Source organism: Solanum verrucosum, unplaced genomic scaffold (genome assembly GCF_900185275.1).
Source record: "Solanum verrucosum unplaced genomic scaffold, falcon-dt-bn FXZP01000182.1, whole genome shotgun sequence".
NCBI lineage: Eukaryota > Viridiplantae > Streptophyta > Magnoliopsida > Solanales > Solanaceae > Solanum > Solanum verrucosum.
Window position 1 is genome coordinate 6321041 of NW_026020378.1, and position 72089 is coordinate 6393129.

Sequence of the window (72089 nt, forward strand, 5' to 3'; positions counted from 1 at the left end):
CTAGGTTATGAACCTAGAGGCAAGTATTATTTATCCTACTTGCTCATGTCGTCTTCAATAATATGTCGTACAAATTGACCTAATCATACTAATAATATAGCACAATAGTATCTTCTCATACGACACTCTTCCATAGTTCCAAGTAGGGGTGTTCATGGTTTGGATAAAAACCGATCCAAATCGAAAAACCAAATCAAACCGATAAAATAAAACCGATTTTATTTGGGTTTGGTTTGGTTTGGTTTTAGATTTTTGAAAACCGATAGTATTTGGTTTGGTTATGGTTTTATTCGAAAAAAACCGAAGAAATAACCGAACCGAACTGATAAATTATATACATATATTTTATTAATATACATACTTAATATATTATTTTTATAAACAATTTTAAAGATCTTATACATATTTTCATTAAAATCTCTTTATAATTTACTTATTGAAAGCAAAAATGCCCAAGATGAAACATTTATCTTATTGATTTCATGTATGTGAGTGTCTATGTCAATTCTTTGTGGGACTGAAAATGTTATTGGCTCTTCCTTCTAGGCCAATATTGTGAATTTTAAAGCTTTATTGATAGTAAGTTTAGTGATTGAAAGTTTAGTAATTTAAGTCATTCTAACTATTTTTCGTTTTGAATGGATTGTTGTCACTTTTTTCACATTTTAAATGAATTGTTTCTTTTATTTTTGTGTATGGTTAATAACCGAACCAAACCAAACCGAAACCGATAATCACCAAACCGATAAATGTATATTATATTTGGTTTGGTTTGGTTTTGATAATTTTAAAACCGATTAAGTTGGTTTGGTTTTGGTTTTGACCAATAACCGATCCAAACCAACCCGTGAACACCCCTAGTTCCAAGCTACAAGGTAGGTTCTACACATACATCGATACGTGTAATTTTTTGACATTACAAAAAATATGTTTAATTTGATGCTAATCTTAATTAACACAAATAACTTTCCAAAACACTTCAAATTATCAACCTTTGCCTTCATAGCCAATTCAACCATTTGAGAAAGATTAACTAACAATTCTTTCATAGTTTTTGGTAAAGACATTACAAAATGAAAATCACTTTTATAGATTCAAAAAGTGTTAATTCAATATAAAAATATTTTCAAACATGTTACACTTCATAATTTATAGAAATCACGTCAAATAAGACTTAAACCATTTACAATGAAAGAAACAAATGTTATTTCAATATAAAAATGATTTCAAAATTGTTATCCTTCATAATTTATAAAATTCATGACAAATAGGACTTAAATAATTTACAATGGAAGAAATAGTGCATCCCAACCCACTGGTCCTCACAATCCAGGATTCACAATGTACCGTATTCGAAGACCAATGCAATAATATGAATTCTAGAAAAAAGCTTCAAGAAGTGCTTATTATAGAAAAGTAAGGTTGATTTGTATGATATTATATTAATTTTTTTTCAATTAAATATCCCCGCTCATCTTTTTATTTTTATCCTCTCAGCCTCGCTTCGCCACAACCGTTTGTCCTCTACTGTCCGCCCTATTGGATCATTGTTACTCATTGTTTCATAATGTATTGTATTGTACTGTACTGTATTTATGGGCGGCTTCACCCTTGACCAAGGGGTGTCAAACGATATCCCTTATATATATATATATATATATATATATATATATAAGCATTGAGACCTCTTAACACAAGTGGAAGATCTAGTCTAGTGATTAAGGTTTTGCAAAAGTTTCTTAATGTACTAATTAAATATACTAAAATGTCCTTGATTATTCTAAATACTAAATTTATCAACAATTACTAATTAAATAACAATACAATCATGCAATTTTTTTTATGTCATATGAAAATAACATAAAATTATATCACCAATTATAGTTATACTAGTAAAATTATCCGCGCCTCGCGAGAGAATTTAGTATCACGGAATTTATAAAATAATAGTTAAAATCTATCAGTCATTAAAACTAAAACACTATATTATCTTATATGCAAGATTACGTAGTAACGAAGATTAATAATTTCATAATTTATCCTTTTGCTCCCAAAATGTATTTCTATTTGATGTTTTTGGGGAATCAAATGAACATCAACCTGAGATATTAAATTTTCTAATAAATAAATAATAGCTGGTGAAGGGATAAATAAATTTCAAAAGGTTAAAAAAGTAAACAATATTCTAATTTAACGTGTAGAAAGTTCAGACACACCTTTTGCTTTGCATATATCATTTTAAAGTTCCTAATTTAAATGTATCATAAGAAATTATTAAAATAGAAAATTAAAGGAAGAATGTATCATATTGGACAACAATTCAACTTGTCATATATACTTGAAAGAGAACAATATTATACAAAACTATTCAATTTGTTTGGGTGCTTTTAAAAAATCAGCATACTAAAGTGATGAAATTCAATTTGAAACTACACTTCTATTCCAATCGCAGTGTCGAGAAACACATCTATTACTTCAAGAAAAATATTTATAACTTGCAGTAAACTTGAGAATCTATCCATACTTCATATTGAATATGAACAATTAATTTATTATGTAGTTATCTATGTCTTTGGGATTAAAAGAGGCTCCACTCTAGTCATATTCTTCTATAGGTCATCCGACACAACATCCTTGAAGCTATGTCAAAAGTTTATTAATTCTTGTCATCTTTTGATGGTTCACTTCTCACATCAAAGAACGAAAATGTTTTTAAGGTCTTTATGTTCTTACAAAGGCATACCAAATTTGTATTTTGTCTTCAAGAGATGATAGTATAGATCTTTAAGGGATTTTTATTGTACCTTCAACAATTTCAGTAGAGAAAACTTGCGTGAATACTCAATTAATGTGTGCTATTTAATATGTACTAAAAAAAATACTTATAACAATAACTTTGCAGAAACATAAATAACAAGGTTTAAAGCATGTACTCAAAAACAACAATTAATAACATAAATTAATGACTGTAAAAAATATACCAGAATCTGTAACAATAGAATGAAATAAAAAGGAAAAAATCGAGCCCACTGAATGCATAGTATCCTCTTAAGGAAATTATTTCCCTCTAGTACCCGAGGTTTAAAGGAATCGATCCCCTCAGGATAAAATGATTCTATTCATCAGTGTATTGATACAAAAATAATGGTGTTAGTGAGCCACTCAATAGGAGCAAAGTACACGAATATTTAATTGTCAGAAGAAGAAGTAGTTCAGAATTTTCGTTGTTTTAAAATGAAAGGAAATTTCTTTATTTATAGACAACAAAGGGTAGTGTGAACAAATGCTTATTGTGCCTTATCGGAAAGGTCACAACTTTTCGGAAAAGTTACAACCCTTTGAAAAGTTCACAACTTTTCATAAAAGTCGCAACTCTTCATAAAAGTCACAACTTTTTATAAAAGTCGCAATTTTTCATGAAAGTCGTAACTCTTCATATTTCATTCACATCTTTTAACATCCAACAACATGTACTTCAAATATCAATTTAAAGCTCTAATAAATGACATTGCCCTTCAATCTATATTGTACCACCCTAACAAAAAAAAAAGGATTAATTCAAATCACCAAAGGGAAAGTAAGTTTATAGAGAAACAATAGACTAATGCACGCAACAATGCAAGTATACATATGCATTTTGGCCCTATATTCGTATCTGACAATTAATTGCTTAAGTAAGTTCAAAGAGGCTGATATTTATACATATGTAAGATTTTGTGGAGGCTTAATTTGTAAGATGGTGGTGACGGTTGTGAAGGTTTCCAAGAGGAGGGAAAAGCTAGTTTTGAAAATAAATATATTAAAAGGAATCCTGATTTGTGGTGGCGCCACATGGGCTGGCCTAAAGTTCTCTTAGATATCAAACTTTATCATCACGTTTGTATCTAGATTGATTTAATTATAGTTTTAAGAAAACATATAAAGCAATATGTTGAAAGAGACCAAAGTATGAAACAAAAGGGAAGAACTTATGCTTAAATAAAGAAGAAAGAGGAAGGACAAATTTAAACAACCAAACCTAGAAGGAGACAAAGTAACGTAGTAGTTGCTTGGTATGAGGTTTGAGTAAGATTAAATAATATAGGGTAATTGGTAAAAAGTACCAAGGACATAATTGGAAAAAAATTAAGTAACAATGGGAACACACCAAATCGGTTCTTCCATAAAATGAGGTTTTTCATTGTTATGTAATAATGAAATTTAACAATACAATATAATAGATTACAAGTAGCAATCAAAACAAATATGATAGGTATGATAACAATACTATACAATGGGTAACAATGATCCAAACAGAGGGTAAACTTACGTCTTTTATCACTACTAGGATTTATCAATTTTGAATATTACAAAATTAAGAATATTTTTTCTAAAATACAAGGGCATAACTGGAAAACAATTGCAACATTTGAACATCACAAATACTTTCTCCTCCCCCATAGCTCTTTTCTGCGCGGTCTTAATAGTTTCAAATGGCTTCAAACTTTGCAGCGTAGCCAGAAGAACAAAAAATCCAATTTCAAATCCACGAATGCGAACACAATTTTCTGAACCAAATCATCAAATCTTCTTCTGGGTTTCTTCTTCTCATGGCTTCTGATACTCCTCGAGCACGCATTGATCAAGTTTGTACATTCTTCTTTTCATTTCCCCCTCCTTAAAAACCCTAGTTTTTTCCATATTTTGTTTTCAGTTTTTATGATTTAGGAACCGTATAATGCTATTGAATCGCCCAACCCTAATTTCTAATTGAGCAGTTGTAGTAGATTCTTCAAAAATCCATCTTGCATCACTTCCACATGATGGGGGCAATTTTATTTTCAATTTTTTAGTTCTTAATTCCTTTATTATCATGGTTTGATGTTTTTGGATTGTCCTTTCTAATATATGGTTAATTTTGGTATTTGTTGTTGTGTTGACTACTGTTATATTAGTTCTTTGCTTCGAAAAAGAAGAGGAAGTCCTTATCACCGAGTTTGAAACCTACAAGAGCCAAGAAAGATGTTAAGACTACACAGGAAGGGTCTCCTTCCACGAAAGGTTCGTTGAATGGGTATTTAGTGACTTCTCAGGATGATAGTAAATCTTCACACATAGCTAGAGGCACACCGGTTAAGAGAAACCTGACGTTAGAGATCGGTCCATATGTAAAAGATGAAAATAAAGAGAGTACTTTTCTGGTCGAAGCACAATCTACAACTACTGAAGCAAAAACTTCGAAGGAGAAGTCTGATATTCCCTCCGACTCACATGTTGTTGAAAATAGAGGTCATGGAAAAGATGTCTTGGTTACTACACAGGTTAATGGAAACTCAGAACTTAAGCAGTTTGCTACGAACTTTTTGTCATTATATTGCAGGTAATGCCTTTTATTCTTGATTTCCTGGTGGTGATTGGTTTTGTGGCTAATGTGGTTGCTAGGCTGGATTTGTCTCATGTTGTTTAACTTGGTAACTTTTCTATGTTTTCCTGAATTCAGTGAACTGCCATCTAGTTTAAGTTTACCTTCAGCACAGTGTGAGGGTGGTAGTAAAAGGAGTGGTGGCCCTCCCTTACTTGAGGTGGATAGTAAGAATGCAAAGAGAATCCGCTGCATCTCGAGTGAAAATGATTCTAACATCAACAGAAGATCTAATTCTGAGTGCGCAGCTTTAAATTCTATTGAGGTAGGTATTATATTTTTCCACATACCACAATATCGATTCACCGATTTTTTTTCAACTCAAGTGAGAATTTGCATCTTATGCTAGATAACAGAGGGGAATACATCAGGTGAAGCTCGGATAAGCTTGAGAAAATGTAACAATGTACCTGTCATTGGGTCAACTGAATCTGAGACACCTGGTTCAACATCTACAAAGCTTCGTATTGGAGTTACTCCCAATTCAACTCGTGGTAGCTCCATTTTTTCACCCGGAGAAGCATTTTGGAATGAAGCAATTCAAGTTGCTGATGGTTTGTTTGAGGGAAGTGATAAATTTTCTTCTCAAGCAGCACTTGAGTCCGACGCTTTGAAAAATCACAATGAGGTAATCAATTCCAATAGTCTTGGAAACGGAGAGTGTGGCAATAAGTCTCACCAAGTACTTAATGAAGGTATAGAGACAGTTTCTGATGCCGGCATTGTTTCTGCTGTTGGTTCATTGAGGAAGTTGGGAAAGGATCTGGATGGAGAGAAATCCCCAATGCCTGTTAAGCATTTTGATTTTGCCTCTGACGAAAAAAATTTCGATTTTGTACAATCTCACAGAAGTAACTTGGATATCCTGACTATTAGTGGCAAAAGAACCGGGTCCCAAGATCATCTAAGTTTGAGTGGATATCCTGTTCTTAGCCCTCACAAGGCAGCTCAAGCAAAAGGGAATATCCTTGAAGTTCAAAACAAGACTCCAGAATGTCCTGTTTCTAAGGGTAAGGATGTGCTTATCCAGGGTACTGATATAATGGCATCAACAACACCTCCGGAGAAACTTAATAGTTATACAGCTAATTCCTTATCAAGTAAAGACAACACTCCTTCAAGTATTGCACCACTAAAGAATCATTCAGATCTCAACCATTGGCTACCTTCTGAAGTATGCAACATTTACAGGAAAAAGGGGATTTCAAAATTGTACTCATGGCAGGTATGCTGTTTACCTTTAGTTTAATCTTGTCTTGGGCTTGTGAGACTTAAGAAGCTTCATATTTTATAGATCTGGAGTGATTGATTGACCCCTTTGCAATCAATTATGCATTGGATCTTCATTTGTACAGTCTGGAGTGTAAACATAGTAGATAACTGTATCTTTATTTGTCTAATTAGTGCAACCTTTGACACATAATATGATTTTTCATTAGTTGACTTCTAGGTTTTATTCAGACCGAATAGGCATATTGTACCAAACAACAACAACAACATGCCCCCAAAACAAATTTTGTGTTCATCGAAGTGTTGTATACAATTTTCAACTCTGAGACACTGTTTTGGTTTTGTTGTAATTTCTTATGCATTTTCCATAATACAAAAAATTGTGATTTGTATGAATGATATAAGATACAAAATCGAGAAAAAAGATAAACCATTTAGCAAATAACAAATAATTTCTTGAAGAGAAGGGAAAAAAATCTCATATTAAAAGCAAAGTTTGACTTGGTCGGGATTTTGTATCAATGGGAAAAATTGGTAGAATAAAATAGCATAAGAAGATCATATAAATCTTGTTTTGGGGGGTGGGGGAGTGAAGAAAAATTGTTATAGAAAATGAAAACAACTATTGACCTTCTTTAATGTATTAGGGGGAGAAGTGTGTGTGTGTGTGTGTGTGTGAGAGAGAGAGAGAGAGAGAGAGAGAGAGAGAGAGATGGGAAGTTGCAAGGGTTTAAGAAGTGTCACCTGATGGAGTGTTGACTTTATTGCTTCTAGTGAGGCGAGGTAGAGCGGAGGAAGAAAAAAATATTTTGGGTTTGGTCTTGAACCATCTGTATATGAAGGTCAAAATAAATTGTCTTTTTCTTGATTTAGTGTCAAGTTTTGTTAACCATTGAATTCAACACCATCTCACCGACTCCTGGACAAAATAATATTGGAATTTGCAGATTATCTATCCCTACACTTAATTCAATTCGGAGTTCAAGTTTCTATCAAATGTAAATGATAATATCTCATTTTCATCCTATCCCTTATGCATGGGCCTAGCAACCGCTACCTTAATGGTCATTTGCAAATTTGGATTTCTTTTGTAACAACAATAATAACAATGCATCATTCTCAAATAAGCTGGTCACATTTGACTTTCTTTTAATTAGTGGAAAATCCTCAAACATGTATATAGTATTAGCAGAACAAGGGTTCCCCACTTTATGAACATGTGTGGTACATAAGTTAGTTCAACCTCATTGACTCCCAGATGTGGTGCAAGACAAAAGGTCCCCACATCTTGGTCCAACATATTCAGATTTGGATAGGTAGTTGAAACATAGGCTCATTGACAGGAAACCAATGGAATATGCGATTATGTTAAAGAGGAGAGTTGATATCTCTTGTTTACAGGAGACTAAATGGACAAGCAATAAGGCGAGAGATTGCAATACATGCTACAAATTATGGTATTATGGAATAGACTAAATAGTAAATAGGAATGGATTGAAAATCATTGTATAACTAGGATTTAAAGACAAATTTGAGATGTTAAAAGAGTCAATTATAGGATTATCTGGTTATGAGTAGTATGTGATAAGGAGACAAGCATGAGTATTACTTATCAAAGGGTAAAAAAGACAACTAACATTTTTAGTGCATGTGTTCCTATATAGAATTGAGAAGGAACCTAAAACTGAAGTTTAAGAAGTATGGATGCCTTGGTTCAAGGGATTCCAAATGACCAATGGGTCTTTATAGGGAGAGATCAGAATGGACATGTAGATAGATATAAGTGGCAATTTTGATCGAGTACATTGGAGATATGGTCATGGTACTTTCTTTCTCTGAAAAAGATATGGTCATGGTACTTCTTTCTCGAAAAAGATGTGGTCATATTACTTGTTAGGATTGGATCGGGATAGTGCCAAATTAAATCAAACAACTTGTAATGACAATAACGGGCAATAAAGGGTCAAATGATTTACATGGTCACGCTCGTGGACAAGAGCAGTTCTACCATAACTTAAAAGTGTACCAAAAAGGAGTAAAAAACATAGATGAAAATGTACATTAGATGAAAGTTAACACATGTAGTTAAAAATAATCAATGTTTTCAAAAGCGAAAAGCGCAAAAAAGCACTAAGATCCTTTGGGGCTTTAAGTGCAAATAAAATGTGGGCATTATTGAAAAAAGGAGTGAGGGAGAAAAATACAAATATGTATGTGTAGTCCAAGATTAATAATCACAAGCATAAATAATAAATATACGGACAAAATTGAAAAAATAATTAAAATAAAGTGAATATTAATTGTTTATGTCGCATCCTTGGGATTATGCCCATTGGAAAGTGTGAGAAATATTGGACAAGAATATTATTGAATTGTGTATCTACATTATTACACAGAGACCCTATTTATATACACTATAATACAATCCTTTACCAAGTAGGATACTACATATAATTCCTATTCCTACTCCTATTCTAAGTAGGATTGTATATATATCTATTCCTATTCTAACACTCTCCCTCAAGCTAGTGCATACAAATCATATGTACCTAGCTTATTACAAATTTAATTAATATGAGGACTAGTGAGGTACTTGGTGAAGATATTTGCAAGTTGATCACTTGACTTCACAATTTTTGTAACAATATCTCTCTGAGTATCTTTCCTCTAACAAAGTGACAATCAATCTCAATATGTTTAGTACTCATGAAACACCGGATTTGATGCGATATTAAGGGCTGCTTGATTATCACACACAAGTTCCATTTGACCAATTTCTCCATCTTTTAGTTCTCTCAACAACTATTTGATCCAAACTAGCTCACTGGTTGCCATAACCATTGCTTGATATTCTACTTCTACACTTGATCGAGCAACCTCACTCTGTTTCTTACTTTTCTAGGATACTAAATTACCTCCTACTAGAACATAATATTCGGATGTAGAATGTCTATTAGAGGGTGATACCGCCCAATCAGGTCTGTATAGCTGTGATTTGCTCATGGCTTTGATCCTAGAAGATTAGTCTTTTATCGGAAGCTGATTTTATGTATCGAAATTACGAACAATTACATCCCAATGACTTATCACAAGAGGAAGTCATAAACTGATTTACAACGCTGATAAGAAAAGAGATGCCATGTTTAGTCCACTATGAGATAATTCAACTTTCCAACCAACCGTCTATACCTTTTAGGATTACTGAGTGGCTCCCCTTTATCCTAGAAGGAGTTTAAGTGTTTAACATTCGAATCCTAGTAGTGTCAATAGGTCTACATCCCATTATTCCTGTCTCTTCATAAATGCCTAAGGCATACTTGCTTTGAGAAATCACAATACTTGATCTAGACTGAGCAATCTCGATAGTCAATACCTAGAAAATACTTCAGTTTGCCGAGGTCTTTAGTCTAGAAATGCTAAAAGAGATGTTGCTTCAAATTAGTGATACCATCTTGATCATTGCCGGTAATAACGATATTATCAAATACACAATTTGGTGTAGAATGCTGATAAAACACCGAGTGATTAGCTCCACTACGAGTCACACCAAACTGTTGAATTACTCTACTGAGCTTCCCAAACTAGGCTCGATGAGACTGTTTTACACCATAGAGTGACCTACACAATTGACATACAAGGCTACTAGACTCCCCCTAAGCAACATATAGACTTCTTCCTCAAGATCACCATGTAGAAAAAACATTCTTAATGTCCAACTGATGAAAAGGCCAATGACGAACGACAACCATAGATAGAAAAAGACAGACATATGCTGTTTTAGCCATCGGAGCAAAATTGTCACTATAATCTAGCCCAAATATCTGAGTATACCCTTTGGCAACAAGGCGAGCCTCAAACCGATCAACCTGACCATCTAGACCAATTTTGAATGCATAACCCAACGACAACCAACAATAAATTTACATGCAGGAAGGGTGACAAGCTTCCAAGTACCACTCGTATGTAAAACAAACATCTCATCAATGAAGTTCGACTAAGGTGTGAGTGGGTGGGTCTCGAGGTATTATGCCTAGAAATTTAGTATAAGAAAACTAATTCATATATCTGAATTATAAACATAAATATGCATCTTTGCATCTAAATTAAGAACTTAAATGGTTTTTGAACTTAGATGCCATGACTTTTACTTCGTATATACTTAATTCTAGTTTTTTTAGTTTCTTTGTCCATATAGTTGTAAGACAATGTTTTGGACGGCAAAAGGCAACAAGGGTTTGCCTCTCCTCGTGACGCTCACCTTTTTGAATTGAGGCGCCAATTAATACCAAAAACTTCAAATATTTAATGACATATAAACATCCAAAATCTCAATAGCAATAACATATAAGCAAATATTTCAATTCAAAAACTAATAGTAGAATTAGTATAAAACTAAAATGAGTTTGGTAGAAATAAATATAGAAGGAGTAGATTTTTTTTACAAATAGACAGATTGCAGTTGTCAGTAGTGTTGAAGTGTGTGACCATCTCATCTAAAAACTTAAGCCGTTAGAGAGAGCACACTTTTTATTAGTTAATGATATTCTCAACACGCCCTCTCATGTGCAGACCTAATTCTTTTTTATGGGCCAAACACATGGAAATTCTTATTAATTTGGGTGGTGGTGAGATTCGATCCCATGATCTGTGCCTGCTATGATACCATGTGATATTAGGTCTTGGGCCTAACTCACACCCCAAAAGCTAGCTCAAAGGGAGAATGGTTGCCCAAGCCTTATAAGGAGTCCACCCATCTTATTAACCACCAATGTGGAACTTTTGTCATTCCTTAACACCGTCCTCACGCCAGTGCTTAACATCTAGTGCATGGGCAATTTTGAATTGTGGGCCCCCCAACATTGGGTGAGATGGGTCCTACTTTGATACTATGTTGAAGTGTGTGACCATTTCATCTAAAAGCTTAAGCTGTTAGAGAGAACACACTTTTATTTTTGAGACGGAGAGCACACTTTTTATTAGTTAATGATATTCTCGACACGCCCCCTCAGTGGGCTGATTCTTTTTCATGGGCCAAGCACGTGGAAATTCTTTTTAATTTGGGTGGCTATGAGATTTGTGAGTTATGCCCAAGACCTAATTTCACAAGTAGTTTGCAGAAATAAAAAAACAGAGACTATGCATACTGCTTACTGCATATGTAAGCAGAAGGAGAAGAAAAAAAGTATTGAAAATGTACCTGCTGAAGGCTACAAAGCAGAGAAGAAAGAAGAACGGAAGAAAAAAGAAGAAGAAGTACCTGGTGAAAGTCGCGAAGCTGGAGAAGAGTGTCATGATTGCGAATTGGAGAGATAAAAAGGGAGAACAACGCCGGGTTTGTCCAAAACTCCAAATAAACCCTAATATAGCCTTTTAATTATCAAATCAGGCCTATTTTTTTTAAATAATTAGAAAAGGCAACGCCTTTAGCGCCTCGCCTCGCAACTTGCCATTGCCTTGCCTTTGCTCGCCATTTTCAAGGTCGCCTCGCCTTGCCAGTAATAGGCGCAAAGGTAGCGCCTCGCCATTCGCCAAATGTGCAAAGGCGATCGCCTTTGAGAACACTGTTGTAAGGTGTTGTAAGGTCTTGTGAACATTCTACCCTCCCTAGACCCCTTGTGGGATTTCACTGGGTATGTTGTTGTTTATATAGTTGTATGTGTTTTAATTATATATTCTTGCATTACATATGGGCAACACTAACTTAGGGTAGGGTTGGGGTGATTACTCATCCCGAGTAAAATGTATTTCCACCTATGCCTTTGCATAGTTCCATTTTGCTTAGACTAGCATTTGGTTACTGGTTTTGTGCTTTGATTCATAGAAGCTTCGTTGTGGCTTTTGTTCCCCATTGTTTACTTGTTTCTGTGATGAACTCTGTTTGGAGGTATTTAGGACTTCAGAGGTTGAGGCTTCTTCAAGAGATCAAATTTGTTGTCAGTTTAAGTATGAACAAATTATTCTTTACAGTCCAATGGAGATTCATTTTACATCCTGCAGGTTGATTGTCTTCAAGTGGATGGAGTCTTGCACAACCGGAATCTTGTATATTGTGCTTCTACCAGGTCTGTATGAGCAATTTGGACTCTTATTAAACATATTTAATTCTTCATGATGTTGATGCTTTTCGTTAATTGTAAATTTGTTAGTTACATGAAGAAGATAGTTTTATGAATGCTAGAATAAACAATGCATTGTGAAGAAATATATCCACACCATATATATTAGTCATTTTTTTTTATAACCGAGAAACTCCGAGGGCTAGCGGCATATGATTTGAAACTCGATGGATAATGAGCGCGCACCCTCTACCCTTTCCACTTAAATACTAAACCTTTGTCTGCGACAGGGTTCGAATCCCTTGCATGCACCTAATTCACATATCACATGCTGTGCTCTTACCATTAGACCAAAGACCTAGGACCCATACATTAGGGCATCTCTAACCCATAACACCAAATTTTACACTAAAATAGTGTCAACACTATTTTAGTGTCAACCATCTCCAACCCACTACACTAAATTTTACATTAAAAAAGAATATTCTCTTTGTATTCTTCTCTCTTCAATATTATACTATTATTCTAGTATTATTTATATTTTCAAAAGTTTTTTATGAAACAAGTTATAATAAAATAATTAAAAAGAGATTTAGTGTTGATGAATAGTGTTACACCAAATTTGGTGTAACACTATTCACACACTAAAATCGTGTAAGAATCGGTGTTGGGTTGGAGCACTAAAACACCAATTTTTTCGTTGGAAATGGTCTTAGGTATTACTTTTTTTATGAAATTGAAAAACTTGGACCATTTCTTGATTTGTGCGTGTCATCCGTGCGCAGTTAGGCATTGTAAGTAGCGAAACAATCTTATTCTAAAACTACTTGATGTTGGAAGCTTTATAAGTTTGTGAAGTGGTGGAATTTGGAGCATCTGTTACTAATGTAAAGCCTGGTTGAGTTGTATTAGTGTCTTGAAGATTGCTTAATCTATTCATCGAACAAAGTGCTAATCCACACTATTTCTGTAACTGATCTTTTTAAAGTAGTAGTACATTAGTTTGATTTTTTACCTACCGCGGTGGATGGGGTGATCTTGTGCTCCTCTTCTTTTCCTACTCATTGTGAATGAATCTTTGCTGTCATCCATTTTACCTAGTAACATTGTTATTCATGGAGACAGTAAGTGCTGGTAGAAAAAGTCCGTTTCATCTTATTCTCTGTAAAAACTTATGAGGTCCATACTTGCTCTCGGACCATTTAAGTTGGTCCAAGTTATATTTTGCTTGCTGCTCTGAATTTTTGTGTTCTCGGGTCATTTAATTGGTCCAAGTCATTACATATTGCTTGCTGCTCAGAATATTCATGTTTTTTTTTTCTGTTAGGAAGTTGAAAAATTCTTACATAACCAAAATGAATGCCAATCCACAAACAAACTATTACTACCCTCTTCCTTGTTATCTTCGTTGCTGTTTATGTTGCTAATGTTGTATTTTTGTTCTCCTAGTATTATTACATGATTGTCACTATTATAATAATCTTTTGTTGTCTTTTATTGGAGGACAACGTTCTTATCTCCCAATTGTCCAATCCTGCATCTAGTCCTTTCAGCAATGGCAACAGATGTCATAGTGTCTCTTTGTTGTTTAACCAGTTTTTATTTTTATTTTTATTTTCTGTAGTGCTGGTAAAAGTTTTGTTGCTGAGATATTAATGTTACGGAGAATCTTATCATCTGGAAAAATGGGTCTTCTTGTACTTCCATATGTATCCATTTGTGCAGAGAAGGTGAGGTTATCTTTTAGCTCTTTCAATATGCATATATGTAGCATATATAGTATATTTATTTCGTCTAGTGTCATGTTTAAACTTGTTCAGGCAGAACATCTTGAGGTCCTTCTGGAACCAGTTGGAAAGCAGGTTCGCAGTTATTACGGTAATCAGGGAGGTGGTAGTCTCCCAAAGGATACCGCTATAGCTGTTTGCACTATTGAGAAAGCAAATTCCTTAATTAACCGACTGCTAGAAGAGGGCCGTTTGTCAGAGCTTGGTATCATAGTGATTGATGAACTCCACATGGTATTGACTTTGAAATTCTTTTCTACTATTGTTTTATTTTATTTTGATGATATCCAAGCTAAACCTCTCCATAATTTTAAGTTCACTTTCTGTTTGCTCGGAGCTGCTGTTTTGGTGTCTTTGCTGGAACTCGTAATTAAATGCATTTATTCATCTGGTCTCTTGAGTTGTTTTCATGTTAGGTTGGAGACCAGAATAGGGGTTATCTATTGGAGTTGATGTTGACCAAGCTTCGCTATGCATCTGGTGAAGGAAATACAGAGTCATCCAGTGGAGAAACTTCAGGCACGAGCAGTGGAAAAGTTGACCCTGCTGGCAGTCTCCAAATTGTTGGCATGAGTGCAACTCTCCCCAATGTGACAGCAGTCGCAGATTGGCTTCAAGTAAGATGAAATTCATAGCTTTGTAATTCTTTTCAATTAAAATCTTTATGGGTAACATCCCATGGCAGTTTCAGAAGTGTGTAAAAGTTGGATACATGGCTCAACCTGTCATCCATAAAGTTTGTCCAACTATCTATACAGAAGGGGATTCTCTTTTTACACCAAAAGCTTTACGTAAAACAAAAATGATCATTTTATACTTCTACATATCCTTAGGTCAAATAGGTGAACAACAATAATCTATTTATACTTGTGCCATTTTCACTTTTCTTGAACAAGTTTCTACCTTTTGCATTCCAAATAAATCAAAAGATATGTTATGTTGTTGTTCTCCAAGCTTCCAGTTTTCTTCCTCTAACAATGCGAAACAAACAGAATTGGTCCATATCTATGTTGTGAAGCTGCAATATTAATAAACAGTAGTTTGTTGCTCATGACACTCCTTACACAAGCAGCACTAGCTCACTACATGGAGTGATCCATGTCCTCTCTATTTCCTTCTTCTTCAGATTATTCGTCATCAAGATTGAGTGAAAAATTGAGTACTTTATTTGGTCAATTGGTATGCCCCTGTTTTCTTCCTTCCAAACAAGTCCATGTAAAATGGCTTTCCTTGAATGATTTTGCTTTGAACCCACCATACTACCTTTTGTGATCCATCTCCTTCTGCTAAGTAGTCATTGAGTTCCCTTAGGAATTCCTCAACCCCACCTACTCCAAATTTTGTGTTGCCATCCTTCAAAGTCATTTGATCACACAACAGATCCTTCCAAAAAGTAATCCTTTTCCCTGTACATGACAGTATAACCAACGTACTTAGTGAACCTTTCCTCCCCTTCACATTCCCCTTCCTTTAGGTTCACCTCATCAGAGTATGTCATCTCATCCGACAGCTATCCATTGCTTATGTCATAACCCAGACCCACTGGGCATTGCGACTTGCGAACACCTATTCTGACACCTAGATAGGAGAACCCTTACCACCCAATTTAAGAATGAGCAATGCGGAAATAAATAAAACATAATCTAACATATTATTTAAGTATGGAATTACTCTTAACTTGATTTTTAAACAAAGTCCTTTGTGAAGAAACACACTAAACCCTCCCCAAGGAACTAGTCTAAATCGGTACAAGAGCTACTAAGAAGATACAATGTATAAAAGAAAACACGACACAACTCCCACCATAAGGAAAGAGAAGTAGAAGCTGTCGAAGATCATCATCGTCCCCACCTAAGAAACATTATTGGATCCCAACTATGCCAAGTGACATAACAAGAGTTGTATCAGTACAAACAACACGTACTAGTAGGCATCATTGGTCGATCCAAACCCACCATATAATATCATGCAAATAATCAAAGAAACATGCAACTTGAAGGTAAGATTAGGACTCCATATACTCTAACCCAAGTCACACCACCTCCTTCTGCTGTCAACTCTAATATTTAAACATTCATCCCTCTTTCCACTCCATATAAGATCATAGCCTAACCCTTCTATCACATAGAGATTCCCCCAAATACAAGAACACCACTACTTTGATAATGAATTTATTACTGTCCCGCAAATTCTCATGCCAACACCTTGCGTTGACAACACTCCAGTTATACAAAATACAAACAAGTAACCACAATTTAGCAAACATATATATATATGTGATTATAATCACAATTAGAAAATAAGTGGGACTCCAAGTCCTCACCCTGAGTCGATATACATAATAATCATGAACAACCTCAACACAACAAGCCATACCTGATTCCTCACAACCTTCAAATACTCGGACCATCAAAGATCCCTAAAACATTATCTACAATGTTTAATATGTAACCTTGGTCTACACAAGAACCGTCCCAACATTTAAACACAAATCCGATCACTTATGGATCAACATGTAGTGATCCCATTACAAGACTCTCATGGAATTCACACACAAACGGTTAGTGTATTGGCGTGGGACCCTATCCAATACTAATATATATATGTGCAGCATGACGCCCGATCCAATAATAATATATATACGTGTCGAAGTGACACCCGATCCAATAATAGTATATATATGTGCCGGTGTGACACTTGATCTAATAATAATAATAATATATATATATATATATATATATATATATTTGCCGGCATGGCGCCCAATCTAATAATAATATACATATGTGCCGGTGTGGCACCCGATCCAATAATAATATATATGTGTCGGCGTGGCACCTGATCCAATAATAATATATATATGTGTCGGCGTGACACCTGATCCAATGATAATAATAATACACATAACACAAACACAACCAACCATCGCCTACCCGCCATAAATCCTTCCGGAATATCTTTACTCATAATCCAATCACCCACAATTACCTTCCCAGTATAACACCCATCCACATCATAATGCCAACAATAACAAATCAAATTCATCATTAGTCTAAATCACAACTAACCATACATTCAACCATCCAGACTCCATGCCCGAAAGCCTATGCATGCAATCTTCCAACAATCTAAAGATATTATGCAATTGGAAACAGGTCTAACTACTTAGTTAAGAAAACCTAACCTACCTTGGTGCCAAACAGTTACTGCAGAAGTCTGATCACAAACCTTTGATCTTTTGTGAAACTTTAACTTGTTCTCGGTCTAAAATAATAACACAAGTATAACATAAATCACAATTGGTCTACGTTTGGATTATATCCAAATCCTAATCTCTAGGCCAACCCAGGGCCGGCTCTATGCTTTGGGAAATAAGGCTTTTGCCTTAGGCCCCCAAATTTTTATCAAGAATAAATTATGTGTTAAAATTTTATAGAAAAAATTGATTATTTATGATAAAAAGTATAATTTTTTTTAAAATATATTAATTTACCCACTTTAACATCTTTTGTACATTGTTAAAAATAAGAATTAATAGTGAAAAGTGTGGAACAAAGTGAATTACAAATTCTTTTTTATTTCGTTTTAAATTTTAGTCTCAAGCATTACTACAATCATATTAAAATGGGGTATACCAAGTCATCAACTTCTTGCGTCAAATTCTATGGTTCTAAATCTTATCTCTATTTAATATTTATCAACTTATTACTTGTATAATTATGTTAACAATTCATATAATAATTGTCTCACTAAAAGGATGTTTTTCAATGTTGAGTTGAAAAAATCTTACCTGAAACTAATAACTAAAAAAAAATAATTAAAATACTAATAATTTTCATCTAAATAGGGTAAGAAAAATAAATTTTGAATAAATATGTATATGAGGTTTGATTATATTTTAGGCCCCGAATTGAAATATCGCTTTAGGCGCCCAATCACGTTGAGCCGCCCCTGGGCCAACCTCATGATTATTCCACCCAAACTAGGGTTTTCTCACCATTAATTCACCTAAACTATCAATCCCATGGTTAAATGAGTGAATAACGGTCAGTTTCAAAAAAATGGTTAAATTAGTGAATAACGGTAAATAAATCAAGAACAAACATTTTAAAGAATAATCCAAGGTCTTGCAGCCTAAAATCGTCATAAACCGGAGTTTTCCCCACCTTAGGATGAATCCAAACCCTCCCCTAGCGCCACAATTGCCTTCTCTAAGGCCTAGGAATCGAACTACAAAAGTAGGGAATCAGATTACTCACCTTTATGAAGATTCCTGTTGAAAAGCTGATGATATTTGCTGTAGGTCGCCCATTCTCTTTTCCAAAATGTTCTTGGATGATTATGGCCGATTTTGAGGGTTTTCCTACATTTATAGCGACTTACCAATATAGTGGCCCAATCAAACCCCAATCTCGCTATAGCGGCCCTCATCAATTTTTTTTTAAAATCCTGCTATAGCGGCTGACATGCCGCTATAGCGGCATGTAAAGGACAAGACCTCAAAAATTCCTCCAAAATAGCTTATTTCGGAACACACTTCAAAATTTTGACGTAGTCAGTTTTACTCACTTGAATTCAGTTCCAAAAAGCTCTATGAACTCTTTAACGCATTAGCTAATAGAAAACCAATTTCAATTTAGACATTTCATCCAATCCTTTCCCGGATTGCCTCGACTTTACCTCGCTCAGATTCCGTCTGAGGTTAGCCTAGGCTAAAAAGTTTTTAGTCACTATTCCAATAGTTTTCTGACCCAATTTCTTTTATCAATTGTTTACTCAGAACGACCAGACGGATTATTATAGCTTAACTCTTCATATTCATCACGTATGACAAAAAGATGAAAAGAAGCTTCATACCTGTGACTATTATCCTTCTCCATGACATTTTCTACATTTCTACTCCAATATCCATTTATCCAATTGTGTTATGTTAAAGGTTTGAAAATAATCTCTAGACCCCCTGTGCCCCCTCTCACCAAAATTTAGGGCTTTGGTTCTTTTTGAACTTCCAAATGATATTTCTCTTCCTCCTCCTTTCCTTCCCATGAAGTTGCTTGTCATTTTCTCTAACCTAGTTGCAGTACTTGAGGGCATACAAAAAGCAGAATGGACACTATGCACACCAATTATTATTATAGCAAAGGCATGAAGGTGATAGATTGTCGTAAGTTTGGATGACAATAGTTGCGTATTAAAGAGCATTTTGTGCGTGAATTGTGAAGATGGAAAAAACATAAAATGGTTTTCTTTTGAAAGGTCCTTAACTATGCATCTTAATCTTCATTGTGCCTTGGGTTCTTGGCTCAAGAGCTTCCCCTCATATCTCCGGTAATAACTACTTCTTTATGACTATTTCTTTTGCTCAATTTTTCCAACATTCACATTGATAAGGGGTCCTGAACTATGGCAACCGTAGTAGGTCAAGCTTCTTCCCATCCTTCTTTGACTTCAAATTTAGTCTTATATTTTTCAGGCTGTCCCTTTAATCTAATACCAATGAGTTGTTTTCCCAAATGTGTAACTGTTTAGGCACTTTTCTCAATCACCCTATTGCCAGGCATGTCCACAATATGGGTTGGATAATTGGTACCTGAAGTGTCACATGGACTTTATCATCCCATTTTTGAAGTCACCCATAGCTTGCCCTGTTTCCGTCGAGCTACTGCATATGAGGTTGAAATATCCTAATCTATTTAAATCTTTTTAAAAATAAATCTTGATTTGTCTCACCTGGGACGAATGTTAGTCATGCCAACTTGGTAAACATGCCCGTTCTTCCTTCTCTCATAGCTTTGACAATCAGCAACACTCTCCTTTCTCTTTAGTCCATCCACATGTTTGGGTCCTAATTGTGCCGGTTCAATCTCAAGTTTCTTTTGATTTGTTAGAATTTTTATATCATATTGTTCAACTTAATTAAAACAATCATCTGAGGTCTTCCCTGTTAATTGTCACATGAGGAAAGGGAACAATTGATGCTACAGATCATCTTACTTTAAAGCGATTTGGATCACCGACTCTGGTGTAGTTCTAACTTAATTTTATTCCAGTCTTGTACTGTACCTGTTTGTCCTTTATGCATGTGAATGTGGGGAATAAGCCTCTTTGTTCCTTCTATCCTGAATGTCTCGTGAAGCTCTCGAAGTTGTTTCTTGCAGGCAGCTTTGTATCAGACGGAGTTTCGGCCTGTTCCATTGGAAGAATATGTAAAAGTAGGTAACACAATTTATAACCAAAAAATGGACATTGTCAGAACAATCTCGAAAGCAGCTGATCTTGGTGGTAAAGATCCAGATCACATTGTGGAGCTCTGCAATGAGGTATAATTTTCTCTTTTACTTTTGTTAGTAGAACTTTATTTTGTCGAGAGAAGTAATAGAAGGAAAACTATATCAATCTGAGATTTGTTAGGTTGTCCAAGAAGGCAACTCAGTGCTAATTTTCTGCTCAAGTCGCAAAGGATGTGAATCTACTGCTAGGCATGTGGCGAAACATCTTAAAAGATTTTCCTTGAATCAACTGAGCGGCCAAAATGAGTCAATTGATATTACTTCTGCAATTGATGCTTTACGAAGATCTCCAGCTGGGTTGGATCCTATTCTGGAAGAGACTCTTCCTGCCGGTGTTGCCTATCACCATGCTGGACTCACGGTAATGTCATTTTAAAGTTCTTTTGCTGTTATAGTACGTTTATTGATTCTTACGTGTTACAGTCAATGTTTTCTTTAGTTCTCTAGGTTTTCCTGTTTTTTCTTTTGTTTGTTTGGGTGGGTGGGTTCTCTTTCCCTATTTTGGAGTAAGTCTGCATTCATCTGAGATATTTTTCTACCTTGAAGGTTGAGGAAAGAGAAACAGTTGAAACCTGTTACCGCAAAGGACTTGTACGTGTCTTAACAGCTACATCAACCTTAGCTGCAGGGGTTAACCTTCCTGCTCGGAGAGTTATTTTTCGACAACCACGTATTGGTCGTGACTTTATTGATGGTACAAGGTACCGACAGATGGCTGGTCGGGCTGGTCGGACGGGTATAGATACAAAAGGAGAGAGTGTATGTTTTGACCATTTCCTATTCGTTTCTTTTTCTTGTTCATTCAGAGCTTGCATACTTGGAAAGGTGTAATTTGTAGGTCTGATTTACAAGCTATTCTCTGTAAAATGTTTGTTAAAATGTTACAATTTTGAAGTTGCTTACACCTGTTTGACTCTATTCTCATATATTACTATTTTTCTGTCTGTATTTGCATCTTTTGCTTTCTATTTAAGTCTTCACTGCAGCTGAAACTGTGCCATAAACTTAATATTGTTTTGTTGTTTATTTGCTTCAGGTGTTGATCTGCAAACCAGAAGAGGTCAAACGAATAACGGCACTTGTTAACGAGAGCTGTCCACCGTTGCATTCTTGTTTATCCGAAGATAAGAATGGGATGATCCACGCAATATTGGAAGTTGTTGCTGGTGGTATTGTTCAAACAGCTAGTGATATTAACCGGTACGTTAGGTGTACCCTTCTCAATTCAACAAAACCATTTGATGATGTGGTTAAATCAGCACAAGATTCTCTTCGCTGGTTATGCCATAAAAAATTTCTTGGATGGAGTGAAGATACCAAATTATACACAGTCACACCTCTTGGTCGTGCAGCTTTTGGAAGTTCTCTCTCTCCTGAAGAATCACTGGTAACATAGTTGTTTCCACTTACTACCACTTTATCATCATATCATTTCTTGTCAATTTGTTCTTTTAGCCAAATGGTCCTTGTTTACATTTTGTGCAATTTAGTTAAGTGCAAATATTGGGATGGGAATCCAACAATGGTCATTCTCTTGTTTTGTAGGTTGTCTTGGATGATTTGATTAGAGCGAGGGAAGGGTTTGTGCTTGCATCTGATCTGCATGTTGTTTACTTAGTGACACCCATTAATGTTGATCTTGAGCCAGATTGGGAACTGTATTACCAGAGGTTCATGGAGTTGTCTACCCTGGATCAGGTAACTGAACTGTAGAGTTTTTCTGCATAATCATTCGTTCATTTCTAAACGATTATCATAATCCCCCCCTTTTTTTTTTTTTTTGTATAGGGGGGGGGGGGCTGGTGTCTCTATTTCCCAAGATACTCTATGCTGTCCTCCTGTCTTTTTCCTGAGATTGCCCCATGTCCATCTTGTTGTGTTTACTTGGTTGCGTGGTCACAAATCCATAATAAAGTCCGAGCACAATGGCCAAATAGATTATCTTCATGCATAAAGTACTCGACCTAGAGGGTGTTTGGATTGACTTATTTTAAGTAGCTATTGGCTTTTAAGTTCTTTTTTAAATTATTTTTGGAGGTGTTTGGGATAGACACAAAGTGCTTAAAAAGTACAAAAATAAGCTAAAAGCTACTTTAAAAAAGCCAATCCAAACACCCCTAGTAGAAAAATGGAAAAATTATCGCAAACCTCCTTACATGCTGCCAATTTGTCCTTCACTTGCTGATTGTTCGGGAGTTGACCTTTGTTTTTGCCACACCTTTCTCCAATTTTCTCATTTGATGCGTTTTCCAATAGATGAATAATATGACCACTAGACTTCATGCATTACCTGAGGCAGGACCGTAGGACTTCAACCGCTCTTAAATTATCCAGCTCCTATCAATTATCTAAAACTATTTGTGTCTTGCCTTGACAAATAAGAATGGATTCGTTGAGCTTTCTAATGTTTGTCAGTTTGCTAGGGAAAGCGTGCTAATGATTCATGAGCTATGTACTGTATAGTTGAAAAAGAGTTCTTGTGTACAGGCAAGGTACTTTAGTTTGGAGCTAATTTCTCATTCTCTGACACATGAAGTCTATGACTCCTTAATGTTAACTGCATAGCATAAGTTATTTGTCTTCAAAGATTTGTAGGTGAAGTATCTTGCATCTTCAACTAGAATGCTAGGTTAACTGGTAAACTGTGGAGTTACTATTTTCTTTCTATGCCCTAAAATATCTTATTACCTCAAGGACTACAGGACAAAAAAAGTTCTTTAGCAGGAACAGATATTTTAATGATTGGTCACTTGGTTTTAAGTTCTTTATAATCAATGTGAATAATTAGTTAATGTTCAAAGTGATTTTGATGCTTCAAGACTGCCTGATTTTTCTTTAAGGTGGCATGCCAAGAGTTGAGGTCATCAGTTTGTGCTTGATTGCTAATATGATAATTGCCTGACATTACTGTTAGAATAGGAATAGGTTTATACAATCCTATTAGAATAGGAATAGGTTTATACAATCCTATTAGAATAAGAATAAGTTTATACAATCCTATTAGAACAGGAATAGGAATAGAAATAGAAATAGGAATACTAAATAGTATCTTACTTGGTAAAGGATTGTATTCTAGGGTCTATAAATAGGGTCTCAATGTAATAATGTAAACAACAACAATTCAATAATATTCTTTTCCTATATTTCTCACATGGTATCAGAGCCTTTACGATCTTGGTAAACGATCAAAGTGATTCCGCTGCCGGCGGGCGGCTATTACTCATATATGCCGCCCGTCTGGCCAACAATTATGTTAGCAAAAGTTGGGTCACCATGTATCTTTCCGGTGACTATTTTCTCATATTTGATTTATTTAAGCACTGTGCCATCATTCCGGTGACTACTTTCTTATATCTAACTTGTAGCACCGTGCCATCTTTTCAGTGACTACTTTTTTATATCTAATTTGTGTAGCACCGTGCCATCATTCCAGTGACTATTTTTTCATATATAATTTGTGTAGCACCGTGACATCCTTCCGGTGACTACCTTTTTTTTGCATATCTTATTTGCGTAGCACCGTGCATCTCTCCGGACTACTTTTCATAATTAATTTGTGTAGTACCGTGGATTTTACCGAACTACTTTCTCATATCTGAGTTGCATAGCATCATGTCTTTTTAGTGACTCCTCAGATTTGATTTGCATAGTTCCATTCGTCTTTCCGGTGACTCCCCAAATCTGATTTGCGTAGGGTTGTGCCATCATTCCAACCATACCTATATAATTTCTCTTTTTCATTAGGGTTGTGCCATCATTCCGACCCTACCCATATTATTTCTCTTTTTCAATGGGGTCGTTCCATCAATTCGAACTATCCTATATAATTTCTATTTTCTAGTTGGGTCATGACATCATTCCGACCCTACCCATATAATTTTATTTCTTAGATTGTGACCACTTTTAGCCATCAAATCTAATACTCCGACATATGAGCATGTTTCAGCCGGTGACTCGTTTAATATCGACTCGTCTATTGATTCCAACATGATCCATATACTTTATACTAGATTTTGAGCACTTGCAACAACCATTGCATTGTGAAGAAGTATATATGGAGCAACCACCTAATTTTGTTGCTCAGGGGGAGTTTAGTAGTTTTGTATGTTGATTACGTAAGTCACTCTATGGTCTGAAACAGTCTTTGCAAGCTTGGTTTGGGAAGTTCAACACTGTAATTTTATCACTCTCTGTTTTATCGGCATTATGCATCAAATTCAGTATTTCATGAGAAGACCAAGCCCATTGAGATTGATTGTCAAATTTGTGAAGTCGAGTGATCAACTTGCAGATATCTCACCAAGCCCCTCATCGGTCCTCGTGTTAATTACATTTGTAACAAGCTAGGTACATGAATTGTATGCACTAGCTTGAGGGGGAGTGTTAGAATAGGAATAGGTTTATACAATCCTATTAGAATAGGAATAGGTTTATACAATCCTATTAGAATAAGAATAAGTTTATACAATCCTACCGTGCCATCTTTTCAGTGACTACTTTTTTATATCTAATTTGTGTAGCACCGTGCCATCATTCCGGTGACTACTTTTTCATATTTAATTTTTGTAGCACCGTGTCATCATTCCGGTGACTACTTTTTCATATTTAATTTGTGTAGCACTGTGCCATCATTCCAGTGACTACTTTTTCATATATAATTTGTGTAGCACCGTGACATCCTTCCGGTGACTACCTTTTTTTGCATATCTTATTTGCGTAGCACCGTGCATCTCTCCGGACTACTTTTCATAATTAATTTGTGTAGTACCGTGGATTTTACCGAACTACTTTCTCATATCTGAGTTGCATAGCATCATGTCTTTTTAGTGACTCCTCAGATTTGATTTGCATAGTTCCATTCGTCTTTCCGGTGACTCCCCAAATCTGATTTGCGTAGGGTTGTGCCATCATTCCAACCATACCTATATAATTTCTCTTTTTCATTAGGGTTGTGCCATCATTCCGACCCTACCCATATTATTTCTCTTTTTCAATGGGGGTCATTCCATCAATTCGAACTATCCTATATAATTTCTATTTTCTAGTTGGGTCGTGACATCATTCCAACCCTACCCATATAATTTTATTTCTTAGATTGTGACCACTTTTATCCATCAAATCAATACTCCGGCATATAAGCATGTTCCGGCCAATTTTTCGGTGACTTTCTTGTTAAATATTGACACGTCTATTGATTCCAACATGATCCATACACTTTATACTAGATTTTGAGCACTTCCGGCGACCGTTGCATTGTGAAGAAGTCTATATGGAGCAACCACCTAATTTGTTGCTCAGGGGGAGTTTAGTAGCCTTGTATGTTGATTACGTAAGTCACTCTATGGTCTGAAATAGTTTTTGCAAGCTTGGTTTGGGAAGTTCAACACTGTAATTTTATCACTCTCTGTTTTATCGGCATTATGCATCAAATTCAGTATTTCATGAGAAGACCAAGCCCATTGAGATTGATTGTCAAATTTGTGAAGTCGAGTGATCAACTTGCAGATATCTCACCAAGCCCCTCATCGGTCCTCGTGTTAATTACATTTGTAACAAGCTAGGTACATGAATTGTATGTACTAGCTTGAGGGGGAGTGTTAGAATAGGAATAGGTTTATACAATCCTATTAGAATAGGAATAGGTTTATACAATCCTATTAGAATAAGAATAAGTTTATACAATCCTATTAGAACAGGAATAGGAATAGAAATAGAAATAGGAATACTAAATAGTATCCTACTTGGTAAAGGATTGTATTCTAGGGTCTATAAATAGGGTCTCAATGTAATAATGTAAACAACAACAAATCAATAATATTCTTTTCCTATATTTCTCACATGAGATAAATTTGTTCCTACAATCATGATGACTGTGATGGAGACATTTGTGTGCTCTGTGTTTTGATGTGCAGTCAGTTGGCAATCGGGCTGGAGTTCAAGAACCCTTTTTGATGCGAATGGCTCACGGTGCACCAGTTCGTGCATCTTATAGGTCAAAGGCTGGTACTAAAGGGCTGCAGGGAAAGTTGGATAACAGATCTCTGAATGACCATATGCTGTCAGATGAGAATATGCTTCGCATCTGTCGGAGATTCTTTGTGGCTCTTATACTGTCAAGGCTCGTGCAGGTAAATTTCCTTGAAATGAATGGAAAACACTACTGTTGCCCTCTCTCTCTCACCTCTTCTTCATTTTATTCATAGTTGCAGTGTAGAACACACTTATTATGTTTTATTGTGAATACCTGCTATTAGAATCATAAGTTTGGTGGTAGAATGTTAGAGTTAAATATTGGAAGAGTTATGTTCTAATGTGAGATATTGTCCCGTGTTGGACAATTATCATGTGTGTCACAACCCAAATTAGGGGCGCGTGACCGGCATTAAACAAGCTTGGCTCTCCCCCGCGAACCCCTTTCCCTGTTGTATCAACTAAATATAAAACAATAGCATATCATAGAATTGCATGAAAACATCACATATCTGAATAAGCTTAGATGAGAGGCATAGCTCGATTATACATATACATATATCAGAATGAGTCAATGCCAATGGAGCTTCTATGGAATTCATTACATATAAGTAGAAATGGGACATAGCCCGACATGTAATATTAATGGGAGAATTGACAAGAGAAGCCTCCACAAGTCTAGTATGGGGGCTTACCACTGAAAGTATGCAAGTGGTATTCAACTCGAGCAATCTGGTGTGATACTTGAACTTGTACCACAAAGGTCAATGAGGTGAGTATTCAAATACACATTAAGAGCCTGCTTGGATTAACTTAAAAGTTAGTCATACCTACTTTTAAGTCATTTTTAGCTTTTGAAAGTGTTTGACAAAGTTAAAAATAACTTCAAATAAGTTTAAAATGACTTGAAAAAAGTTATAAACCAAAAGTAGGACTCCCCCTACGTTTTATTTTTTTACTTAAAAGTCATTTAAAGTTTGATTTTTATTTTTTTACTTAAAAACTACTTTTTTTCAGCCTATCTAAACAAGCTCTAAGTCTCATCGACCTCCCTCTAAAAGGCTGGACATGTTTTTTTCTTTGTTAAGAAAACATGCACTTTAATATTAAAATCAGATTTTTCATGCACATCAATAACATCTCAAACTAATAAACATGGTAAATCATTAAAGAATCATTTCTTGAATTACAGTGCTCTCTGTAGGCCATAAACACGTTCTTTTCTCATTTCTGGGGAGTTTCCTACTTCCTACTAGACAGTGACATTCAACACATCTTGTCTGATCACCCACTTGATTGGCTAGTGGTGAATCCTTTCGTAATGTCATACTAATGGAACAAGATATGCTAGCAACCCTAGCCAAGTACACTATCATTTTAAGGTGGATAGACATACACACGTGGATTTTGGGGAATTGAACCCATACGTCCAGTGGCGGAGCCGGAACCAGAAATTTATACAAGGGCATTTTCTAGAATGTCACAGTTGTAATTTGAACATATGACCTAAAGCAATTTTGTACCCCCTTTACCACTATACTTGAATTTTTCTTCATGTCAAGGGGATTCAACTGCTCACATATAACCATAAGTAGAACATTTTTACTCTAATAGAAAAGGAAAATAGTCCTTTGATTATTCTAGATAGTCCAGAATTAAGGGATAATTCTATTCTAAATCCAATCCCTAAAAATCTGAAACTTCCTAACTTATCTGATATGATTAGATCCCATGTGATCAGAATCAGATAATACAAATCAACATGACTAATGTCATACTCTCATTTTAGCTCCTTTCCTTCAGAAGGGGAGCCCATAGGCGTGAAACTCAGATTGGACTTAGAAACCCCCGCGGAGTTGATCACTCACTTTGGCCAGGGGAGTGATAGAGACCATCGTTTTGTTGAGAGCGCCAGAGCCCTTCAGTGCTACAAGGATATAAAATTCCCAATGGGAGAACATGCTCTCAGAGAGGAGCAAAGAAGGTTGACTTGGAATTTGTTCAGTTAGATGGTCATCTAGATCTTAACTCAAACCTACGGGCGCCACCTATTAAACACACATCGATTCTCATCTGATCCAACTCGTCCTTCCACGGTACCCTCCCAGAGTTATTCCCAAAACCCTCCGTAAAAGAACGATCTGGAATCAGTGACATAATTTCCGTCGATAAAAATTGAATATATTGGAGGAGAAGTGGAGAAAGGGTTGAATACAAGACTACCAGATTGTATTCATTATTTACATTCAAATAATAGATACGTTGTGAATTACTAGATTTCTTTTTATACCTCAGTCTTTCTTGGCACTTGTTGAGAAGGTAAAATATCCTGCAACATATGATATCAAATTCTTATTGTCGCCTTAGTATCTAAAGGCCACATGTGTTGTGCTGTTTTGTCCTATAGACATAATATAGTTTTCCTTGTGAGAAACCAAAAAGATAAAATATCGTTCTCACGTTACTTTAAGTATCATTCTCGAGGTTCCGTTCATTATTTTGATGATAATTAAATTCTGCTCGGGGTAGGGGTATTACAATCTGTCTTGTGTTTATCAACTATAAATAGGTGTGCGTTGTATTCCTCAAATATTGTAGTCTTTAATATATCTTTCTATTCTCTTACTTATCGCACCTGCAAGTACTGAATCGATGATTAGCATCATTTTATTCCTTCAACACTTTTTTCTCTAGCTAATTGTTGAGATATTTTTTCTTTTTATGTATACATGTCCTCCTTTTATGTGTTCGGGTTCAAATGAATTTTATCAACTGTTGTATGTACACTTTGAGTGCTATGCGTTTCTTGTCAACCATTGAGTTCTCTCTTGCTCATCGATGCTTGGGAAGTAGTCTTGCCATAGTCTTCTTAATTCCAAGTTCTCATTATGTGATGAAGGAAGTGCCAGTTATCGAGGTTTGTGGTGCATTTAAAGTTGCAAGGGGCATGGTTCAGGCCTTACAAGAAAATGCTGGAAGGTTTGCTTCCATGGTTTCTGTTTTTTGTGAGAGGCTTGGTTGGCATGACCTTGAAGGCTTAGTATCAAAGTTCCAAAATCGTGTCTCATTTGGTGTGCGGGCAGAGATTGTAGAGCTCACCACCATTCCATATGTTAAGGTAACTAAGAGTTTCTCTTCCCTATATGTTTCTCCTTATTTTGGTCAAGTTCTTTAAAACTAATGAGAAGTCACCAGGGTTCCCGAGCTCGAGCACTATATAAAGCGGGTCTTCGGACACCTGAAGCAATTGCTGAAGCATCAGTTCCTGAGATGATCAAAGTACTTTTTGAGTCTTCATCATGGGCTGACCAAGGTGAGTTACGAGGATTTGGGACCACATTGATGGCCTGTTACTTACCCTAATGAGAATGCTTCATGTACTGGATGGAGACCATTACTTTCTTTGTTTATCCATGGAGTGGTCTATCTGCTTTTGACATCCCTATATTTGAGAAGCAAAGGGGACATAGTAAACTATGATGCTTATGACTCACTTTTCATAAGGTTCTGCAAGGTTTACTATATGTTATAACAAGCAACAGAAGTTGAGAAATGTAATGTCACCATCATTCTTGTTGCTTCAGTATGCTTCTTTGTTTCTTCCTTCTACCGTTCCTGTTTCCTCATAGTATGCGGGACTAATTTACTCTTATTCATTTGATGCAACACTATAGTCTCTGAAAGTTTAGATACTGCAAAAGTATATATTATTCATAGTGTTTGTACAATATTTATAAGAGAACAAGTAAAGACCAATTAAACTAATCAATCCCTAATTCTTAGGAAATCCTTGAATCAAGGGATTTCCTCTAAACTATTTTCCTAGAATAATATATTCTAATCCCATATTCACAGGAGCAGATTCTAATCAAATCTGCCAGCTTTATTTGTGGAGCAGATTATAATCAAATCTGCCAGCTCAATGGTGGAGCAGATTATGATTAAATCTGCCTACTCATTCAACACTCCCCCTCAAGTTGGCATGTAAATATCAAACATGCCTAACTTGCTCACAAAGGACTCAAAAGTAGTTCTGAAAAGACCTTTTGTGAAAATATCTGCAACTTGTTCTGTTGTTGGCACAAAAGGAATGCACACATTTCCATCTTCAATCTTCTCTTTAATGAAGTGTCTGTCCACTTCAACATGCTTTGTTCTATCATGTTGAACTGGATTATGAGCAATGCTTATGGCAGCCTTATTGTCACAATACAACTTCATTGGAAAACTCACAGGTCTTCTTAGTTCTTCCAAAAATCTCTTGAGCCACAATATTTCACAAATTCCGTGTGCCATGGATCGATACTCAGCCTCAGCACTACTTCGAGCCACCACATTTTGCTTCTTACTTCTCCATGTCACCAAATTTCCCCAAACAAATGTACAATATCCAGATGTAGACCTCCTATCAATAGATGAACCAGCCCAGTCTGCATCCGTATAAGCCTCAACATTTGTTTGCTCGTTCTTCTTGAAGAACAACCCTTTCCTAGGTGAACTCTTTAGATACCTTAGGATTCGATTCACAGCTTCTTGGTGTTCTTCTCGTGGAGAATGCATGAACTGACTGACTAGGCTCACAGCAAAGGAAATATCAGGTCTAGTATGTGACAAGTAAATCAACTTGCCTACCAATCTCTGATATTGGCCCTTATCAATCAATTTTCCTTCCTTAACAAACTTCAGATTTGGATCAATTGGAGTTTCAATTGGTCTACAACCACTCATTCCTGTTTCTTTTAACAGATCAAGAACATACTTCCTTTGTGACACTATAATTCCTTTCTTCGATCATGCAACCTCCATGCCAAGAAAGTACTTTAGCGGGCCTAAGTCCTTTATCTCAAATTCTGAGGCAAGACGTTCCCTTAGATTTTTGATCTCAACCACATCATCTCCTGTGAGGATAATATCGTCAACATACACTATAAGAACGGTTGTTTTTCCTTCCAGTGAATGTCGAGTAAACATTGTGTGATCTGCTTGTCCCTGCACATACCCTTGCTTTTTCACAAATTGAGTAAACCTTTCGAACCAAGCCCTTGGAGATTGTTTTAGACCATAAAGAGATCTTCTAAGCCTGCATATCTTTGACTTGTACTTCCCTTCAAAACCTGGTGGGGGATCCATATAGACTTCTTCCTCTAAGTGCCCATTCAAGAAAGCATTCTTCACATCCAACTGCTGAAGAGACCAGTTGAGATTTACTGTGATTGTCAACAAAACTCTAATTGAGTTTAGCTTAGCTACTGGAGCAAACGTCTCGAGATAGTCAATGCCATATGTCTGCGTGAATCCCTTAGCTACTAGGCGGGCCTTATACCTTTCCAAGGATCCGTCTGATTTGAATTTGGTGGTGAACACCCATTTACAACCCACTGGTTTCTTTTCCTCAGGTAAATCCACTAGATCCTATGTCTCATTTTTTTCAAGAGCTCGTAATTCCTCCAAAATAGCCTCCTTCCACTCGGGAACTTATAGAGCATCCTACACATTTGTTGGAATCTCCACACTAGAGAGTTGTGAAGTAAAGGCTGAATAACTAGGAGATAACTTTTTGTAGGACACAAACATAGACATAGGATATTTAGAAGTAAATCTAACACCTTTGCGTTTCGCAATAGATAGATCTAGATCTAAGGATTTAGAAATAGAATTAGTTGGAAGAGTACCTTGAATTATAGTAAGGTCTTGTGGGACTGATTTTTGGCAGTGTTGAGAATCTTCGGTCTTTTTTTCTTGAGTTCGGTTCCTTCTCGAATACGCATTTCTGTTTTTTGTTCTCTATTCCCATTTTTATTTTTGTCATTTGAAGGCGCTACAGGTTCAAGTTCAATTTCCGAGTTTTTATCATTTAAGTCACTTTGGTCCTTATCATCTCTTGGATCACACTTATTTATATCTTCTCCTACATCTCTCACATCAGTATTTATTGTAATATCAGGCTCTTCATTTGCTTGATATCTAGTTTCCTCAATATCACAAAAAAAAAGAATCTTCACCTACATGATACTCCCCCTGAAGATGAGTAGTAAAATAGAGTTGCGACTCAAAGAAAGTTAGGTCCATTGTGACAATTATCTTCCTAGCATGTGGATCATAACACTTATATCCCTTTTGACTTGGGGCATATCCTACAAAAATACACTTCTTAGCCCGCGGTTCAAGTTTACTACGATTATGGACATGAACAAATGTTGTACAACCAAAAACCCTCAGAGGCAGATCTGTAGTTAACCTAGAACTAGGAAAACTTTCTTTGAAAACTTTAAAAGGTGTCTTAAATTCAAGAGGGCGAGATGGCATCCTATTAATAAGGTAAGTGGCAGTCAAGAGAGCCTCTCCCCAAAGGTGTTGTGGAACTTTACTAGTAAACATTAAAGCTTTCGTTACCTCTAAAAGGTGTCTATTCTTTCTTTCGGCGATACCATTTTGTTGAGGTGTATCTGGACAAGAGCTTTGGTGTACTACCCCAGTTTTTCTAAAAAAACTTCCTAATTGTTCATTAAAAAAATTCACGGCCATTGTCACTCCGAAAAATCTTGATTTTCTCATTGAACTGTGTTTCCACCATGACATAGAAAGTCTCAAACACATTTTTAACCATGTTAAATTAGGTCTTAGGCCTAACTCACACCCCAAAAGCTAACTCAAAGGGAGGAGGATTGCCCAAGCCTTATAAAGAGTCCACCCATCTCATTAACCACCGATGTGGGACTTTTGTCATTCTTTAACACCCCACCTCACGCCCAGTGCTTAGCATCTTGTGCGTGGGGCAATTTTTGATTTTGGGGGCCCCAACATCGGGTGAGACAGGCCCTGCTCTGATACCATGAAAGCTTAGATACTGCAAAAGTATATATTATTCATAGTGTTTGTACAATATTTATAAGAGAACAAGTAAAGGCCAATTAAACTAATCAATCCCTAATTCTTAGGAAATCCTTGAATCAAGGGATTTCCTCTAAACTATTTTCCTAGAATAATATATTCTAATCCCACATTCACAGGAGCAGATTATAATCAAATCTGCCAGCTCAATGGTGGAGCAGATTATGATTAAATCTGCCTACTCATTCAACAGTCTCCACTTTCCGTTTGTGCAAGAAACCACAGTTCAATATATTGTACTGCTGTTGAAATGCATATTTCTGCTATCCCATTTTTCCTTCTGCTGACATTCCTTCACATTTTCATCTATGCTCATAAATGCTCCAGTGGTTTAAGATTGCCATATTAAATGATTATTTGTTTGTCTATTAATTGGGTAACTTGTTTTATCAACTATGGAAGGTTCTGCACAACGGAGGATCCAATTAGGAGTTGCGAAAAAGATAAAAAATGGTGCACGCAAGATTGTTCTCGATAAAGCTGAGGAAGCAAGGCTTGCTGCATTCTCAGCTTTCAAGTCGCTTGGACTTGATGTGTCAACGCTTGCACAGCCTGTCATATCTACTGCTGCTGGACATGGTGCTCACAAAGAAGCTAGTACCTCCTCTGCAGAAGGGTCGACTAGTAGCTTTATTAGCCTGGAGAATGCAAATCGAATCTCTTCCACATCCATAGAAAGAAGTAAGGAGGTCAATATCACTATTCCTGATGCTGGAGCAGAAAATGCAAAAAGCAAAACAATTGCTGACAAAGAGGCATTTCATATAGAAGGATCTAATGGTCTTAATGCTGAAGTTAATGAATCTACTCCTCATATTGATAATGCAAAGACTTCCCCTTATCCTACTTTAAAAATTAAGGGCATCGAAGGAGGTGGTACATGTACTGATCATAATCATGCTGGGAAACAACACTGTGAAGGAGCTGAGATATGTAATGTAAGAGTCAAAGAAACATCAGAGAAGGGGCCTATGAATGCGACTGCTGTTGTTGGTGGATTTGATACTTTCCTGGGTCTCTGGGAAGCTGCTGAGGAGTTTTACTTTGATGTCCATTTCAGCAAAAAGTCTGCACTGAACAGCATTGCCCCATTTGAAATATATGGCATAGCCATTTGTTGGGAAGATTCTCCTGTCTATTATGTAAATCTTCCGAGGGACTTATTTTGGTCCAACAGCAAAAGGAATAGCCAATCGTCGCCCATTACCAGTGGTGATATTGGGAATGTTCTACCGCCAAATCTTCAGTGGGAGATAGCGATACACCGATGGAATAGAATTAGTACCATAATGAGAAAAAAAGATATAAAAAAGTTTACATGGAACTTAAAAGTTCAGATTCAGGTACTCAAGCATCCTACTGTTTCAATTCAGAGAGTTGGTGGTTTGAGTCTTTTGGTCAAATCTCTCGGAGTGGATCTTATTGACAACAATTGCTATCTGTTGTCTCCTGTTCCCATTCAAGATGCAATTGACTTGTGTATAGTAGCTTGGGTCCTCTGGCCTGATGAGGAGAAAGGTTCTAACCCTAGTATAGAAAAGGTAACCCTAATATCTCGTAATAATCAGCTTGAACATATTATAATTTATACATTTGTTCTCATAGAGGTTATTGCTGTTATAGTTATACATAGTGTTGTTTTTGTTTCCCTTTGTGTAAGGTCTATGAAATACTGTCGCTAAGTTATCAGTGAACTAGATAACCTAGCCTTTTGTTGTCCTGGAACATCTAGTGCCCATTGAACAATTGCTGACTATAAGTGCATTATTGTCTAAAAACTTTTCCTCTAAGGTTGCCATGTTCCTGCAGGAAGTGAAGAAAAGGTTATCCATCGAGGCTGCTGCTGCCGCTAATCGAAATGGTAGATGGAAGAATCAGATGCGACAAGTTGCTCATAATGGTTGTTGTCGTCGAGTAGCACAAACACGAGCTTTGCGTTCTGTTCTATGGAAATTAGTCATTTCTGAAGGACTTGTTGAGGCACTTGGAGCAACTGAAATGCCATTGGTAGGGAGATATTGCATGTGATCCATTTCTAGTGCAACCATACAATGTTTTATCCCTTCTAGAAATCATTGCGAAGGTGGATCATCTTTCAATCTAACTTGTGATGGATTGGGATTAAATAATGTAAAATATGGGAAATGCAAGCTTTTTCTGTGGTCCTTGCTATGGGGCATCAAAGCTATCCAACCAAGTAACTGGTCAAATCTGTAATAAGTTAATTCATTACTGCCACATCCAGGATCTTAGGAAAGGGGAGCTGACCCCAAGTTTTTGCAACTTTCTTCCGGTTCTTTGCGATAAATAAATTATTGTCCATAGAATATTTGGTCTTTTCCTAGTATTTTAATGCTTGCCCAGCACAAGACAGACCTGGATTATGTGTGATGAATTCTAAAATTTTTATCGAATAAATGAACTTTAGAAGAAAATTGACATAGGTGATGTGTTATTCTATCATTTTTGTTCTCTTTCTTTATGGGAGGCAGAACAATCTGGCATGAGCCTAAAAGCCTAAGTACATGTCAGTTGTACCTAATAGGGTGTTCATCAAGAAGTTTGCTTTCTTTAAAGTAGTAATTGTCCTTCCCCCCTTTCTACATGAAGAACTGAAAAAAATCCATTGAGGCATTTGCAGATGTGTAACATCTATTATTCACTGTCTAATCGATTCAACAATCCGTAGAAAAACATTTTTTTTCAGTTTTGTAATTTTAAATAGAGTATAGATGCAATGAGCTGAAGTATCTTTGTCTTGAAGAAGGCCTATCACACTATTAAGAATGTTTTCATCTTCATCTCTTCCTTCGTATAATTTAGATGCTATCGTACTTGTTTGGTTCTCAAGCAAAATAGAACTGCTTCTTTTTCTAAATAATTCAAGCTTTAATACTTGAAAGGATTACAAGCTTTTTATTCTTGTTTGGAGAACAATGATGTAAATATTCTCCAGAGGGAAGTTCTTATTACTTGTTAAAGGGTATGCCATTCCCAATGTTGGAAGTAATTGATATATGTGTTTATCTTGTAGGTCAATGTTCTTGCAGACATGGAGCTCTGCGGAATAGGTGTTGACATGGAAGGATGCCTACAGGCACGGCAAATTCTGGGAAGAAAGCTGAAGATTCTGGAAAAGGAAGCTTACAAGTTGGCTGGCATGACTTTTTCATTGTACACAGCAGCAGAAATTGCGAATGTACTCTATGGGCATCTACAGCTTCCTGTTCCAGAAGGACGTAAAAAAGGAAAGAAGCACCCTAGTACTGATAAGCATTGCTTGGATTTGCTAAGGTACTAAAAGATTTTTCTGTTAATATGATCCCTATTGAAGGAAGATACTTTCTTGCCGCTTAACTCTGATCTTCTCCTACTGCATGATTATGTTTTATGCAGTTATCTAGGGTCATTTATCCTCTGGTCCCCCATCCCAATAAAAGAAGTAATAAGAAAGAACTTTTAGCTAGGCCCAGTTGCATTGTTAAATCACAAGGATTTATGTCATTTTAGTTTAGCTTCTTCCATAGTTGATTGTGTTATCCTCTGTCTATAGCGACTAAACAATCCAGCAGATCCCACCCATCCAATTAGAAGAAGTGAAGAGAGCCTTTGGCCAGGGCCAGATTAACCTTCAGACCACTAGTTTTTGCCTCTTCTTGGTTTAGTTCTTTTATTGGTTAGTTGTTTCTTCCTCTTTGTCTATGCTGCCTATTTATCATCATTCCCTCGGTCCACACCTGGCAGTTTCACTGTTTAGACACAAGTTTTTATGTTCTTTCCTTGGCACAGTTGTATGTCCCTCTTTATCTAGGCTGCCTATTATGACTACAATAAATATCCATATATACAAGACCAAACCAGTTGGAATGTAGACTTAGTTATGTTGGTATCTTACATTAGGTCTGGTGTTTTATAGGAGTTCCTTTAGTTTGTTAGGGATTGGTATTTCAGTTGTAAATGGAGAACCTCTAGTCTTAGAGAACCCCTAATTTTGTTTTAAAGAAAGTTTTGAGTGTTGGAATAGATATTGACTATTCATATAGCACACTCCAAACAATTCGGGTTAATGCACATTGGCACAATAGTTGTTTGTTTGAGCAATATGTGACGTTGTACTTCTGATGTCTTGGTTGTTGATATGATATAAACAAAAATTGTGAAACACCATGGTGGGTCAAGTTCTATTCTCTGGTAATTCCTACTTTCTGGTGATCAATAGGATATGCAATAAGTACTGCACATCTATGTAATTTTCATTTACTGTTTCTGTTTTGACCTTTTACATGTCTGGATTGAAGTTTTTCCCCTTTTTTCAGGAATGAACATCCAATAGTACCTATAATTAAAGAGCACCGTACTCTAGCAAAACTCTTGAATTGTACATTGGGGTCGATCTGTTCACTTGCTAGACTATCTATGAGGACACAGAGATACACACTGCATGGTCATTGGCTCCAGACGACAACAGCAACAGGGCGACTGTCAATGGAGGAACCTAATCTTCAGGTTCCCTTTTATTCCATTATTTCATTGTTATTAGTGAATCATCCTCAAAGATAATATAACCTGTGTTGGTTAATTTGTTTTGTTTTATTTATCTAGTGTGTTGAACATATGGTTGACTTCAAAATGCATAACAAGGATAAAGACGTTTGTCCGTTAGATGTCAATAATTATAAGATCAATGCTCGTGATTTTTTTGTGTCTACTCAGGTATCTCTTGATTAATTTTAAGTTACTTTTTATATGAAATTATCTTTTTGGATGGTTTCAGTTGAATATTGTACTTACTCTTTCACAGGACAATTGGTTACTATTAACAGCAGATTATTCCCAGATAGAACTGAGATTGATGGCCCATTTCTCTAAAGATTCCTCGTTGATCGAACTGCTTAGTGAACCCCAAGGTGATGTCTTCAACATGATTGCTGCAAAATGGACAGGTAAAACAGAGGCTATTGTGAGTCAAGAGGAGCGAGATCAAACTAAAAGGTTGGTTTACGGCATTCTTTATGGAATGGGGGCTAAGAGCCTTGCAGAACAAATCGATTGTAGCGCAGATGAAGCTGCTGAAAGAATCGAAAGCTTTAAAAGATCTTTTCCAGGTGTTGCTTCCTGGCTACAGGAAGCAGTTACATCTTGCCGTGAGAAAGGGTGAGATCAATTTAGTAAAAGTGTGTTTCACCAATTTTTAATAGTTCTTTTTCTGTTTATAGTTTCTTTATTTCTTCTATTTCGTTATGATGTATTAGATGCAGTTAAAGAATTTTTGGTTGAAGTATTTGAAACTAATTTGATCCTCCTAAAATCAAGTTAGTGAGGCACTATAGTTGTTGTTTGATGTTTTAATTTTCATACGAGAAGGCACTCTTGTTTATGTTGACTACTTGATCTTTCCTTCTCCTTTTTCATGTTAAGCTTGTAAGGATCTAGTTAGTGGTTGTAATATTACTCCATGTTTTGCCTTGTGCCTGCCCCAGCAATCACAGAAACCTGGTTCCGTCCTTTTTGATACACATATGTTTCTTATAATTTCTTGCAAGGTCTCACGTTCAGGGTCACTTTATTGGCACTGTTGCACGTAGTGCTTCGTAAGTTCCATCTTTTGTTTCCTTCTCCTGTGCACTTGTTGAAAATTTCTCATCCTTTGAATGAGAAAATGCCTGCCGCAGTATCTGATTCATATACGTCAACTGGTGGATCTTCTTATTCTAGGAATCTTTTTATGGATTATTGTTTTCATCTTTTAATTTTATACTATGCCTCTCTATTTCATTCTCTTTCTTTCGTTCTCTCTCTCTCTTTCTCTATCTTCTCTCATTAGATATCTTTCTTCCATCTCTTAAATCTTCCCATTGCCTTTTTTCCTTATATCCTTCTGGTTGTACATCATGCACCCGAGTCATTAAACCTAGGAGTAATGTTACTATTCATTAGTTGAAAGATGTTGACTTGACTTTTCTCAGTTCAGGTTGGAAATCAGAAGATCATGTATATTATACATGTTGTGTTGTTTTATAAGACATTGCAGGCGGTTGCTAGGCCTCATATGTTGCACACAGATTGTTGATGGCCATGTTTATCTGCTGAAACCTGAAAATGAATGACTTTGCAACTGTTCTTTCTTTTAATAGTTCGATCTTCGTTCTTTCTAAGCTAGTCGTATTTTTAGTTGGTGCAGTAACACATTATTAATTCTCGTTACATATACAACCTTTTTTATTGGTATTTCTTAAATAGTTGCCCTTGCTTTTGTGATGCAGTTATATAGAGACCCTCAAGGGACGAAAGCGTTTCTTGGCAAAAATTAACTTCGGAAACAGTAAGGAAAAGTCTAAAGCTCAGAGGCAAGCTGTGAATTCTATCTGCCAGGTTGTTTTGCTTTCTTTTCCACTTCTGAGTTTTGCCCCATCCTTCCCTTCCTCAATTATTTGCCTTCTCTATTTACCCATTTAACATTGCCTTTTTTGTCTCTATGTCTGCAATTAGGGGTCAGCTGCAGACATTATCAAGATTGCAATGATAAACATTCACTCTGTGCTTGATCATTTTGAGAAATCTCTGTCCCATTCTGCGGTTGATGAAAAGTTTCATGTGCTTAAAGGACGTTGTCGGATTATTTTACAGGTAGTTTTCAAGTATTCTCTACCTGAACAGAAAATCTTTCACTTGGTTCTTCATCTGTTTTCAATTATGACACTGACATTTCACACCCCTAATTAGTCAGTTTTTGGTACTCTCAGAAAGGACTTTTTTGTCTCTAAAGAAAAAGAGGGATAAAGCAGTCCGTATTCTTTTAACAGTAGCAGTTTATGTTGTGGTTCTAGGGATGGCAATGGGGCGGGGGCGGGGGCGGGGGCGGGGGCGGTTTAGAGCCTGTTTGGATTAGCGTAAAAGTTGGTCAAACCTACTTTTTAAGTCATTTTTAGTTTTTGGGAGTGTTTGACAAAGTTAAAAATAACTTAAAATAAGTTTAAAATGACTTAAAAAAAGTTAAAAGTTAAAAGCAGGTACTCCCCTACTTTTCATTTTTTAACTTAAAGTTACTTAAGCTTGATTTTTTAAAAACTACTTTTTTTTAAGTTAATCCAAACGTGCTCTTAGTCAAACACACAAAATTCTAAATCCGCCCCACATAACATTTTTTTTTCTATTCTCAACCCGCTCCGCCCGTCCTGCCCCTCTTAAGTTTTTTTTTCTTTATTTTATTATTTTCTTATACAAATATTTCAAAGTTTTATAAATCACCATTGTTATATTTAGAATTATTTAACAGTCGATTTAAAACTATTTTATTAGGCTATAAGCTAGCAACATTTTCATCGATAACTATTTTATAAACCCACTCCACTGTTTACTGCTCCAGTGTTTGTCAATGCAGCCTACGATGGCTGCCCATGTCTTTTTACTACTTACGGGTTGGGACTTTCTTTTGTAAAAATATATTCTATCATTTATTAAATTTAATAGAACATGATATTTTATAAGTTTTGGGGAATAAATTTTTTCATTAACTTTTTATTGAATATTACTCTTGCCTGAGATATCTCATCTAAATACATATTTAAATGTTCACTATTGCAAAACTGGTTATTTCCTAGAGTTGGTCAAATTCAGATGAAGTAAGGGAAGACATTAACATTATCTATTTTCTTTTTCAAGAATTACATATTTATTCTCAAGTAGGAGTAGTATTCAACCATAAAACAATAGAAGATTTTATTGCCTAAAAATTATAAAATATCATGTTCTATTAAATAATTTTTTTGATAAAATATCATTTTAGAAAGTTAAGTCATGGACTAATTTTAACTTCTTTTCCTTTTACGTTTTTACCATTAACAGAGGTATAATCAATAATTGAAAATAAACTCAAACTAAATCCCAACTTTTAAAAAGTAAAAAAGGCATGCGCAGCAGCAAGCTAAAGCTGCATCGACAAATATTGGAGGAGACCCGCACCCGCCCTGCCCTCCCCCATTGCCATTCTTATGCGGTTCAATTGCTCATAGTCATCACTCTCTGTTCCTATTTAGGTTGCTTCATTTTAGGATGTCCCAGAACGTTTAACTCACTTGTGGAGTTGTATTACTATGAGAATCTCAAAACGTCAAGAGTTCAAATTGGAATTAAACTTGATATACTTGATGTTTCAAATAAATGATTTCTTCTATTACACTGATACAATTCTAGTTAATTGGTGAACTTGTGTGCTTGTCAAATGTATCACTATAATGGACAGAAGGAACAATTTTCAATATTGTTATGAACTTTTTTTTTTTTAAGTGAACTGAAATATCGTTTAGTTTGGTAAGGGAGCATATAGTTAGTTGATTTTGTACTGTTTATATGATTCTACGAGAAATTTCATGTATTTCTGGTTAAGGAAATGCTTAGAATCTCTAGTAGGAAGACAAGAAATTTCTATTTCTCATCTCCATTTTAGTTCCTGAGCTATTTGCTTACATTTGCATTTGAATTTGTATTGGTTAAATATTGATCACTTGCTTCGGACATTGCTAAGGTTCATGATGAATTAGTACTTGAGGCTGATCCTTCTGTTGCAAAGGAAGCTGGATTGTTGTTGCAGATGAGCATGGAAAATGCTGTTTCTCTTCTTGGTAAGGGATCATAGCAAACTAAATATATGCCTGTCTGGATCTTAAGTCCTAGTTTATCTCAGGTTTGTCAAATGGAGGATTTTCTGGGGGATGGTGTGGAAGATCCTCTGATTGACTTAACCTTAGTTAAACCTTTTGGTGGACTAAATGATCTTATGTCGTTCTTTATTGTACTTTTTCCCTCTCTTAGAATTGATATTCTTCTTGAAGTTTGTGCTTATAGTAGTTCCTACGGTTGTGTTCCAGTCCCACTGCATGTGAAACTGAAGATTGGGAGCACATGGGGATCGTTGGAACCTTTCCAGGCCAGTGAATGATAGGTTTTTAAGTGTGGACATTTGTTGGCAAAGTTTAAAACTATTAGTTGCTTGATGCTGTTTGAACAGTATCAACAGCTGTTATTTTCAGGTAACCTGAAGCTTCTCGGGTGTCTTATTGTTAATGCATTCTATACATCTTTGTGGCATTTTAATTCTGACTATTATCTTTATTTCGGTGAAGCAGTTTCCTCTCAAGCAAGACCTTTATCTAACAGACCAAGCAAATGATGTTCACATGGGATGCAACTGTATAACTTCATGTGAATTAGCTGGTCATCAAAGTTATAATGTGCTCTTTGTTGGCAGTCATAATCTCACAATTTCTGTACAAGCAAAGGATCTGATTGATGGATTAGGTTACTTGAAGGAAGTGGGAAGGACAGAGGAAGAGACTCTTTAACTTTATTGAACAAATCTGCACTTGTTGGTGCTCTGATAAATTTGTAGAACTATGACATTCAAGTAAGTAATATTGTGATGAGGGTGCTCAGAACCAAGGCCGCTTTCAATATTTTTGAGAGCATGAGATGTGAAGACTCTGCTGATGAGATTTTCCTGATTGTCTCCAGAGCATGATGCTTCATCGTGTTGTAAGCTGACAAGCATCTTACAGGGCGAATGTGCTTAATTAATGATGATTATATAAGGGTTCTACCTCATTCTCCTGGATCTCAGAGAAAGCGGATGCTTAATATTGAAGTGTCAATTAATGGCAGGGTAATACCTATCAAGAGAACCAAGGAGTTGGTCCAAGTGGTGGAAGCCTTCTAGGTGCTTAATCCTTTATGCTCAAATTTCAAATCCTACTGGAGCCATATTCATTATTCAAGCTTGTGTTGGCCCTGGGCTACGAACCTTGTGAGGTGATTAATGCTCTGTAGTTGTGCCATGAATGATTTCAATGGGGTTATTGGTCCCCTAAAACCCAAAAGACAAGGGAAAAAGAAATTTACAGGGAAGCAATAAGCATAGGATAATTACTTTTCCATTGGCTAAGCCCTCAAAATTTAGTTAATGTGAATCTCCAGGAACATTTCGGGTTTCTATGAATTGTCGTGCGAGGATATTGAATGTCTTCTGGTGCATTTTCTGCTATATGTTCCCTGACATCTAATGCATGTGGAATTGGTTAATGGTGTTTGAGAATGTTACTTGCTGTTTTTTTGTCTCTCTTATGGAGGAACAACCTGGGACCTGGAAGATCCACATCCAATCACATCGTACAGTGAGAAGAGATAGATCAATCTCAAGGGGTTGGGGTTTGAAGGCATGCCACAGTTGCAGGAGCTTTCCTGGCAGTCAAATTTGAAAATATAGAGCTCACCCAGAATGGTTGTTATCATTGCTCAGAAGACCTCATTGGAAGTTACTGTTACTGTGCTACGCGAGAACTAGAGAAAAGTTGTCATTTGGTTAATGATCGATCCTGCAGAGGAGACATGAAAATTGTATTGGAAAGGGGCATGGATAAAAATTCTGGCACTTTGAATCTGCTTGTGGTGTTTGTATTGGAAAGGTGCATGGGATAAAAATTCTGGCACTCAATCTGCTTGTGGTGTTTTGTATTAGAAAGGTGCATGGATAAAAATTCTGGCACTCAATCTGCTTGTGGTGTTTTGTATTGGAAAGGTGCATGGATAAAAATTCTGGCATTTTGAATCTGCTTGGTGCTCGAGGGAGACGATCAGATGAATTTTGATGGTAAGGCGAATCCAGATTATTGAAGTCTATTATATAGCAGTCGTACTTCATGCAGTGTTCGATTGCTTGTATTGTAACCCCAAACTGAGACAACTGATCACTTATTCTTTTCTGTTTCAAACCACACCAATTCACTCTACAGTGTCCCTTGATTTTGTGTTGAGGAATATTGCAAGAAAGACTCTAAATCTATTTGAAAACAAGATGTCATAATCTCCATTACCACATATATTCATCAACCATATTTGAAATACAAACCAAACATTTTCATCCACACATGCAAACAACGTGCATCATGAACTGTGATTAACACAGTTAAACAGTACTTGCAACAGGGCATGCATTATTACACAAAACATTGCAATAAACAATATTTACATTAGGGAGATACATTATTAGACAAAGCGTTGTGACTATTGCAACAAAGGAGCAGGTAATGACCGAACTTTCTCCATGTTATTAGTTTTTAGCTAGTGCGTTTTGAGAAGGAAACAGGGCAATTTGATCGTCCAAAGTGAAATGGCAAATAGGCTTGTCTCCAGGCTTAACGTTGAGCAACTGAAAAGGCAATGCCTTAGGGTTCATGGATGCAGTATCCTCATGGCAGACTGATACTGCATTAACTTTTGTTCCATCAGCACCCACCATAGACACCATAAATGTCCTAGTGCTTCCTACATCATGGCAAAAGTGTACTGCATATGGGTAAGCTACTTTGTGACATACAACACCTTTGCCATTTGCTTTCTCTTCCACTTTTTCGATGGTATATGTTTGCACCTCTGGAGTTTCCTTCTCTACTTCAGTGGAAATTGCTATAATATTGTTTGTTCCCAGGTGAGATAAGGTGAAATCAATCATAGATTCCAAAGAAGTGGCACAATGTTTTACCTCTCCGTTACCCGCAGGCCCTTCACACATTTTGATTGTTTTCTTGATGTCTTTAGCACGTTCTGAGTCCTTATCAACAGAGAAGTGATTAAGAATTTCCTCAATTTTGTCCGATGAGAAAGCGATGGAATCTACAACTTTGCGTGGCAAAATGGGTGCTGGATTGTAGTTTTTGAGAGACTGAAGATTCATTTTTTTCCCTTGATGTAAATCTGTTTCAAAGAAGTATGGCGTCACTGGGTGATTGTCATTAAGATCTTTCTTAGCAGCATCATTGTACCATGAAAACACTCCCCATGGTTGGCGTACTTTGTGAAGCTCGTTCTCGGGGGCAGCTTGATACCATGAAAACACTCCCCATGGTTGGCGTACTTTGTAAAGCTCGTTCTCGGGGGCAGCTTGATACCATGAAAACACTCCCCATGGTTGGCGTACTTTGTGAAGCTCGTTCTCGGAGGCAGCCTGATACCATGAAAACACTCCCCATGGTTGGCGTACTTTGTGAAGTTCGTTCTCAGGGGCAGCCTGATACCATGAACCCACTCCCCATGGTTGGCGTACTTTGTGAAGCTCGTTCTCGGGGGCATCCTGATACCATGCACCCACTCCCCATGGTTGGGATATTTTGGTGTTTCCATCTCCATTGTATGCAGTTTTCTCTGCCAACGGAAGTATTCGAAAACAAAAGCCCTTAGTATTACATTTCAATTAGGTGCTTCCTCTTCCCTCTATTTTACTGCAATCCCTTTCATACTTCTACTTTTTGTACTTTGATTTTTAATGAATTGGAAGAACATGAGAAAATTTTCAAAATTTTGTTTTTATTTTTTTGTTTGGATGTGAAAAGATTAGAGGTGTCCATGGTTCGGTTCAGCCAGTTATTTTAAAGTTTATACCATTTTTTTGATTGGTCTATTTTTATGACCAAAGTTGGAACCATTCAATCATCCTGATTTCTCTCTAGTATCAGCATGATTGAGTTAATTTTTAATATATATTTTTCTATGTCATTAAAATTCACAACTAAAAGTTCGAACATGAAATCATTGGTACTTGCATATAACTTTGGTAAAAATTCGCTAAATTTCTATAGAGATTTATCCCACTATTGTACAATGTGAAAAACAAATTAAGTAAATAAGAGAGATTTAAATCATATAATCAAGTGGAAAGCTATTAATGAAGATGAGACTCATAGAGAAATCTAAATCATATGATAGGGAAGATATTAAAAAAATTATGCATAGTTAATCAGATCGTTGGAATACCTTATGGTTTGCTAATCAAGTTATTGGAACTAATTTAGTTTCAATAAGAGTCGTATATATAATAGTTTTAAAGTTGAAACTTTTTACTTGTTTGTTAATTTTCAACCTGATTCATAACTAATTAATGCATAGATTTATTAAATACAACCCGATATATATTTTTAAAATTTATTTTTATAAAATTAAAACATATCCTAATTATTTGGTAGATTATGGATTTATTTGGTAGACTATGCACGCGACCAAAATGCATACCTCATTTAACAACAAATACTACAAGGAAAAAAAATGAATTTAACTATGAACTTCATTATTCATCCATCGTCAAAATTTTCGGAGCTAAGAACTCTTTTTAATAACTCGTTATTAATCTGTCGCTAAATAGAATTAGCTATCATTTTCATGTTTGTTTAGTAATAAAATAACTTAATATATAAAAGAGAAAAGGATAAAAAATACCCTGTGAAAGGAACAAAATGTCATCCGTTTATAGTTTGGCTCAAAAATGTTGTTGCCGTCAATATTTTGGTTAAAAAAATGTCTTGCAGTCAATACTTTGGTCCAGAAATACCTCTATAGTTACTAAATGGGTCAAAAATACCATTTTCCGAATACATATATATTTTTTTTCTTTTTAAACACATTTCCGTCCTAATTAAAATATTATTGAAGAACCATGTTCTTGTTTTCTTTCTTTTAAAATCACTTTAACAAAGAAAAATTTAAGAAATATTTTTTTTCTTCTTAATCTCATTTTATCAATTAAAATAGAATACCTTCATGCACCCTTTCGACAAATAATATATGTCATATATATAAGATCATAGTATATCCATCATTAATTTATATTTATATAACGATAAAAAATAATTATAATATAATAAGAAATATTTTCATTTTTAATTATTTTTTGAATTGAAATAAGATAAACATTTGCTAATTTTAAAAAATATTATTAGAAAAAATGTGTTAAAAAGAAAATAAACAATATACTCCCTCCGTCCCATTTTATGTGGCAACATTTGACCGGGCATGGAGTTTAAGAAATAAATGAAGACTTTGAAATGTTTACTAAATTGCCCTTTAAAAAGTAGACTCTTTTTTCTCTCTCCTCATAAATGTATTGGAGTATTATTTTAAGATTAAGTGGGACCAACAAAGATAAAAGAGGAATTGTACCTTTATAAACTTACCATATAAGGAAATGTGACATTCTTTTTGGGACTGACCAAAAAGGAAATAGTGCCACATAAAATGGGACGGAGGGAGTATTTATTTGAAAAATAGTTGAGAGACATTTTAAGCCCTTCTCTATTTAATATAGTATAAATAGTAAAATCGTTTTTCTCTGTTTAATGAATCTTACCAGAAATGTGTAGTGCATCTTTGATAGGTGTGGGCATGGGAGTATTAGGCAATTTGACTCTCCAATACACCTCAGGAGATAAATTTGCTGCATGACTTACCACAAAAATTACCTAAACACAACAACAACAATTAATTAATTGTTCATATATAATCTACTTAATTTTTTTTTTCAATTGAAGATTAAAAATAAATTAAATATTATTTTACTCACAGAGAAAAGTGTGAAGAAATAATATTGGTGATGCAACTCCATTGTAAATGTATTTGCACACAATATAATGTTTGGCTATGGGATATGATTGTTAGGAAATTGCTAGCCAATTTATAGGGGTTAAGCAAGGGCCTTTATGGAAATATGTAATAAATATTAAATTATATAGTTATCTTATCTTATAATTAAATAATTTGAGATATGTACACAGTACACACACACCCCCTCATGCTGAATTTATTCTCTGTAACTAATGGTGACAACTGACAAATGGACAAAATTGAGTCAAATTTAGACAGATAAAAAAGAGTCAATATAAACAGTTAATAATTTAAATTGTCCATATTTTATATGGTGTATTGGATAAAAGAAACATTGATTCATATTTATTCATATTTTCATAAGTAGACAATATTTTATTTTAGAACTTAATATTAAGGAAATACTTTAATCTTCTTTTGGATGAGAAATGTTGAAATTATCTTATTTAGTTTTTTTTATATATAAAAGTCATAATAAAGTTTTTTTTTATAACTTTTCAATATAAAATAAAGGCGAAATGATCTGAGAGGCCCCTGTACTTGTATCTGTTTGTCAGTTGAACCCTTATACTCATTACTTTGCCAAATGAACCCTTAAACATGATACTCTATTTTTTAAACCCCTCTGACCATTGACCTAACTTATGTAGCATTAAAATGACTGAGTTGGACAAACGCGTGATCACACGAGTTTTGAAGCAAGTGAATACAATTTTTTTTATTTTAAAAATCTCAGACAAAGCAATAATAATAAATTTTAAAAAATAATCAAAAACTCCTTCTTCTGCCGACCCAACCCATCGCCACCCCTACTCCTCTCTTCTTATTCTTCTTCAGCCCCACCTTTTTCCTCTTCTTTTCAGACAAAAGCAATAATAATATTGATGTGTCATTAAAAAATGACGTGGAATTTTATGTGTAAAACAAGTGTAATACACACACATCTGATGAGAAAGAGGTTTAAAATATTGTGTTTGAATGAGTTTAAGGATTCAGTTGACAAAGTCAGAAGTACAAGGGTCCAACTTACAAACGGAGCCAAGTACGAGGGTCTCACAGGTCATTCCGCCTAAAATAAATTTATGTAATAACAAGGGAAACAATATTTATCATAGTCTGAATTTTGAAGTAGATGAAAAATTGCATTTTAAGAGTATAACATGCTTTATTTATTTTAAGCAATATCAATATTAATACATGATTTGTTCACTTTACACTATATTATTTATTATCTAATATAAAATTAAACAATAGAAAAATATAATTATAGCTAACAAAATAAATGTATATTTAATATTAACAAAGTTATGTACTTTAGCTTTTAACAAGAAAAATGTAGATGTAGACATTCAATATACATCTAATATTAACAAAAATATTACAACAAAAAGTAACCCATATTATTGTATATATTAACTCAAAATTATTGATTGAAAAATTCATACTTATCAACAAGTTTTTAAATGCAATTTCTGTTACTGATGAGTTACTCTATATTGTGATGAAAAGTGACCCATACAAAACTTGACAGTCATAAATTTGTTATACTTGCAAATGGTATTTAAGTATGTAATAGATAGAAGATCTTTTTTTTTTTTTTTTTTTTTTTGAAAAATGCTAAATATCAACTATAAAGAGAAGACCACAGAAAGGAAAGATATAAAATCATGAACAATAAGTGAATGAAAGTCGAAAACGGAATTCATTAGGCTAATTCATATTTTATTCATGAATATTCATAATTTTATGCATAGAATATGTATTTAAATTAAAAAAATTATCCACACAATCCACTGAAATCTAAACGAATCGAATGAATTATCATAATATCAACTTATTTTATCGACACTATATAACACATAAAATATCACAACCCTTCAACTATGATTTTATAATTCAATGTGCACTAATTAATAATAATGTTCATTATATTAAACAAATCTAGAATGTACCCCACAAATGGCAATCATATTATCCTTTCCACGGGTTTCTCGTGATCTCTTTATTTTACTAAGTTATAATGTTTGCAATCTTTTCAACTTTATAATAGGCTTGGTTCGTTTCCACTCTAATTTTTAATTAAGCCAATTCATTAAGTATATATTTTTCTTACAATCATTTGTTACCTACCTTCTAAAAGATTTGTATTATTTAAATCTGGTTCAATATTTAAGGGATACCTAATTCTTGATACAAAGGTGAGTTATATCTTTTATAGATTGTCATAACTTTTTCCGTATTTTTTTATCCATCTTTTTAGATACGGACATATATTTTAGTTTTATGTTGGTTTTGGAGTTGCATTTTCAGTTTGACTATTTAGAGTTTTGCTAGGATGATTTTCAATTCTTAGGGGTTGTTTCTCTGCATTAAATGTTTTTGGACTATTGAATCGAGTTTAAGGGAACTCAATTCTTTAGTTGACTAATTTATTTTCATTATTTTTATATGATGAACTTCTCTTATTTATGGTGTTGGGTTGTTTTGAATTAGTAGTTGATTCTCTCACAAGGTGATTTAAAGTGGGTGTCACTCATGACGATTGGAATCACAAGGATCCTATTTTAGTTAGCTAAAAGCCATGATAAACATACAAATAAAAGCTAATAAAGTCTTTATTTTCTATTTTTGTAGGGATTGACATTGACAAAGACGAAACATCATCTCAAAATTAATAATCACAATTCTTCAATGATTTAAATCAGATGGCAAAGTAAATTATAAAAAACTATATGATATGATATGAATAAGAATATAAATATTTAATTTTAAAATATAAAGATGCATTTAAAAATCGACTCATAATAAGTTCATTAAGTGATAAAGCTAAACTTGGAGAAAATTAACAAAAGAAATTTTAAAAAAGAGATGATAAATTGAACCCAAAATACACTAAGATATTTGTGTACCCATATTCCTCGAAAGGATTAAGACATATTTTGTTTGTTTGTATTTTTTTTCCACTCTTCTTTGTAGTATATATTAAATACGTATTTGTTGAGAGTCAAATTATAAGTTTACAACTTTTTGAAAAGGATGTATCTGTGTATAAACACATCTATCTGGTATCAAAGTATCAAAATTGTGATATATTTAGTGTATTTTTTTTTTATAGATACATACATAGAAAAAGATGAAAACGAAGATACAGTAATCTAGATACATGTATTTATACATAGACATATGTGTGGGCAAATTATAGAAATCACATACTTTTAAGACAAAATTACAATCTGTCCCTTAAAAGTTTATAATTACAGAAATCCCTCAAACGGATACAATAATATAAGCGCTGATACATTAATCTAATGCGCGAGATATATTAATCGTTAAGTAAGATACATTACATTTTATACATGATACACTAATCTGATGTACATTTTATACATGATACACTAATCTGATGCGTTGATACATTAATCTGATGCGCGAAAAATGAGGGATTTGGAGATTTGTAAAACTTATAGGGGATAATGGTAATAAGTAAGCTAAAAGGTGGGATGCTGTAATTAATCCAATAATTATTCCTGAATTAGTAGCCCTTTAATAATTATCTAATATCAATTACGTAGCAGAACAAGGGGAGAAAAAAATATTAAGGGGAGTGGAGAGTAGAAAGAGAGATTATGTAATTATATTAAAGTATAATAAATTTAATAAAATATAGCGGAGATATTTATCTAATTAGGTAATTTTTGCAAAAATGGCTTTAACCTTTCTTTTAAGTTCTTTCATTTTTACCATTAATAAAAAAGTTAATTATAATATATTAATCATTTTATAACAAAAAATATTCCGTAAGTCGCAAAGTTAAATAGTATATCAGCTCTTTCCCCTTAAAATTAATATCACAAGTATGATTTTTCGAAAACTGCGTCCTCATATAATTTTATAATGGCATGGCATTGTCATATGCAGTAATAATAATGTTCATTTTATTGAAAAAAATCTGTATTTGACTAATAGAATAATAAAGTCCATAAATGGCAATAATACAATCTTTCCCACGCACTTCTCGTGATCCCTTTATTTTAATAAATTATAATTTTTGTAATCTTTTTATTATAGAAGCGGCTAGAAGCATACAATTTCTTTCTTATATAGAAAAGGATCATATTTGTTTTTGTAATTAAAAGGAAAAAAATTATTTTTATTTCTTGTCATGTTGTTTTTGATATATTTATCCTTGTCATTTAATTTTAGACACATATTTATTCTTGAATAATTAAATATCTTGTTCCCACTCTTATTATCCTACTTGGTACCTACGTGAATATATATGTTTATCTCAATTAAAATTTACTCCAATTTAATTATTCTACTCCACAATATTATCCTACCCATATAACTCATTAAATCAACTCCTAATATCATTTTTCATCGTTAACTTACAAAGGATAAATATTGATAGAGAGACTTAGGATTGCGCCATTTTAATTTCAAGATTCACAAAAATGCATCTGTCCATTGATAACAAAATTGACATTCATTTTTACATTTTTGGTTGCTTAGAGTTTGCAGAGAATTAGAGAGCTCGTGAATGAAGGTAATGCTAATGAAGAGAATAATAGTAACAATTTGGTTGTGAATCTTTTTCATATTGTTGTGTATCAATGTTATGAAAGAAAATAATATTAAGAATGGGTTTTAATGGAGACAAACACATAAACAACCCCATTTAAACACGAAATATTATTTTTATGATTTCTTTGTTTTAATTTATGCTCTTCAATTACAGTTTTTTATTTTAAAAATTGATGTGGTTTCGTTAATTTTTGTAAAAAAATTAAACATTAACATACAAACATTAATTATTATTTTTTTTTTAAAAATAATCTTTTTAGAAATCAGACTCAAACTAAACATTAGAAAAAGGTAAACCATGGAGGGGTTCACGGGTCGTGATCAGGACCACGACCCGTTACCCTTATCTTGGTTCACACCCACCCAGAAGTGGTGGACCACGGAGCCCTCTACGGGCCGTGGATCCCCACATGGGCCGTGGTGTGGCTCATCAACCTGCACTAGTAGACCCCAACCCCAAGGCAAAGAACCACAGTGGCCTTCACGATCTATGGTCCTTCACACGGTTCGTGAAGTGGACCGTAGTTGGGGGTACCAAGGACCAGTAAGCACTGGCAAAGAACCACAACGCACTTGACGGGCCGTGGTCCCTTTGACGCCCCGCCAGTGGCTCCGTGGTTGGCCTCTGTCAGCTTTTAAGTCAAGGTCATTTTGGGTTTTCCCCCTATGCGTTGACATTTAAACTACGTCGTTTTACTCAGTTTAAGCCTAGTAATCTAATTAGAACCTACCCAACACATTTATTCACCAAATATCATCCAAACTTAGAGCAAAAAAGATAAGAAAGAGGCGCCAATTTCCCAAGAACAATCAGAAGGTTTGCTTCAAGTTTCAGCCCCAAAATCGAAGGATTTCTCCGTAGATTTCGTCACCGGTATGTGGAATTTCACTAGTTGATTCCTTTCATCCACTAGGTCCCTAGAATTTAGTCAGTTCCTTGATTCTCTATATCTTGTTTAGACCTAGGGTTTGTAAAAACTTTGGAGAATTATTGGGATTTAGCTGTTGTAGAATCTTTAATCGAAATAAAATGTTTTCTTGGAAAGTTTGCTTAATTCCTTGTATGAAACTCAGAATCCTAGTTTGTATAAATTCTCTTAGTTTATGAATTATACTTGCTAGGTCAGTCAAAACAGATAATCATGCTCCAGATTTGAATGTCACATTGTCAGTACATAGATGTTTCATTCTCAGTTAGCATGCCAATATTTTGAGCTATTCAGTATTTCAGTTACATTCAGTCATACACATATTCAGTTGGGAGTAGACTTAGCACCGAGTTGGACTAGGGTTCAACGTACCCTCATGTCCCAAAATTACGTACCCCAGTAGGATTATAAGTCCCCTCTATGGGCATCAGTTTTAATAATCACGCTAGTCATGCCTTTATACCCCTAGCAAGATATATTGGGTCGTCTCGATGGGGCGTATACATCGGACTCCACGTTTAGCTCACGTGGTTTATGTCGGTTACTAGTAGCTCCCACAGTCAGACTCTAGTACATTTGACCATATTTTCAGTATATACTTTAACATTCAGTTTCAGCATGTTATGTTCATGATTAGTACTTGGTCATTGCATTAAGCTTAGCTTTTCAGTATATTTCAATATTCATATCTCTGTCAGATTATGTCATTGCTCATCAGTTATACTTTGTTCAACTTATGTATTTGTTCAGTGTAATATCTATATCCTGCATGCTCCATACATTCCAAGTACTGATGCATACTGTGCGATACATCTTTTAATGATGTAGGTTCAAATACTCAACATCCAGATCATGCTTAGATCGATTTCTCGATCCGCATTCAGCAGCTTCAGTGGTGAGTCCTCATACTTCGAGGACAATAGACATGCTTTTAGTTTTAGTCTTTATATTCAGTTTTTGTTATAGTTAGCTGGGGAGGCATGTCCCAGCAACTCAACTCAGTTAGAGGCTTTTTAGACATAGTAGTAGATTCAGCTTGAGTTGTTAAGTGGTTATTTCAGTTATCACTAAACTCTTAGTATGTTTTACATATTCAGACTAGTCGGGTTTTTCCCCACTTTCAGTTATCCATTGTTTTAGCTTCCGTACAGTACATGTTTTATTCAGAACTTTTAACGTATGTGATCTTAGTCATGTTTATATGCCTAGAAAGCTAATTATGCCCACATTTAAGCTTCGTTTGAATTCAATATGTGTTTGTTTATAGTTTTATTGAGTCTTTTGTCTGTTTATGAGCTAACCAACATGATTAGTCGTGTAGGTAAGCTTAAGAGGAGAAACGAGCGCAAAAAAATGGACAATGGAAGAACACAGAAGATCCAAGTCAAAAGAGAGCAAGGAAGAAGCTAGAGGAAATGTCACTAAGGCATTGCCGTATCGCAGAGAGGAATTACATTTTGTCTTGCGAAATAAATTTCTAGACAGAGCGCTCCGTTTCCTCTCCGCCTCGCGAAGAAGGAGTTTAATTTTGATCATGAAAGTCAGTTTTGAGGCAGAGTGCTCCGTGGCGAGACCGCGTCGTGAAAAAGAGAAAAGATTCACAGAAAGAAGATTGAAGATGCCTCTGCGACGCGCCATTATTACCCAGTTTTGGCCGTTTCAAATTTTAGTATAAATAGGTCATTAGTTTATTTTATTATATATTCTTTTTCTGGGTTTTGAAGAACGACGACTTGGGAGAACGTTTTCACCATTTTTAGGGTTCTTTCCTAAACTCTTTTCCTTTCGATCTTTGTATGTTATTTTAACATTGTTTGATCGATTCTTGGATTATGAGTAGCTAAATCCCTAGTTCTAGGGCTGTGTCTACATGATGATTGTAATCTATTGATTTTGTTATTAGGTTAATGTCAATTATCATATGAATCTTTCTTATGTTCTTGCTTTCCGTATTTCGTGACTGATTACCATTGAAATAAATACATTGTCCAAATTGAACTCAGGAGAATAATAAGAGGATAGAACGTGGGACATAAGGAGCATGATTAATTCTAAATAACTTGGGTTAATTTGTATCTAGGATAGGGATATACCTAGAAACCTTGCTTGGGTCACCATACATAAAGAAATCGTAATGCTCGGTACTTAATCCATCTTATCCCCGCTCAACGATGTAGTTAGAGTGTTATTTATCGTAGGCGATTAGAGGTCGGGAGACCATGATCATACATTTAACCATGTGATTCATTGAATCGATAGTTGATAATTACCCATATAAATGATAATGATTGCATGATTCCTGATAAAAGTTGCAGCCCTGGACTTTACCCAATCACTATTTTTAAACCCTTGAAATTGAATCGCTTTTGTTACATTTTGTTATAATCTTAGAAGTAAAAACTACATCACTTTTGAAATCTTGAATACACTTGTGTTTAGCTGAAAGTTAGAGAAGTTAAGTGATTCTAAGTGTAAGTCCCTGTGGGTACGATACCTGGCTCTTAAAAAGAGCCATTTTAATACTTGAACGACCACGTGCACTTACATGTGCGATTATGGCAATCCCACATCTCACTAATGTGACATCTTGTATTCAGAATCCTGAAGCTGGTGGGAAGTTTGAATTGAAGCAGAGTATGGTGCAACTATTGCACACTAATGGGCAGTTCACTGGTCTGCCTCGCGAAGATCCAACAATTCTCATTCAGAATATCCTCGAGATCAGTGATACGTACACTCCAGCTGAAGTGAATGCGGATTATGTGAGGCTCACTTTTTTCCCTTTTTCTCTGCTTGGGGAAGCAAAAAGATGGTTAAACTCAGAGCCCGCAAACTCAATTACCACTTGGAATGATCTAGCACAAAAATTCCTCATCCAATTTTTCCATCTCGAAATACAACTTAGTTGAGAAGTGACATTTTGTCACGACCCAAGCCTAGGGCCTAGACGTGACATGGCGAATGAGGAACCCGAAGGAACCCCAAACAAGCCTCTCAAACTTGTCATCACACTTCATCGGTCGCGGAAGTACATTCAACATTTATTTAACGGGAAATAAGGACTAAGGGCAAACCATTTCAAAATGACATCATAGAACAAGAGTCAAGCTCATTTACAAAATACTTGTCCAACGCACACCTCTACATACATAGATAGGACGGGGCCATGACATACTACCGGCTCCGCTCATATTCAAAATACAATTGCAAGCTAAAGTCTCAAAACATAGGAGTAGGAAACATAACATAGCCCTCGAATCATTGAGGACTCACCAACAACTTAGATAAGCACCGTACTAGCGACGTGAATGGAGAGAAGGATCAAGAGTAGCTCCGGTCCCTACATGGTGACATCATGTAGGCAAAATATGCGTTAGTACTTGGAATGTACTAAGTATGCGGGGTGCAACACAACAATAGACAAGGACACAATCGAAATACAAGAAATAGTTTCATAGGCATTATGAATAACAATATGAGGATGCATGATCAAAGTGAAGTCAAAACATGTTTAAGTAAATCTATACTAATAGTAGATATCATATGTGTATGCATGATCCAACCAATCTATAACCCCAACTTAGGATGGGGGATGCCGTTCACACCCGGACACCCTGGTGGCAAGGTATAAACCCCTCACATGGTTGATGTTGGTCACACCCCAAGCATCCTAGGTGGTGAGATATAAACCTCTCACATGGTTGATGTTGGTCACACCCCAAGCCTTCTAGGTGGTGAGATATAAACCTCTCACATGGTTGTCCGATTCTTTTCCCCCGGATCGGGCATGGTCATGCAACACTTTATATAGGAAATTCCCATTAGGCTCTAATGCAATCTCACATATGGAATGAACATATACACAAGCTTAGTTTGTCATCAACACATCTCTGGATTTCCATACATCTCATAACTCAAGTTTTAAAGCATCGATTCATCAATTCTCCATAGTTGGACATTTTGTCAAACACCTTGAAGGCATGTAATGGAATCAAAGAGCATGGAAAATAGGGTAGTAATTATGCAACCAAACCAGTGAACAACCTACAACAACACCTTTTTAACACCCACAATACCACATGAAAATCTCCACATCCATTCCAAATTTAGGTTCAAGTTCTAGAGTCACAACATGCTCAAAACAATCACTTTTCATGTTTAAAATTCAATGTGCAGGAAATTATTACAAAGAACAAGACTAATTTATGAATCTTAACTTAAACCATGAATTAGTGAGTAGAATAGAGTCTAGGCACTATGGGTGGAAGGACCCATGAGTTCAACACCACATACCTTGAGTTTTTATGAAGGTCTTGAGAGTGTCTTCAATGGAAGCTTGGAACTTGGAGCAAGAGTCTCTTCAATCTTGAGGAAGGTTTTGGATTAGGGTTCTTGAGAGAACTTGAGAGAAAATGTGTCTAAGTATGGGAGAGGTATTTTGGGAAATGTTTTAGAGATGGGAATTGAACTAATGGTATATAGGAAATAACATATGCCCTTTGAAAAAATGGTCCAATACTTGGAAAAAAATGAGGCGGGTGAACAGTAAAAACGCTCCCTGGAAATTGTCTTTCCTGCTGGACAGATTTTACGAAAATGGGCTTAACTTCTTCGTCCGAACTCCGAATGAGGTGAAACGAAGTGCGTTAGGTAGCTAACTCAAAGGGCTTTCCATGGATATGTTATTGGACACCCAATAATTTGTGTGCTAGGAGATATGACCCTCCAAAGTAGACCCTCGAAAAAGGCTTCACTTGGAAATATCGGATTTTGATACGGTTGCTCTAAAATTTGGGTTAGACCCATTTCCCACTCAATTTGACCCTCTAAACAAGAATATGAAGTCGGATTTTTGAAAAACGAAACGGATTTTTTTTTATATAGCTAAACAAGTTTTCGGTAACTTCCGAAGCACAATTTTTAAGAACTTTTTGGGTCATTTCACATTTTAAGCTTTAGGCAGAAAGTGGGAGAAAACTTGTACCAAGCTTGGGACAGGTTTAAATCGATGTTGATGAGTTGTCCTCATCATCATCAATCTAATGAGGTGTTGGTCCATACCTTCATTGAAGGATTGGAGCCTAACACCAAGATTCAACTTGATTCAGCTGCATGTGGTCAGGCTTTGGAGAAGACATATGCTGAATTCACCTTGCTGAACAGGATCTCTCAGGGCAACCATGGCTGGAATGAAGGAGGAATGAAACCTATGATTTAGAAAATCCGCACAGGTAAATGCAATTCAACAACCACCATCTTGGTGTGAGATCTGTTGAGGTGGTGATCATAGTGTAGAGTATGTGGTGCGAACTCGAACTCTGTGAATTTTGTAGGTAATGCCCAACGAGGAGAAGACCAACAAAATTATGGGAACTCATATAACTCAAGTTGGCATAACCACCCAAACTTTTCTTGGGGTGGAAATCAAAATTAGGGTCAAGGCAAGAATCAATATAGAGCCCAAAGAAATACACAAGAGTACCAATAACAAGCCCAACATGAGCAACCTAAACAGTAATATGGAAACATGAGCATAGAGGGGATGCTGAAAAAGATTTTGGTTGATCAAACCCAATTACCTGCTAATGCAAGAAACAATCAGTTAGCTATACCGAATCTAGAGAAGCAATTCAGGCAGCGGGCTAGTACCCAGATTTCACGACCACAAGGAGGTTTGTCGGGTAACACTGACCCAAATCCCAGGAAAGTAAATGCAGTAGGTACTCACAGTGGTTTACAATTGGAGGAGTAAGCTCCTAAGAAAAGAAACATTGATGCTGTGAATAAAGAGAGTGAACCCAATGAGGGCGAAGTTTTTGCACAAGAAGAAAGAGTGCAACCAATTGTGAAACCACATATTCCATTCTCTCAAAAGTTCAAGAAGCAGAATGAGGATGAATGTTTTGGTAAGTTCCTCTCTCTTTTGAAACAAGTTCACATTAACTTGCCATTGGTAAATGTTTTGCAGGGTATACCCAGGTATGCAAAATACGTGAAGGAGATTGTGGCGAATAAAATGAGGCTGATAGAGTATGAGATTGTTGCACTTACTGAAGAGTGCAGCTCCAGAATCCAAAATAAGTTGCCCACTAAATTGAAAGATACGGGTAACTTTACGGTTCAGATCACTATAGGGCAGAGCATTCATGCGCAATGATTGTGTGATCTAGAAGCTAGTATAAATTTGATACCGACTTTTTTGTACAAAAATCTGGGGTTGGATAGTCCTAAACCTACTACTAATATCTTACGGTTGGCTGATAGATCTGTAGCTAGACCTGAGGGTGTTGTAGTGGATGTGTTAGTGCAAGTGGGATAATTGATTTTCCCAGTAGATTTTGTTGTGTTGAACTTTGAGCCAGACCCTGAGGTCCCATTCATCATAGGAAGACCTTTCTTGGCTACTGGAGGGCTATGATAGATGTAACAGATGGGCAACTCACTATGCGGGCCCATGATAAAGTGGGGGTTTTCGATGTGTATAAAGTTTTAAAACTGCCAGCTATGTATGAAGAGTTGTCTGCAATAACTGTGGTAGATCTTGATCATACAGTTAGGGTGTTATTTATCGTAGGCGATTAGAAGACGGGAGACCATGATCATACATTTAACCCTGTGATTCATTGAATCGATAGTTGATAATTACCCATATAAATGATATTGATTGCATGATTCCTGATAAAAGCTGCAGCCCTGGACTTTACCCAATCACTGTTTTTAAACCCTTGAAATTGAATCGCTTTTGTTACATTTTGTTATAATCTTAGAAGTAGAAACTACATCACTTTTGAAATCTTGAATACACTTGTGTTTAGCTAAAATTTAGAGAAGTTAAGTAATTCTAAGCGTAAGTCCGTGTGGGTTCGATACCAGACTCTTAAATAGAGCCACTTTAATACTTGAACGACCACATGCACTTGCGTGTGCGATTTGGCCGCAATAATATGCGAAACACATGGTTAACTTGGGGTCACTCGTAATCCTAGGTCTTGTGTTACGTCAAGGGGGTAGCCTCGAGGCGTGATAAACTTGGTATTAGAGCATTATGTTCAAGAGTCCTAGGATGTTTGAAAGTCGCACTAAGTAGAGTCTTTTTCATATGTGTGAAGTGTGCCACATTTAACGTGCGTGAGGTATGATCCACCTTCTCCTTTCTAATATGTGGTTATGCGTTTTAGATCATGCCTCTTCGTAGAGCTAACACACAAAATTCTAATGCACACAATGCTAACACAGTTCCTCCAGTTCCAAACCATGAGGTTACGAATGTAGAATTTCAGAATGTGATCCAGCTCTTGGCTCAGAGTGTGGCCAATCAGAACAATCAGCAGACTTCAGCTCCTGCAAACATTAATAGTAGATCAGCTGTAGCTAAGGTTCGAGACTTTGTTTGGATGAATTCGCCTGAGTTTCTAGGGTGTTGCAAGTGACTGGTAATGATAGGGTGGAGTTGACATCCTACCAGCTTAAGGATGTGTCCCATATATGGTTTACACAGTGGAAAGACAACAGGGGTGCAAATGCAGCTCATGTGAGTTGGGAGTGTTTTACAAGAGCTTTTCTGGACAAGTTCTTCTCGAGAGAGTTGAGGGAGGCTAAAGATCAGGAGTTTATCAACTTGAAGCAGAGTTCAATATCGGTCCAAGAGTACGGACTGAAGTTCACCGAGCTCTCTAAGTATGCTCCACACATGGTTGCCGATCCAAGGGCGCAAATGAATAAGTTTTTTATCTGGGGTATCTGATCTGGTGAAAACCGAATGCAGGAACACTATACTGTCAGGGAATATAGATATCTACAGACTCATGACTCATGCTCAGCAGGTCGAGGGATATAAGCTTAGGGAAACGGCTAAGGACAACAAAAAGGCTAAACTAGGTAACTATGAGTACTCTCAGCAAAAGTCGGGTGGTGGAAGTCGCTCGTAGTTTCAACTGAAATCTACAGCCCTAGTACCTTCATCAATTAGTGCTCCAACCCCAAGTTTCGACAGGATCAGAAAAGTAGGGCATCATGCTCTAAGTCACAGGGGAGTGCTTTAGGAAATCAAATTTTTCCAACTTGCCTGAAGTGTGGTAAGAAACATTTTTATCTGGTACACAGGTGGCAGTCAGTGCCAGAATAGGTTGTATGCTCTCCAGACTCGCTAGAATAAGAAAATTCTCCTAATGTTGTCAACTGGTACGTTACGAGTCTTTCATTTAGATGTTTATGTGTTGTTAGATCCAGGGGCTACACTGTCTTTTGTAACTCCCTATATAGCAATTAACTTCAGTGTCAGTCTAAAAACTCTCTCAGAATCCTTCTCAGTCTCTACTACAGTTAGTGACCCAGTTATAGCTGCACGGGTATACATAAATTACCCTGTCACAGTCTCTCAGAAAGTCACCTCAACAGATCTTGTAGAGTTAGAAATGGTAGATTTTGATATTATTCTAGGCATGGACTGGTTACATTCCTGTTATGCCTTCGATTGTAGAACTAGGATCATTCGGTTTCAGCTTCAAGACAAGCCAATCTTAGAATTAAAGGGTAGTAGCTCAGTGCCTACATGTTGATTTATCTCTTACCTTAAGTCTAGAAGGGTATATCTATCATTTTTTTCGGGTTAATGATTCAAACTTCGAAACCCCAACTCTGAAATCAGTCCTAGTAGTAAAAGAGTTTCTACAAGTGTTCCTAGAAGATCTTCCTGAAGTTACTCCCGAAAGGGAAATCGACTTCGAAATTGATCTCCTTCGAGATACCCACCCTATTTTGATTCCTCCTTACAAAATGGCTCCAGCTGAGCTAAATGAATTGAAATAATAGTTAAAAAACCTTCTAGATAAGGGCTTCATCAGACCTAGTATCTCTCTATGGGGTGCTCCAGTGTTGTTCGTGAAAAAGAAGGATGGTTCTCTCAGAATATGCATTGACTACCGCCAGTTGAACAAAGTCACAATCAAGAACAAGTATCCCATCCCCAGGATTGATGACTTGTTCGACCAACTGCAGTGTGCTAGTTATTTTTCTAAGATAGACCTTAGATTTGTCTATCATCAGCTCAGAGTTAGAGATAGTGACATTCCAAAAATAGCCTTCTGAACCTAGTATGGTTATTATGAATTTGTTGTTATGTCTTTTGGACTAACAAATGCTCTTGCAACTTTTATGGACTTAATGAACGGGGTGTTCAAACAATATTTGGACTTATTCGTTATCATTTTTATTGATGATATCCTCATTTATTCTCGGAGTGAGGAGGAGTATGCGACTCATTTGAGAGTTGTTCTGCAAACTCTCAAAGATCGCCAGTTATTCGCTAAATTCAACAAATGTGAATTCTGACTACAGTCTGTCGCTTTCCTTGGTCATGTGGTATCTAGCGCAGGAATCCAAGTGGATTTTCAGAAAATAGAGGCAGTGAAGCAATGGCCTAGACCCATATCTCCAACAGATATCAGAAGTTTCTTGGGTTTGGCCGGTTATTATAGGAGATTTGTTGAAGGATTTTCATCCATAGCTTCCCCACTGATCAAGTTGACTACGAAAAAAGGTCAAGTTTCAGTGGTCAGATGAGTGAGAGAAAAACTTCTCAGAACTGAAGACTATATTGACTACAACTTTTGTCTTGACTCTAACAGATGGTTTAGACGATTATGTGATTTATTGTGATGCATCCAGGGTCGGCCTAGGTTGTGTGTTGATGCAATGAAGTAAGGTCATAGCTTATGCTTCTAGACAACTTAAGGTTTATGAGAAGAACTACTTGACTCATGACCTCGAACTTGCAGACGTAGTATTTGCCCTAAAGATTTGGAGACACTACTTGTATGTTGTTCATGTTGATATGTTTACAGAATATAAGTCCTCTAGTATGTGTTTACCCAGAATGAGTTAAATCTTCGCTAAATGAGATGACTTGAATTCCTCAAGGACTATGACATGAATGTGATTTACCATCCTGGTAAGGCCAATGTAATGATTGACGCTCTCAGTAGACTGTCTTTGGTAAGTGTAACACATGTTGAAGAGGAAAAGAAAGAGCTAGCCAAAGATGTCCACCGGCTTGCTTGCTTAGGAGTTTGCCTTACAAACACATTAGAAGAGGGTGTAATAGTTCAAAAAGGGTCAGAATTTTCATTAGTAGCGGAGGTTAAGGAAAAAAAAGATAGTGATCTTTTACTACTTCAATTGAAAGATGCAGTTCATCATCAGAAAGTTGAGGTTTTCTCCCTAAGGGGAGATGGTGTGCTTCGTTACCAGGGTCGATTATGTGTTCCTAATGTGGGTGAGTTGAGGAAGAAGATCCTTACATAAGCCCATAATTCCAGATATTCCTTTCATCCAAGTGCCACTAAGATGTATCATGATCTATGAGAAGTCTTTTGGTAGAACGGAATAAAGAGGTATATAGCAGATTTCAGCGCTAAGTGTCCTAATTGTCAACAGGTTATGGTAGAACATCAGAAACTACGAGGTATGACTCAAGAGATTAGCATTCCTACATGGAAGTGGGAAGTAATAAACATGGACTTCATTACGGGTTTACATCATACTCGTAGACAACATGACTCCATTAGGTGATAGTGGATAGAGTTTTTAAGTCTGCTCACATCTTAGCTGTCAAGACTACAAATTCAGCTGAGGACTACGCCAAACTCTACATCAATGAGATAGTCAGGTTACATGGGGTTCCCCTATCTATCATCTTAGATAGAGGTCTTCAATTTACCTTTCATTTCTGGAAGTCGTTTAAGAAAGGTCTTGGTACTCATGTAAATCTCAGTTTAACATTTCATCCACAAACGGATGGTAAGGCAGAGTGTACCATTCAGACCTTAGAGGATATTTTGAGAGCTTGCATGATCGATTTCAAGGGTAGTTGGGACGATCACCTACCTCTCATAGAGTTTGATTATAATAATAGCTACCATTCTAGTATTCAGATGTCCCTGTATGAGGCACTATATGGGTGTAGATGAAGGTCCAGTTAGTTGGTTTGAAGTAAGTGAAGCAGCCTCGATTGGGCCAGATTCGGTTCATGAGGCTATAGAGAAAGTCCAACTCATCATAGATAGACTAAAGACAGCTCATAGTTGTCAGAGGTCCTATGCAGATGTGATCAGAAGAGACTTAAAATTCAAAATCGATGATTGGGTTTTCCTGAAGGTGTCACCTATGAAGGGGTGATGAGATTTGACAATAAAGGGAAGCTCAGTCCCAGATATGTAGGTCCTTACAAAATCCTGAAAATGGTTGACAAGGTGGCTTATGAGTTAGAGTTGTCAGCAGAACCAACAACGGTTCATCCAGTCTTTTACATTTCCCTGTTGAAGAATTGTGTGGGTGATTCGACAACAATAGTACCGTCAGAGAGTGTGGTTGTGAATGATAGTCTTACTTATAAAGAACTGTCAGTTGAAATTCTTGACCGTTAGGTTTGTAGGTTGAGAAATAAGGAAGTCACTTCAATGAAAATTTTTTAGAGGAGTCAGTCCATAAATGGAGCTACTTGGGAAGCAGAAGTAGCCATGATGGCCAAGTATCCTCACCTATTTCCTTCCGATTTCTTTTCAGCTTCAGGAAATAGTTCCTCTCCAGTCTCTCAGTTTACTCTTGTGTAAATTCAGTCTTAGTGTCTTATTCCTTCAGTTGTTCTTGTCTTTTTGCATATTTGCATTTTCTTGGAACTCAATTCAGTTAGATATCAGTTTCTAGTAATTAGTGGTAGGGATTGCAGTTCCTTCCCTCCATACTCAACTTATTTAGATTTCATTCGAGGACGAATGTTCCCAAGGGAGAGATATTGTAATTCCTCATAAATCAGACTAAACAACTGAAAAAGGTGAGCCACTGAGGATTTCACGGGCCGTGATTAGGACCACGACCCATTACCCTCATCGTGGTTCACACCCACCTAAAAATGGTGGACCAGAGATCCCTTTACGGGTCGTAGATCCCCACACAGGCCGTGGTGTAGCTTGTCAACCTACACCAGTAGACCTGGCCTACATGTGAAGAACCACGATGGCCTTCACGAGCCGTGGTCCTTCATACGTTACGTGAAGTAGACCGTAGTTGCGGGTACCAGGGACCAGTAAGCACTGGCCAAGAACCGCGACCCACTTGATAGGAGTGGTCCCTATGACGGTGCGTGAGTGGCTCCGTTGTTGGCCTTCGTCAGATTTTAAGTCCGGGTCGTTTTGGTCTTTTCCCCTATGTGTTGGACATTTAAACTATGTCATTTTACTTAGTTTAAGCTTAGTAATCTAATCAGAACCTACCCAACACATTTATTCACCAAAAATCATCAAAACTTAGAGCAAAAAATAGAAGAAAGATACTCCTGTTTCCCAAGAATAATCAGAAGGTTTTCTTTAAGTTTCAACCCCGAAATTGAGAGATCTTTCGTTAGATTTCGTCACCAGGTATGTGGGATTTCACTAGTGGATTCCTTTCATCCAATAGGTCCCTAGAATTCAGTCAATTCCTTGATTCTCTATAGCTTATTAGACCTAGGGTTTGTAAAAACCTTGGAGAATTGTTGTGATTTATCTGTTGTAGAATCTTTAATCGAAATAGCATGTTTTCTTGGGAAGTTTGCTTAATTCCTTGTATAAAACTCAGAATCCTAGTTTGTATAAATTCTCTTAGTTCATGAATTATACTTGCTAGGTCAGTTAAAATAGATAATCATGCTCCCGATTCGAATGTCACATTGTCAGTACATAAATGTTGCATTCTCAGTTAGCATGTCAGTATTTTGAGCTATTCAGTATTTCAGTTACATTCAGTCACATACATATTCAATTGGTGGACTAGGCTTTAGCGTACCTCATAGTCCCAGAACTACGTGTCCCCGTAGGATTATAAGTCCCATTTATGGGCATCAGATTTAGTGATCACGCCAGTCATGCCTTTATACCCCTAGCAAGGTATATTGGGTCCTCTATTGCATTTGACCAGGTTTTCAGTATATCTATTAGCATTTAGTTTCAACATGTTATGTTCATGATTAGTACTTGGTCATTGCATTTAGCTTAGCTTTTCAGTATATTTCAATATTTATATCTCTGTCAGATTATATCAAGGCTCAGTTATGTTTTGTTCAACTTATGTATTTGTTCAGCGTAATATCTATATCCTGCATGCTCAGTACATTGCAAGTACTGACGCATACTCTACGCTGCATATTTTCATGATGTAGGTTTAGGTACTCAGCATCCAGATAACGCTTAAATCAATTTTTTGGTCCGCATTCAGCAGCTTCAGTGGTGAGTCCTCATACTTTGAGGACAATAGCCATGCTTTTCGTTTTAGTCTTTATATTCAGTTTTCAGTTTTTGATAGATTTAGCCAGGGGGTATGTTCCAGCAACTCAACGCAGTTAGAGGTTTTTCAGACATAATAGTAGATTCGACTTGAGTTGTTAAGTGGTTGTTTCAGTTAACACTAAACACTTAGTATGTTTTACATATTCAGACTAGCCGGGTTTTCCCCCCACTTTCACTTATCCATTGTTTTAGCTTCTGCATAGTACATATTTTATTTAGAACTCTTACAGTATGCTTATGATATGCTAGACGCAGGGTTATATTAGGGTCACTCGTGATCCTAGGTCTCGTGTTACGTCAAGGGATAGCCTCGGGGCGTGACAATGTTGATCTTCTTTCTTAAAGAACCATTTACAGCCCGAGTATTGGTATCAAGTGTTGACAACTTGATCTTAGCAATTCAGTGTTGCAGGTTAATCTGAAGTTTCAAACTGGACGACGATCAATGATTGGTATCGCCTCTAGCTGAACTGGAAAGGTTTGTTCACTACTGGAGAAGGAAAATATGACTTACTTATCCGTTCCCTCTTGTTGCTAGTGAACTAACATCTCCGGCATCAAGAGTTGAGGAAGAAGAACTTGAAATAATGGCTGAGTTGAGAGTAAAAAACGTGGCAATCCCACGTCCCACCAATGTGACATCTTGTATTCAGAAACCTGAAGCTGGTGGGAGGTTTGAATTGAAGCAGAGTATGGTGAAACTACTGCACACTAATGGACAATTCACTGGTCTGCCGCACGAGGATCCAATAGTTCACATTCGGAATTTCCTCGAGATCAGTGAGACGTACACTCCAGCTGGAGTGAATGTGTACTATGTGAGGCTCACTTTATTCCCTTTTAATTTGCTTGGGAAGCAAAAAGATGTTAAGCTCAAAGCCCGCAAACTCAATTACCACTTGGAATGATCTGGCACAGAAGTTCCTCATCCGATTTTTTCCATCTGGAAAAACAGCTAAGTTGAGGAGTGACATTTTGAGCTTTAGGCAGAAATTGGGAGAAAACTTGTGCCAAGCTTGGGACAGGTTTAAATCGATGTTGATGAGCTGCCCTCATCATCATCAATCTAATAAGGTGTTGATCCATACATTCATTGAAGGATTGTAGCCTAACACCAAGATTCTACTTGATTCAGCTGCAGGTGGTCAGGCTTTGGAGAAGACATATGCTGAACTATTCACCTTGCTGAACAGGATCTCTCAGGGCAACCCTGAATGGAATGGAGGAGGAATGAAATCTGTGATTCAGAAAATGGCAGGTATGTTAGAGGTAGATGTTGTGACTGTCTTGACTGCACAGATTGATGCTATGCAGAATATGATGAACACTTACTTCAGCAATCTAGCATTGGGACAACAGCCCGCACAAGTAAATACAGTTCAACAACCGCCATCTTGGTGTGAGATCTGCGGAGGTGGTGATCATACTGCAGAGGTATGTGGTGCAAACCCGAACTCTGTGAATTTTGTAGGTAATGCCCAACGAGGAGGAGGCCAACAAAATTATGGGAACTCATATAACCCAAGTTGGTGCAACCACCCGAACTTTTCTTGAGGTGGAAATCAAAATCAGGGTCAAAGCCAGAATTAGTATAGACCCTAAGGAAATACACATGGGAACCAAAAATAGGCCCAACAAGAGCAACCTAAACAACAATCTGGAAACATGAGCATGGAGGAGATGCTGAAAAATATCATGGTTGATCAAGCCCAATTAGCTGCTGATGCAATAAACAATCAGTTAGCTATACAGAATCTGGAGAAGCAATTTAGGCAGCTGGCTAGTGCCCAGAACTCACGACCACAAGGAGGTTTACCGGGTAACACTAACTCAAATCCCAATCAAGTAAATGCAGTAGGTACGCACAGTGGTTTACAATTGCAGGAGTTAGCTCCTAGGAAAAGAAACACTGATGCTGTGAATAAAGAGAGTGAACCCAAGGAGGGTGAAGTTGTTGCACAAGAAGAAATAGTGCAACCAATTGTTACGACCCGATTTCAAAAACTAAGGTTTCGAAACCATTTTCGCAACTTTGGCAAATTTGTTAAGTTTTGGAAAAATTTATGATATGGAAGTTGCCACTTAATTTGTTTTGGGAAAAATTAAGAAATCCATTTAAAAGAAAGGAGTTGGAAAGAAAAAATATTTTAAATAAACCAGAGTCGGATAAGGGTTCAAATAATTCTCTAAGGAAGGATTTAGGCATATTAGAGAATCCGCTAACACACGGTTGACCGACGGATTAAAATGCTTGGCTGATTTGATTTTCATTTATTTTTTGAAAGGGAGAAATCTTTTGATACTTATACATTCATATTATCCCAAATAATGAAATAATTAAAATGTTAAAGTATAAAAATAAAATTTTAACTTGACCTTTTATCCGATTCAAGTTTTTGAGTCAAAAAATCAACACCATAACTTAAGAGTGGATTTGAAAGCCAAATACTAACTATGAAAGAATATGGATAATTCTCAAGTTAGTCTTTAAGCTTAGTTTGCATTTTGAAAGTTTGAATACTTGAATAAACAAGTAATGAAACATAAAAGCCATTAAAAACCTCCAAAGGATTCATCTAAGTTAATTAAGAGTCAAATATCGCAGCAATACAATAAGAGAAATAATATAAGCTAAAACTAGGAGGTACGAGAATAAAGCAAAATGAGAAAACTAGGCCTCAAGCCTAACTTTTAGCCAATTTGGCCACCGCAATATGTTGTTGATAGTTGTTGCCACTGATGTATTTGGGTTTGAACCCAAGAATGTTTCATTTCAGCTTTCTTAAGCTGCTGCCTGCCGATGTTCATTTCTTTCAATTTGAACCCAAATACTTTCAATTCGGCTCTTTTTGAGCTATTGTTGTTGTTGGCTTTTTGGTTTTAACCCAATAATACTAGCTTCTCTTTCACGACTTGGATGAGGTTGACTCAAGAAGAGGAGTATGTAGGAGATGGTCCAATTGGACTCGAACAAGAGAGTTCATGTGTAAAATGAGATAAAATTAATAACTTAACATGATAAGACTTTACAAAAATATTAAACAAACCATTTGGATGCAACAATGAATCCTTTCATCTTGATAATAAATCTAGACACTCAAATTATTTATAATAATAAACCGAACCTCACGGGTAAACTTCCGAATAGGTACGAAACTTTCAAAGAAGCATGGATTAGACATTATATACTAAACTTTATATATTGTTCACAACAATTTAAATAGGTACATAATATCTAAAATCTAATCACAGAGCCTAAACTTATTCCTAAGAGAAGAGACAAAATACTAATTATCAACTCAAATATATTTTTACACATGCACTGTAAAGGAGTATAATAGCATAACATATAAACAAATAATGGTATACACATGTATTCTCAGTAAATAAACAACTGATAGTTCTAAAAGGAAATTTGAAGACTAACTGTTAAATCTAATTTCACTAATATGAAATACAAATAATAATAATAATAATAATAATAATAATAATAAAAAATACCAGTAGCAAAGCTAATGAGCTTTCAGTCATCCATCCTACCATACCTCTTGAAAGCAACACATGAATACTAAACAATTAAAAAGTCAAACACTTAGACAACAACAAGAATGAACATCAAAACACAATAGGCAATTTGATTTCTAAAACTTAACCATGTAAAGAAAAAAAGGGGGGCTTGACTTCAAATAAATCAACTAGTCGATTTCAAATAATTTAGAACAAACAGTGAAGGCTACTTAATTTATACAATTAAATTTCTGAGTGTCACAAGTATTTTATCATGCTTAAGGATAAAGAAAATCATATCATAAGAGAACTCAATGAGAAGCAGGGCAACTTCAACTCGCACAAAATCAAATTCTCAATATTTATAACATCGAAACTTGACAGAGAAAGGTCCTTGATATTTTTTCCAAAAAACATATAGCTAATTTAGAGACTTGGACAAATGTCTTTATAGATTATACAAATTCAAATGGAAAGACAAGGAAATTTCAACGCTTCATAGCTTAGATTCACAACTCCAAATTACATGAAAACGACCATGAAGAGATTACAAAGTAAACAAGTTTAGGCACTTAAAACTTACTCAAAAGTGATCTACTTTAAGCTAAAGGACTAAAAAAAAACCTTAAGACATTCAAGAGAGACTTAAACTTTCAATTATGACCCCAGTGAGGCAACATACATTAATAGCGACTAAAGAAAACAATAGTAAGGCAAGAGCTGCAATAGACTAAACAAAAAAAAAGAAAAGGAAACATTCACATTTAAGGTGCCAAAAAGTAAATAAACTATTACAAAAATAAGCAACACACATGAATGATAAAATGAAAGAAACATAGCTAAAAATTACTCAAGAAAAGAAAAAAAATTACCTGGTTCTAGGCAGCGAACCAGAACGACGAGTTTGACGGAGACGAATCCACCTCCTCTTTCAACTCGAATGACCACAAAAGCCACAAATTTTTAAATTATTAAGCCAAGAATTCCCAAACCTTTTAGGGGGTACTCTCAAGTGTCAAAAGCTCGTCCCTTGAACAGTGAAAAAAGGGGCTTTTTATAAGAGAGATTTGAGGGGAATTTCTGGTGTAGAACCGATGTGAGAGAATCCCAAATTTTAAAAAAAATCTTACAGGATAAGGCTAGGTGAGCTAGAGGGCGTACGAATTCGTACTATTTTGAATGAAATTGGAAAAGAAAAAAAGGAAATTTGAATGAATATTATCGTCTGGGAACGTTTGGACTTTATCGCGGGTACAAGAGCTCGTGCTCTCCGCGTGAAAAAAACAAGCTAAGCAAAAAAAAGAACCTTGGCGTTGTTTTGGTTGAATTCGCTGGAGATGTGCGTTGGTAAAGAAGAAGAGTACAGAGTATGGGTTTAAAGGGAAAATGGGTTGGGTCTTTGAAAATGTGTCAACTATTTGTTGCTTTTACTAAGTTTAGAAGCCCAATTGAATTAAAAGAATTTCAAGGGGAATAGGTCCCTTGGTTCACATTTTCACCAAATTTGAATTGATTTAGTTCAAATTCGATAAAATAGAAATGAGATAAATTATGAATTTAATTAATTATTTAAGCTTCTTAACTTCGACAACACAAAATGATTATTTCGGAAAGAAAGACCTTTATTATATTGTGATCAGTTTTAAGGGAAATAAGATGCGTACTTAATTAAAACTCTAGTTTTGGTAAAACTCTAAATCTGGA

The 72089-nt window shown here is 35.9% G+C and overlaps 2 protein-coding genes across 2 annotated transcripts; one reads left to right on the forward strand and one right to left on the reverse strand.

Annotated features, from left to right (window-relative positions):
• The first annotated feature begins 4574 nt into the window (after positions 1 to 4574).
• Positions 4575 to 44237, forward strand: LOC125838817 (helicase and polymerase-containing protein TEBICHI). The gene is made up of 29 exons (XM_049517846.1): positions 4575 to 4625; positions 4935 to 5359; positions 5480 to 5666; positions 5751 to 6626; positions 12629 to 12693; positions 14312 to 14417; positions 14508 to 14708; positions 14891 to 15091; positions 20633 to 20794; positions 20886 to 21125; positions 21311 to 21523; positions 21801 to 22151; positions 22310 to 22462; positions 26677 to 26892; positions 29634 to 29852; positions 29930 to 30047; positions 34028 to 35166; positions 35435 to 35632; positions 36660 to 36919; positions 37942 to 38131; positions 38228 to 38338; positions 38427 to 38779; positions 39889 to 39997; positions 40115 to 40252; positions 42150 to 42246; positions 42493 to 42654; positions 42751 to 42847; positions 42923 to 44082; positions 44196 to 44237. Exons 1-26 carry the CDS (start codon positions 4590 to 4592, stop codon positions 42561 to 42563), a joined length of 6435 nt encoding a protein of 2144 aa, XP_049373803.1. The 5' UTR covers positions 4575 to 4589; the 3' UTR covers positions 42564 to 42654; positions 42751 to 42847; positions 42923 to 44082; positions 44196 to 44237.
• Positions 44238 to 44457: 220 nt separating this feature from the next.
• LOC125838820 (BURP domain-containing protein 17-like) lies at positions 44458 to 48047 on the reverse strand. The gene is made up of 3 exons (XM_049517849.1): positions 48006 to 48047; positions 47793 to 47904; positions 44458 to 45817 (listed from the first exon to the last, which is right to left on the reverse strand). The coding sequence occupies exons 1-3, from the start codon at positions 48045 to 48047 to the stop codon at positions 44727 to 44729; spliced, it is 1245 nt and encodes a 414-aa protein (XP_049373806.1). The 3' UTR covers positions 44458 to 44726.
• Between the last annotated feature and the right edge of the window lie 24042 nt (positions 48048 to 72089).

What these genes read in the sequence shown, in the direction of transcription:
- LOC125838817 (XM_049517846.1), top strand. Translation starts at nt 4,590, where the DNA reads ATGGCTTCTGATACTCCTCGAGCACGCATTGATCAA. An exon ending in GTATATTGTGCTTCTACCAG is followed by an intron (nt 12,694 to 14,311) that starts GTCTGTATGAGC and finishes TATTTTCTGTAG; the next exon opens with TGCTGGTAAAAGTTTTGTTG. An exon ending in ATCACCATGCTGGACTCACG is followed by an intron (nt 21,126 to 21,310) that starts GTAATGTCATTT and finishes TCTACCTTGAAG; the next exon opens with GTTGAGGAAAGAGAAACAGT.
- LOC125838820 (XM_049517849.1), bottom strand. Translation starts at nt 48,047, where the DNA reads ATGGAGTTGCATCACCAATATTATTTCTTCACACTTTTCTCT. An exon ending in ATTTCTTCACACTTTTCTCT is followed by an intron (nt 47,905 to 48,005) that starts GTGAGTAAAATA and finishes TGTTGTGTTTAG; the next exon opens with GTAATTTTTGTGGTAAGTCA. An exon ending in AGATGCACTACACATTTCTG is followed by an intron (nt 45,818 to 47,792) that starts GTAAGATTCATT and finishes TTCCGTTGGCAG; the next exon opens with AGAAAACTGCATACAATGGA.